The sequence below is a fragment of the Eurosta solidaginis genome, chromosome 2 (assembly GCF_040869045.1).
Source record: "Eurosta solidaginis isolate ZX-2024a chromosome 2, ASM4086904v1, whole genome shotgun sequence".
Lineage (NCBI taxonomy): Eukaryota > Metazoa > Arthropoda > Insecta > Diptera > Tephritidae > Eurosta > Eurosta solidaginis.
Window position 1 is genome coordinate 75,149,144 of NC_090320.1, and position 72,089 is coordinate 75,221,232.

The 72,089-nt window shown below is 39.5% G+C and overlaps 3 protein-coding genes and 1 long non-coding RNA gene across 5 annotated transcripts; 3 read left to right on the forward strand and 1 right to left on the reverse strand.

Annotated features, from left to right (window-relative positions):
• The first annotated feature begins 3,258 nt into the window (after positions 1–3,258).
• LOC137241539 (trans-1,2-dihydrobenzene-1,2-diol dehydrogenase-like) lies at positions 3,259–6,983 on the forward strand. The gene is made up of 5 exons (XM_067769129.1): positions 3,259–3,274; positions 3,339–3,630; positions 3,702–3,948; positions 4,221–4,397; positions 6,921–6,983. The coding sequence occupies exons 1-5, from the start codon at positions 3,259–3,261 to the stop codon at positions 6,981–6,983; spliced, it is 795 nt and encodes a 264-aa protein (XP_067625230.1).
• A 1,994-nt stretch (positions 6,984–8,977) lies between these two features.
• On the forward strand, positions 8,978–17,251 carry LOC137239945 (uncharacterized). Its single transcript, XR_010949562.1, has 5 exons — positions 8,978–9,475; positions 9,542–9,785; positions 9,857–9,966; positions 15,145–16,533; positions 16,594–17,251. It is a non-coding gene; the product is annotated as an uncharacterized lncRNA (long non-coding RNA).
• Positions 17,252–18,103: 852 nt separating this feature from the next.
• Positions 18,104–21,632, reverse strand: LOC137239944 (uncharacterized). The gene is made up of 4 exons (XM_067765756.1): positions 21,063–21,632; positions 20,752–20,964; positions 20,538–20,694; positions 18,104–20,475 (listed from the first exon to the last, which is right to left on the reverse strand). Exons 1-4 carry the CDS (start codon positions 21,516–21,518, stop codon positions 20,351–20,353), a joined length of 951 nt encoding a protein of 316 aa, XP_067621857.1. The 5' UTR covers positions 21,519–21,632; the 3' UTR covers positions 18,104–20,350.
• Positions 21,633–42,163: 20,531 nt separating this feature from the next.
• On the forward strand, positions 42,164–55,207 carry CSN8 (COP9 signalosome subunit 8). 2 transcript variants are annotated; one of them, XM_067765757.1, is made up of 5 exons: positions 42,164–42,321; positions 42,751–42,812; positions 42,870–43,048; positions 43,103–43,293; positions 54,976–55,207. In XM_067765757.1, the coding sequence occupies exons 1-5, from the start codon at positions 42,265–42,267 to the stop codon at positions 55,162–55,164; spliced, it is 678 nt and encodes a 225-aa protein (XP_067621858.1). In that variant the 5' UTR covers positions 42,164–42,264; the 3' UTR covers positions 55,165–55,207. The 2 variants fall into 2 exon arrangements, with proteins under 2 accessions (XP_067621858.1, XP_067621859.1); XM_067765758.1 differs by lacking the exon at positions 54,976–55,207 and having other exon boundaries at positions 43,103–44,086.
• Positions 55,208–72,089: the final 16,882 nt, after the last annotated feature.

The following is a 72,089-nucleotide window of genomic DNA, read 5'->3' on the forward strand; positions in this document are numbered from 1 at the left end:
TCTAGCACGTTCGTGGTGACGTCGGGGACCTCCACCTGTCTTTTTTCCCTTAGGCTTTTGAGGTCCTTTTCGACTTCGCCCACTTCCAGCGTGTTAGAATTTTTATCCTCGGGACTTCTTTTCCTGAGTCGCATGTAAATTTTGCCAGTGCCAAAGGACATTTTGCCAAGCTGCGTGTACAAAATATCCTCCGCCTGCTTGTTTATTTGGAAGATGTAGAACTGACCATCCTCGGTAGGCCGAGATACAGTAAGTATCTTCCAATCCTGTGTCGGTATGTTCGGATTCTGATTCTGCAGAAGTCGCAGTGTATCCTCCGACTTCATCACGCATGGTATCCATACCTTAACTTTTGGTACCGTGGGGATTTGCGCTTTATCCACCACCTCAAACCGCGCGTTCGTGCCTTGCCTTTGGAGGTTTGGAACGACTTCCTCCAGCCACCGCAAGCTCGCGATGTTGTCGCACGCTATCATCTTCACACCATTATACCATCCCCCCGAATCAAAGGTTGGAAGGGGCTTACTTGGTTGTTCCCGCATCATCTTAAGCATTAAGCTAATAAGCTCCCTTTCCACAGATCTCCACCTTTCAGTAGTCATTTGTCCGAACGGACTGCTACGATCAACCAGCGCCACAGTCAGTGACTGCTTTGCCACATCACTCATCTTCTCGGGAAAAGCAGGAGTCTTAGTGTTATCTCCCTTTGGAACCTCCGAGAACACCGGAGTCTTCGCGTTAACTCCCTTTAGCGCCTCCGAGAAAGCCGGAGTCTTAGCGTTATCTCCCTTTGGCTTATCTCCTACTTCCGTAGTTGGAACTTCCCTCTGACTGGCAGCTTTCGAGGTAGTTGCTACCTCGCTATTGGAACCCATCTGTCTTACAGCTTTGGGCCTACTTGTCTTGTCTATGCGACTGCCCTGCCTCGCGGCTCTAGGACTGGGTCCTTTCTGCCTCTTGAAAGCAGGCTTGTCGCCTTCTGCCGAACGTTGCCTCTTCATTCTGCCATTCGACGCTTCTTCCTCCTCGTACCGGTTGCAGAACCGAGGGTTTCTCGCAGCAAACCTTTTGAACTGCCTTCGACCTACTTCTACCGCTTCATGGACCCATTCCAAGCGCTCGATCTCCACTTCTGTTCGGTCGACCACTGCTCCCAAGCGTTGTACAATTCTTAGTGCTGCACGGTACTGCGAGAGAGCTCTTTTACTTCCTCTGCTCCGTACCCTTCTCCACTCTTCTACTCCGTTTTCATTTGTGTGCTTCTCCAACACGGAGTTCATTGAATCAGCACTACTCTCGCTCCCCGAGTCCGACGCATCGCTTAATTCGTATTTTTCGTCCCTGGATTGCGACTCAGTCCTCCTCTTTACATCCTCCTTATTACGTTCAGGTAATGAGTTGTTCATCTTGGTCGTACGACCACCTGCCCGACAAGGCGGGCTCAGCGGTCCAGTATTATATACGGGGAAAGAACCGTCCGCCACAGCAGCGCCCCTTACTGCGGTAAGGCCATAAATACTTCCCGAGATGGCCCGGTATCGGGAAGGCTCCGTTCGAACACAGCCGAATTTATCCCCTGGCTGCAAATCGTCCAATAGGCACGGTCCGCATAACACCCTGGATTAGGGGTTGGCAGTTCTTGGTCACCGACATCCCGCCGCCCTCCTATGAGGCGAAACGGCGTAGATGTCAGTCCTAAACAGCTCCGCCTCATAGTCGGGCGCTATGGAGTTCGGCTAAGCCCTCACACCAACGACAAGGTGCCTACCCTAGTGAGGGAAACCGTAAGAACTAACATTAACTCAGAGGATCCGTTTAGCAGCCACGGCGTATACAAGCTTTCCTGCGGATGCCAGCATAGTTACATAGGACAAACAGGACGGCAAATAAGAACGAGGTTCAGAGAACATATTAGAGATTACAACAAAAAAATACGGAATCCAAACATTATACCCGAGTCTAACTTCGCGAATCACATGGTCGAGAATGAATGTTCCCCAGCAAACATCAATAAAACAGTTAGGGTTCTTCACATACAAGAAAAGGGCCGACGTCTCAACGTACTCGAAAACATGGAAATCTACAAACAGAAAACATTCGACGGTAGAATAATAAACGAACAGATAAACACCATTTCAGACACAATATTCGAGCCTTTAAAACTTGTTTACAGGAAACAACTTAATCACACAGGTACAACAGACAAACGCACAACAACAAATAAACACAAAACAATTAACACACCAAAACAAAAAACGGACAAAGAAGGTCACACGACTAAAATCACAGATTTCTACCTACCCCAGTCAGCCACACAAATCGATTAGTAAACCACCCTCGGTTCTGAACGAACACACAGCACATACACATAACTAAATATACACAAGCATCAATTTGACAATACCTGCTCATATACCTACGAACTATAAATACAGGACAAATGACAACAACAGATCAGAACGAAAATCGACACTGATGATGGCACAACGCCGAAACCGGTTTGTCTCAAAACCAAATTTGACAAGGGATGACGGAAAATCGTTCCAATACACATCATTTATCCACCCTGTCGGAAAATCAACCAAACAAGATAAGTAAAGAATTACCATAGCTTCTCCAAACCCAATTGTCAACCTCACCTATCCGTGGCGAGTCCTGTTTCATTAACAGCAGAGGCTCTGCGACCCCGAACTCCTCATGGATCTAGGGGGTGGGATGGCCTAGAAGGTCGCATGTGGCCATAACAAATCGTTCCCGAGATGGCCGGGCCTGGTACCGGAACGTACCGGATCTGCATCCGGCAAAGGATCATCAACATCGATAACACTCCCCAAGGCCTTCGGGGAGTGTCCTTATCGCTACAACAACAACAATACATCTATTTGAGATCGTTAATTTATTTTGTCAAATATCTTTATTACTCTGCTTTTGTGTTGCTGTTGTTGTTGTTGCCTGCTAAATATTCATATTTATAACAGGATTGGCCTCGCGTAGGTGAGTTGCGGAAGCTTTGAATGGGTTGCCAGCGCAATTTATAGCTTCTCCAACCCAATTGTCAACCTCACCTACCCGTGGCGAACCGAAATTTCAATAAAAATTTGGAAGCAATCTCTCAGAGACCTATTCCTTTCCACCCCCACTTAATTTAACTACAATCATGCCCGTGTAATTCAGCCGCTTCTCATTCAACACTTGAACTAACTATTTCTGTCAGATAAATTGCCGGTTAACGTAAACCAAGCATTGAACAAAAGGGGTATGGTCACAAAAAGATGCATGTCAGAAACCTCTTCCCGTTATTTACCTTCATGTATCAACTGTAGTCTCTTTCATTCTAGATGTTGTCTACATTTCATCACTAAACCCCTTTCACTTGGAAATAAGTCGCATGATGCTGGACCATGGCAAGCATATACTCTGTGAGAAACCACTTTGTATGAATGAGGATCAAACGTTGCAATTGATAGGACATTCGCATAGCAAAGGCTGTTTCCTTATGGAGGGAACTTGGGCACGTTGTGTTCCCGCATATCAATACATACGCAAACAGATCGAGAGCAACGCCCTGGGTGAGCTGCTCAATGTTACTTGCACATTCGGTTTGCTAATGGAAAAAGTCGGCCGTGTAATGTAAGTGATGTATGAGTGGATGAGTAAATCATTTACTTATTACTTATCTCTGAATTTGTATTTCCTCTTAGGCGGCACAGTCTTGGTGGTGGTGTTACACTTGAATTGGGTGTCTATGCTTTACAGTTCGCATTGTGGATATTCGGCTATTTCCCACAAAATATCATGGCTAATGGTACATTGAATAAGGATGGTGTTGATGAACAAGCTAATATTGTACTACATTATGGACCTGATCGGAAAGCTGAACTAATGCTTAGCAGTCTGAAACGATTCGATAATAAAGCAATTATAAAAGGAGCGGATGGCACTATGACTGTTAGTATAATTTATAGTCGTAAACATATCGTCGGTGAAAGTTCCAAACAACTGTTCTTGGTCATGTGTTCTTTGAAGATTTGAGGTGGTTATATCAATTCGCCTCCAAGACTGTCAGCTTACTACCGGGCGCATGGCATTTCTTCCACTTTTTGGTATTAAGATCCCTCTATAGTGAAAGCCGTTTTATATGTGGTTTGAACTTTCAAAGACGATATAAAAAACATTTATACATAAATTAATATGAGCTATGGAATTTTCAATGAAACTAGGTGCCGGACTATTGGTGTCCTGTGAAAATTATAGATGTAAATGGTGAAGAAAAAGAATTTCCATTGCCAAAAAGTGATTTATCAACATATTTTCCCAATCGCTTAGCGCTGAGTTTTGAAGCAGAAGAGGTACGTCATTGCATTTTAGAGCACAAAACACAAAATCCATTCCTATTAATTTAGACGTTTTCAAACTGCAAGGCAGGATCGACTTCGAAGACAGCATGAGACGGTGTTTAACGCTGAGCCACAACCGGCATAAACAAAGGCGGTATATGACCAATAAATCCAGCTCTGCAACAGCATAAACCTACATACAACAAACGAACAAGACACACTGAAATAATCTTGATTAAAAACTATATAAGAACCTAATAATTCTAAGTTTTTCCTACGTTCCTATTCTAAGGTTTTTATGCCTAATTAAAATAATATTCAACAATCGCACAAAGTTTGCAAAGAATTTTAAAGCAATTTAATTGCAACGAATTTGTCAATAATTTTTAACCAAAAATTTATAAACTAGATGTATAAGAAATAAGTATTTTGAATATAAATATTTGTGATGAACTTAACTGAAATAACTCTAAGTTTTTTCCTACGTTACTAATCTAAGCTTTTTATGCTCTAATTAAAATAGTATTCAACAATCGCACAAAGTTTGCAAAGATTTTTAAAGCAATTTAAATGCAATGTATAACAAAAAAGTATTTTGAATATAAATATTTGTGATGAACTTACCTGAAATAATTCTAAGTTTTTTCCTACGTTACTAATCTAAGGTTTTTTTTCGCTCTAATTAAAATATTATTCAACAATCGCACAAAGTTTGCAAAGATGTTTAAAGCAATTTAATTGCAACGAATTTGCCAATAATTTTTAACCAAAATTTATAAAATAGATGTATAACAAAAAAATATTTTGAATATAAATAATTGCTGATGAATTTAACTGACAGTACCAATACCATCAACTAAATAGTCCTTATAAATATTGTAATCACATAATTCAAAACAAAAAATTACTATGAGTACCTACGTTTATTATTGCAAAATCACGAAGAAAGAAAATTGCATGAAGTACATTCAATCTAAAATTATTCCACTGAATGCATATATCGCATTTTAAACTAAAAAATGTGAAAACTTAAAAAAAATTCCAGATCGGTATTTAAGTGTAAATCGATCCATGAAAGCATCGTGAAATAACTTTTTTTTGGTAGTTAACGTTATCGATTAGCCTGGTTTTGTTACCAATTTTGTTATTTTCGTGGTATAAATCAACATTCAACACATTTCTAAAATGTAAAGGAAAAAAATGTATATTTGTGTATTAATTAAATTATTCAAAAGATATTGTTATATTAATGATATACAGAAGCGCCAACACGAATGCAAGTGGTTTCAAACCACTGGTAGGCAATTCACCACTTTAACTGTCAGAAAAAATTTTAAATTGTTTATTTTATATAAAAAAAATTTGAAAGTTGCAATTGAAGTTCTGAAAGCTCGGGAATTTCAATTGAAGTTGAAAAAATTACAATTGAAGTTCACAATTTTCAATAGAAGTTCAGTAAATTATAATTGAAGCTCAGGAATTTCAACTGCAGTTCAGCAAATTACAACTGAAGTTCAGAAAATTACAATTAAATTCAATTATAATTTTCTAAACTACAAACAGAAATTCTGAACTTCAATTTTAATTTTCTGAACTACAAATAGAAATTCTGAGCTTGAATTTAAATTTTCTGAACTTGAATTGAAATTTTTGAACTTCAATTGTAACTTTCGAACCTCAATTGCAGCTTTCTGAACTAAAATAAAAAAGGAATAGCATTAAAATTGGTGAATTACAAGTCACCTTACCCAAATAGTGAATTGCCTAGAACGCGATTTGATGGTTTACTGCAACAATAGTTCTGTTAGTTCTCTCTTTTGTTTTCTATATCATTAATTAATTTATTTTAAATTTGTATGCATACAATCGCATACAATAAAATTTGTATTTATGGGTCAACAACAAGACTGAAAAACTATTCCTTCCTTAAACTTATAGTTAATAATTTACAACTATTATAAATGTAATATATTATAAAAATGTTGAATAAAAGAAATGTTAATAGATTTGAATTAAAGAAATGTTTTATTTATATAGCAGTATAATCCAAGTAAAAAGGCGGTCATAATACTAGTCAAAAGGCGGTCATATAAACGTAAAAATACTGTAAAAATACTAGTCAAGTTAAAGGTATATAACTTAAAATATGACTGCCATAACGTGAATGTAAGAACAGTACAGCACTATAGTTTGTTTACATTTCGATAACCTAAAACCGTATATGTGTGAGCAGTATGGACAATCACATAAATAGGTACGACGGAATGGACTGGTCACGAAAGTTACCGCTGCCCTGTACAAATGCTACTTAACGATTTACGTGTTCCATCGACACAGCTTTTGGTCATTTTCCTAAGCAATTTACGGGCACATTTTTGCTGGGTTGTGATGTGACACCACAAATCGCAAACACAAGATTGCGCATGTAAACAAAAGATCAGCTGTTATAGGCAATTTTACGTCATTTTCCTTGCTCAAGCAGTCAATTGTGACGGAGCTGCGCAGAACGAAGCAATTCAAATTTGAACTCGTGAATGATTTGTGATGTGACACTCGCCATACTTTCACTTTTGAACACCTGACTATAAAAGAAGTATCGAATTGTCTTTCTTATCGATTAATTTCGCAAATCTCTTTTTCGGTTGAAAGGCACCATGATGGAATAATAGAAGGTGGTGCATTGCGCATGTAAACATTAATTCAGCTGTTTTTATGTGCAATTTTTACGTCGTTTTCCTTTAGCTCTTGTTTTTTCTCTCTCTTTCTTCCATTCGCTGAAGCAGTCAAGTGTGACGTAGATGCGCAGAACGAAGCAATTATGAACTCGTGAATGCACAATCTTCTGTGCATTGTAAATCTTACCAAGTAGCGCAACTAACAGCTGATCGGTGAAAATTCGGACATCCCCACGCACAGTTTTCGACTCAGTTTCAAAAAAAAACTTTAGATTATTTAGCTCAAATTTTAAAGTGAGATAATCCTTACGAATTTATGTATATAGAATATATAAGGCGCTTTTGGTGTTACTAAAACAACATTTTTATTTATATTAAACCTTTTATCATTTTTTTTAACTTTGAAAATACTTCGAACACCATTCCTTCAGTATATGTCATTCGACTGCCTATTTCACTGCCTTTCACTCTATTCGCAACATAACCTCCATTTACTGCCTGATTCTGTTTGAAGATATCGTCTCCAAAACGACCATCGTTCGAATTATGAATTGCAATACGATAGACAAAACGATAACAGCTAACTGTTACGTAACGAAAGTGCTCGATTGGTATTCTGTATCACGTAAAGGTGCTACCAATACGAAAACAACCCTTCAAAACGCAAGTACTCCATAAATAGTGTAAGGAATACTCCTTTGGGAGTATAGGAGTGTTCCAAAACTAATCTGTATTCATACTCCAATTAACATTGCGATGTCCTAGGAGAGGAGTAGGTGATCCCACTCTCGCTTTGTTTGTGAGTATTCCATAGAGTACATACGTGAGAGTACTTTCCAAAGTACTTTCAATGTAGTACTCCATGGAGCACCCACAGAGGATCATATGCCAAAGTACTAAAGAGGAATTATTTCGGAAAGAATTATCGGAGTGAATTTAATTTAAAATGAAAGTAAATGAAGACGGGCAATACTACTTTTATATTTTATACTACGAATATTCTTATGTTATTTAGCATTTGCGTGAATAAAGAAACTAATATTCTCTATACTATAGTATGTATACATAAAACTAGTGCGCGGTTGCATTTTATCAGAGTTGCCATAGTAAAATTTTATTATCACCCTGCAAAAATCGTGTGACCAAAAACGCACACAGCCACACGAATTTTTGACAGGGGTGACGATTTGGAATGAAAAATTGTGCAAATGAAATAGCATGCTGACAAATTTTGCTTTCCCACAATGTATCGTGCTCTCTCGCACCTATTATTTTTATAGGGATAGCAAAATACGTCATTTTTGCGTGCAAAAAAATCCGCCATTTCTAATTCAGCAGAGACAGCAAAATATTTGGTGGTGAAAAATTTTCCAATTTTGAGAGTTTTAAGTGGAATATCTCCGGAAAGATTTAAAATTAAGAGGGAGTTCTCCAGATCACAAATATATATATTTTAAAGTGCGCAAACTTATAATTTAAAAGTTATTTGGTGTTAAAGTTTGCAAATTTCTATACAAATTTTATATGTGTATACGTATATATATGTGGCAGCACAGCTTTGTAATGTTATCAATAAAATATATATATATATATATATATATATATATATTTATGCATGTTGCTACAAAAGCGCGATTGATTTAATAAAAACATTTATAATGAGTAAAAACAATGCAAAAATGAAATGTGAAATATACAAAAATGCAATTTGAATTTATCGTTGCCAATTTATATAGATATGTATGTGGATTAAGGTTTTGAAAGATGTGTAAATTGTAATTTAAAGTGCTATAGAAATTTGCTAAATTTGCAAACTTTAACAACAAATAACTTTTAAATTATAAGTTTCCGCACTTTAAAATATATATATTTGTGATCGGGAGCACTCCCTCTTTCATTTGATGCCAAGTTTTACCCCGAACTCAGGGGGGTGCTATTCTAAAATTTTCCCAAAGTCTTTAATATACAATGATTTTTGCTGTGTATTTCGACAAAAATTTTTGATTTGATTTTTGTGCTCGTCGAAAGAATTCACAATTATATAGCACCATGCCGCGAATTATGATAAAAGGTGGTGTGTGGAGAAACACTGAGCATTTGACGCGACTGGTTACTCTTGGCCGTGTATTAACTAAATTGATAACTTTCAGGATGAAATCCTCAAAGCAGCTGTAATGAAATATGACAAAAACCAGTGGTCACGTATTGCATCACTGCTGCACCGCAAATCTGCCAAGAAATTGTAAGGCACGCTGGTACGAATGGCTTGATCCTAGCATAAAGAAGACAGAATGGTCACGGGAGGAGGATGAAAAGCTTTTGCATTTGGCCAAATTAATGCCAACAGAATGGCGTACAATTGTGCCGATTATTGGAGGCACGGCGGCACAATGTTTATGACGTTATGAATATTTAAAACGTGCACCCAAATGGATTAAAAGGCCATGTGACGTGTCTTTCGGGGTATGCTAATATTGTAAAATACTTATAGAATGCACATCTAAGTTTTTATATTTGTTTCAATGACAGTTTGGTGGTAAATTGGTATACTTTAATGGCAAATCGAAGCAGGTGCAGGTGTCGCAAGTGGTGACCGAACCAGATTTGGTGCAAAGCGCTAACGCATTGGAACGCTCGCTCGCTGATGCAAATTATGTTGATTACTGTCGCGAACGAGCCGATCAAACGCATGATCAGAATGCATGCTATTTATGGTATTATATAAAAGCAAATTTCGAACTGAATCCGAAGGAGGAAATGTTGAATTTACTCGGTAAATGATAGTCTTATGTAAACATGTATGTATGTTAGTGGCGTATTAAAAGTGTTTATTTTGTTATTTAGGTTTCAATAAGGAAGATATCGATAATAAATTTGCAAAATTTGTTAAAGATGATGAAAAACCAAAAAGCGAGGTCGATCAAATGACGAATCGTTTGGCTAATCTAACGCATGTAAGTGAAATTAATTAGGACGAAATTCATTGAAATGAAGTTTTAGGATTTGTGGAAATACACATATTGGCCTATAACTTAAACGATATGCTTACATACTATAAATGCACACATTTTAAAGGTCGAATTCGTATTATAATTATTTGTATTTTTATACAACCCTCTAACTTTATTACAAATACTTCTACAGCAGTTCGCTACAGAATGCCACTTCCATAATATTTTCCTCATCTATCAACACTAGTTTACTGTGTGCTCAATTCTTCTCATCTTAATTTGGTCCAGTGTTCTGACTTATTTTGTTCAAGTAGCAAGATTTATGTTAAAATTATTATCGGTTCAAAAATTAATCTCAAGTTTTTCCAAAACTTATTTAAATTTTATATATTCTTTTTGTAGTGGACTCAGTTCTGAATCCAACATCAATGTATTCAACAAGTGCGAACGTCAAGCTGTGAAGTTGTGTTGATTTCTACTGTGCCTTATTTTGTCTTAAATCAATAAATTTGTTTGTTTAAATAATTATTGTGCTAAAAATAAGTGTAAACACGTTGTGTACTGCATTGGCAATTTTAAAGTTCTGCTTTTCTTTACTAAAATAAATTGTATCTTAAAAATAATTGATAAAGTGTGTATATCCATACATACATACATATTTGCCGAGTCACTTTGCATATTTGTAGTTGCATTTGATTGGCATTTATATATTTTCAGTTTTCAATTGTTATTTGCTCGTGCACATTTACTTAATTTTCTTTTCACTGCCACAGCTGTTTGCATTGTGTGTTGTTAAGCGTCAGTTAATAGCGATCTTAAACTGCTCATACAGTGATCTTCAAACTGCTCAAACAGTGATTTTCTTACTGTGATCTCCAAACTATTTTCACTGCCTCCGTCTGTTTAATCAATTTTACTTTAACTTATAATGTCTTGCAATTTTGTTAACTGCCAATTGAAAGGTGACACCGAGGGTTTCGTGTCGTGGTGGCTTTGTGATGAGCTTGCTCATATGAAGTGCGCTAGTTTGACAGCAAGGGTGTGTGATGCGATCAACGATAACAAGGGTGTGCGTTGGTCGTGCTTGAAATGCAGATCCACGGAAGTGGATCTTTTTAAGCTTTTCAAACATACCCGAAACGCATTCTCCGAAATCGGTAAGGAACTTTCTACATTAGGGGATAAATTCAAGTATTATGAAAACTTGTTTAAAACTTTCAAATGTATTACCGATTCAGCTGCTAATGCTAACAGCGACAGTCGTGACAGCAAATGAAAACGAACTGATGTCTCGGCTGACGTATTGACCCTAGACCCCGTTCAAAACATCCAGAACCCAATCGTTCCTACACCTAGCACGATAGAATTAATAAACTTAGCATCTCCAAGTCCTCTTACAGTAGAGCCTTCAACATCAAAGGCACCTCCAACAAAACTAGCAGCTAGAAAAAATACTGAACCTGCAAACCGTTCTCTGGCGACTGAGCCTGGAACTAGGAAGTTGGTTGTAGTCCCTCCTAAAAAATCGATATTCGTGTCAAGATTCGAGAGAGATACTACTGAGGAGGATCTGAAATCGTATATCTTCTCAAAAAGGAAAACCCATGACGGAACAATTCGGAAATTTAATTTTAGTTATGAAAGAAACGTATCTTCGTTTAGATTAGATGTACCTATTGACCATTTTGACACTATCTTGAGTAACGATTTTTGACCCTCTAGGGCACTTGTGCGGGAATTTGAATATAGGCGGAATAAGAGTGTTCCAAACTTAGCAAAGATCCCTGTTAATAACACTGAGTCAAAAAACTGAACGAAAAATTTGCTTTAGATATACTTTACCAAAATGTTAGAGGCTTAAACACCAAGTTAACAGAACTGTTTTTAAAATCATTTAACTCAAGCTACGATATAATTGCTTTAACCGAAACCTGGCTGAAACCTCATGTTTTTAACTCAGAGATCCTCTGTAATGACTACCAGATATATCGAAATTACCGCCTGAACAGGGTTGGAGGTGGGGTTCTGCTTGCTGTACACTCTTCAATACCATCTGAAGAGATTTGCGTAACCGCCACCGATACAACTGAGTTCTTGTGCATACGCACACAACTAGCAAATATCCAAATTTATTTGGCCATCTGTTATATCCCGCCATCTTCTGAACTGTCCGTTTATATGCATCACATTTCCTTGCTAAGAACTGTTAATTCGATGCTAAAGCCTTCCGATTCCATTATTGTCTAGGGTGACTTCAATATGCCACACATATAATGGTGCATCTCTGACTTTAATATCGTACCAGTTTCGTCAAAGTCTTCCAACAATGAATTTCTAGACGGAATGTCTGAGCTGTGCCTTCAACAAATCAACATCCAATCGAATAAATTCGGAAGAGTGTTAGATTTAGCCTTTGCGGATGATGAATCTAAATATTCTATTAGTCGATGCGAACCCATTATTGAACCTGAAGATGCTTACCACCCTTCCCTCAAAATAGTTTACGAAGTTGTAAATTATGCTTGTAACAGCGGAAATAAACGATACAACTCCAGTTATCGCTTCGACTTTGCGAAGGCCAATTTTAAAAAATTAAATCGTGATCTATCTCGAATAGTGTGGCCAATATTTAATGCTGATGTGGAGCAAAGCGTTTCTCACTTTTACAATACCATTTACTGTCTTTTTGAAAAATACGTACCTAAGCGGATTTGTGTACATTCCGATACAAGCCAAGTATGGTTCACTAAAGAGCTGAAAATTTTAAAGAATAAAAAGTCTCGATCTTTCAAGTTGTTCAAAAAGACGGGTTTACATAACCATTACTTACAGCACTCGATTCTACGCTGCAAGTAGTTTCAATTGAACAAAAAGTGTTACAAAGCTTATCTTTTTAAAATGAAAAGAAATATAACTTGCAACCCGAAGGCATTTTACGGATTCGTAAACTCTAAACGCAGGGTGAAAGGGTTTCCATCATCCATGAAATTCTAAGATAATATTTCCAGCGATGATCAAGAGATCGCCGACTTCTTTGCGGAATTTTTCAAATCAAATTACTCTATTGAGACCAACGTTTCACCTAATAAATACCCATACCATATTGATTCATGTTATTCAATCAGAGCTCCATTTATATCTTCAGAAGATGTATTATCTTATTTAAAAACTTTAAAAGTATCATATTCATACGGCCCCGAGAGGATCCCGACACACTTTCTTAAAAAATGTGCTGCAAACATCTATCAGCCGCTAACAGATTTATTTAATTTATCTTTAATTTATGGCGTTTTCCCAACAATATGGAAGGAATCTTTTCTTATTCCGCTTCATAAAAATGGAAGCAGGTCTTCAGTAGAAAACTACTGGGGCATAGCAAAGTTATCCGCTATCCCAAAGTTATTTGAGGCTATTGTTACCTACCACCTAACATTCTCTATTTCCCCCATAATTGCAAGCTCGCAGCATGGGTTCTGCAAGGGCAAATCACCTATCACCAATTTACTAGAATTTACCACCCACGTTTCTAATGGATTTAGAAAGGGCCTTCACACTGATGTAATTTACACCGATTTCAGTAAAGCTTTCGACAAAGTATCACACCCATTACTTATTCATAAGCTCAGTCAACTCGTTTTTCAACCCCGTCTTATATGTTGGATTTCTTCGTATCTTGGTTATCGTTCGAAAAAGTAATCTTTAAAAATACACTTTCTGGGGTCATCAATGTTTCTTCTGGTGTTCCTCAGGGCAGCCATCTTGGTCCGATTCTGTTCTTGTTGTTCATAAACGATATATCTGGTACAATTAAATACTCAAAAATCTTGATGTACGCAGACGATGTAAAACTTTTCAAATCATGTGCCTCGGTTGAGGAACATTCCTTGCTTCAAATGGATTTAAATCACTTGGTTACCTGGTGCAATGTAAATTATATGCTGCTCAATCTCAAAAAATGTAAATTCATGTGTTTTTCTCGGAGAGTTTCGCCACCAGCTTCATATACAATTAACAACTATAGTCTAGAAACTGTAAATAATTTTATTGACTTGGGAGTCATGATGGATTCCAAACTTAGTTTCAATCTTCATATTAATGCTACAGTGAATAAAGGCAAAGGTGTTTTTGCATTTGTTAAACGGTGGTCAAAAGAATTTAACGACCCTTACATAACTAAAGCACTTTTTACGACATTAGTTAGGCCAATATTAGAATACGGCTCGATAATTTGGAATCCGCGTTATCAAGTCCATGCCGACAGTCTCGAATCAATACAAAAACAATTTTTACTATTTGCCTTAAGAAATTTCCAATGGGACTCTTTAACTAATCTTCCACCTTATACTAATCGATTAAAGCTTATCAATCTTCCAACTCTTGCTAGTCGAAGGGAAATGCTTGGTGTAATATTTATGACAAAACTTTTAAATGGATCAATTTCGAGCCCATTCCTTCTGAATGAAGTGAACTTTTGCGTTCTCTCTCGGACATCGAGACACTTCAAATCTCTTCTGCCGAAACAATGTAGAACGAATTTCGAACAAAATGAACCTTTTCGGCGTTTATGCCAAGATTATAACTCTCACTCAAACACATTTGATAGCTCGGACTCCCTTTTTTGTATAAAAAAGATTGTTCTCACCTCTCTAAATTAATGTATAATACGTTTGCTTCTGTTCTCTTTAAGTATTACGCTTGGCTGATGAAATTTCTTCTGTAGCTGAGCAGTCTCAGATCGTGACGCTTGACAAACCGCTGCCCATCAAAGACTCGGCAAAATAAAAAAAAAGTTATTATATATATATATAAATCGATCGCGTGAACAGGATTAGCCTGGTTTCATTGGGCCACTTGAGGGCAGCGCGCTGCCACAACCTCCATTAAAAAAAAAAAAAAAAAAAATGGCGTCCGCAAAACCACCGAATTATTTGAACTACGATCTTTGTAGCTAATTCTTTGTTATATTTATATTTTAAGTACTTGTCCTCTGAATCGCAATTAATGTATCAAACATTTTTAGCAATCGATTGATAATAGCACAATATTCGATGGTATTGCGGCAAATCACAAATAGCAGCAGCTCCATAATGAAAATTCCGCACAATCAACAAAACCATTTGAAATCAGTAGAAATAATTTCTGTATATTGTATTTAAAATTGGTTTAATAATATCTTTACAGATCCCGACAGTCTCATCACTGAGGCCATTCTCACTGAAAATTTTGTAGCTGCCGTCGAACTCTGCTTCGAATCGCAACGCATTCCAGAGGCTTTAATTATCGCCTCCACAGCTGGCATTGATTTTCTTACCAAAATACATAACCTTTACTTACAAAAACAGCAAAATGAGCTATGCCAGGTTATAAGCGCCTTTATTACACGTGATTGATTAGATATTGTCAATCGTTGTACTATAGAATCATGGAAAGCTTTAGTAGCCGCACTCAATCATAATGATCGTAAAGTGGTTGATATTTGTGAACGTTTAGGTGATCGGATATTGCAAGAGCGCTCGCAAAGCATTGAATATACCCGTAATGCCATGTTATGTTATGTGTGTGCGGGTAGTATTGACAAATTGATCACTGCTTGGCATCAACTAAAGGCGTTGGAGCATCAAAATAACAATTACAAGCTAGAATTGGCGGAAACTGTGATGTTAATGAGTAAGTCGCTACAACAGCAAGGCATTGCTTTGGAATTAAATGGTCACTTTGCCGATTTTATAAAAGAGTATGGTGGTATATTAGTGTCACAAGGTGCGCTCACAGCGTGACTCGGAATGTCTCTTCAATAGCTCTCTAGTGGTGATGGTGACAGCAGAGAAACCCAACTGTTTACAAATGTTACACTTCAAAAAGAAACAAAATATCTGCCATTGCATCTACGGCTCAAAAACCCACAGTATATGAAAGAATCGAACGCACCTAATTGTCTGCCTAATACTGTTTTCACACAGAAACTTAATGATCTCATTTCACCTGCTAATGAAATCGTAAATTTTTTGCTTTCACACAGAAGTAACTGCTCGATTAGTATGAAGGATGAGACAGACAATCATGGCGGAACGATACAAGGTGGGAGCATGGTGACATACCTACAAACAAAAAAATTCCATGTACTTGTAAATTCGATGGACAAATGTCAAAATCGTACTGCGCCGGTAGTTGATGTATCAAATCAAATAAAAAAGGTTATAACCAGCTGTTCGATGCGGCCACCTTGTATCGTTCCGCCATGCAGACAATGACATTTGCTTTGGAAACTAAGAAGCGGAAACGGAAGCGGAACGCTCCAACAGAGTTGCATTGTGCTTTTGACTTCATTAGGCATTCGATTAGCTACTAATGAAATAATAATAGATTCGACTTTTGTAGGGAAGATTGAGCTCAATAAGCGTCTTAATGTAGAAAACTGCCTTTATTATTGAATAAGCCGTCTGTGTGAAAACAGTATAACGGATAGTATACATAATTAAATCGAACATATTGCACCAAACGAACTAGGTCTGAATACTGAAACAGTACACATATTCAAAATCGATGAGAAGACTGTGATGATGGTAAAGGGTGAGTTGTTGAATACCATACGAAAACCACTTTAACCCATCTATATATTTGAAATTACAGCTAAAGCTTTACAAACAGCAAAAATTGCTGGCGCCAAGCAATTGGAAAACGCAGTGAAGCATTCATCACACTGTACGGATGGTGCAAAGTTAGAAACTGCTGTTGTAACTGCTGCCACCGACACAACGATCATCTCTACTTCGCCGAGTAGCGGCTCGTCCGACTATCTATCAAAGACAGTATAATCATATCTTTTGCCAACACAGGTTAGCGATGCGCTTGCACAGGAAAATATTTCAATTGGAAAACAAAAATCAATTAAGAGAGTTTATTTATTATTAAAGTACTTACTTTTCTTTATATCAATTGTATTAATTTAAGTTGCAATTTCATGTGCATATATAATAAGGGATGTCGTGATACGATTGCTGTCGGAATTAGATTTGAAACCAATCAATACTCCTGCTAAGGGTTGCAGAATTATTGCTTGAATGATTAGATTTAGAACAATAATAAGTCTGACTCAATTAATATTCGTACATTTTTAAGTTCATCAATTACGAAAGCAATCGGATTCCACGACACCTTTGAATATTCTTGATCTGAATTTCTACTAAGCTTTATGTTGTAGATTATTCAAATAATTGGAGTTTTTTCTAAAGCTTAATATTATTTTTTTGCTCGCTTAGAAGAGATTTCAATTGGAAAACAAAAACCAATAAAGCGAGTTTATTTATTAATAAAGTTCTTCTTTTTTATATGAACTGTATTAATATAAGTTCCAATTTCATGTACATATATAATAATATTGAAAATAATAAGTATTGAAAATTCAATTTTTTTCGATCATATTTTATTCATATGGCTGCTCTAGGTAAAGTAAATCTGCAGGTAAAATTCACGTTATATGGCGGTTATATAAGTGGTAAAACCACAGTAAAATTTATTGTCAAATGACTCGAAAATGTAGAGTGAAATGACGGAGAAATGACCGCCATTTAACGAGCATTGTGACGTGTGTGAGCAGAACAGTGCTATGCTCATATCCTATAAGTGGGAGCGGAAAGCACGATCACATTAATAGGAACGAAACGGAAAATTTGGTCATAAAAGTGCATCGCCCCATGCAAAAATGACTATGAATATAACCGCTGCAGAAAGTCACAATGCCCGTAAAATGACTAGTCAAATGACGTGAAGCGTTTTTGCAGGGCAGTTACCCAGCAAAAATGTGCCCGTAAATTGACTAGGAAAATGACTAACAGCTGTGTCGATGGAACACGTAAATCGTTAAGTAGCATTTGTACAGGGCAGCGGTAACTTTCGTGACCAGTCCATTTCGTCGTACCTATTTATGTGATTGTCCATACTGCTCACACATATACGGTTTTAGGTTATCGAAATGTAAACAAACTATAGTGCTGTACTGTTCTTACATTCACGTTCTGTCAATCATTTTTTGAGTTATATACCTGTAACTTTACGAGTATTTTTACGTTAATATGACCGTCATTTTACTAGTGTTATGACCGTTTTTTTACTTGGATTATACTGCTATATAAATAAAATATTTCTTTAATTCAAATCTATTAACATTTCTTTTATTAAACATTTTTACAATATATTACATTATTTATAATAGTTGTAAATTATTAACTATAAGTCTTAAGGAATAGTTTTTCAGTCTTGTTGGTGACCCATAAATACAAATTTTATTGTATGCGATTGTATGCATACAAAGTTAAGGGAAACTTAAATAAATTAATTAATGATATAGAAAACAAAAGAAAAGAACTAACAGAACTATTTGTTGCAGTAAACCATCAAATCGTGAGTAGGCAATTCACAATTTGGGTAAGTTGACTTGTAATTCGCCAATTTTAATGCTATAACTTTTTTATTTTAGTTCAGAAAGCTGCAATTGAGGTTCGAAAGTTACAATTGAAGTTCAAAAATTTCAATTCAAGTTCAGAAAATTAAATTCAAGCTCAGAATTTCAATTTGTAGTTCAGAAAATTAAAATTGAAGTTCAGAATTTCTGTTTGTAGTTCAGAAAATTATAATTGAACTTAAATTGTTATTTTCTGAACTTCAGTTGTAATTTGCTGAACGGCAGTTGAAATTCCTGAGCTTCAATTATAATTTACTGAACTTCTATTGAAAATTGTGAACTTCAATTGTAATTATTTGAACTTCAATTGAAATTTCCGAGCTTTCAGAACTTCAATTGCAACTTTCAAATTTTTTTTACATAAAATGAACAATTTAACATTTTATTGACAGTTAAATTGGTGAATTGCCTACCAGTGGTTTGAAACCACTTACATTCGTATTGGCGCTTCTCTATATCATTAATATAACAATATCTTTTTAATAATTCAATTAATACACAAATATAAATTTTTTCCCTTTACATTTTAGAACTGTGTACAAAAATATGTAATTTTACATATCACAACCTAAACCAAAAAGTATTTCAACTCATAATCAGAGAAGATTTGTGTTGAATGTTGATTTATACCACGAAAATAACAAAATTGGTAACAAAACCAGGCTAAACGATAACGTTAACTACCAAAAAAAAAGTTATTTCACGATGCTTTCATGGATCGATTTACACTTACATACCGATCTGAAATTTTTTTAAGTTTTCATATTTTTTAGTTTAAAATGCGATATATGCATTCTGTGGCATAATTTTAGATTGAATGTACTTCATGCAATTTTCTTTCTTCGTGATTTTGCAATAATAAACGTAGGTACTCATAGTAATTTTTTGTTTTGAATTATGTGATTACAATATTTATAAGGACTATTTAGTTGATGGTATTGGTACTGTCAGTTAAATTCAGCAGCAATTATTTATATTCAAAATATTTTTTTGTTATACATCTATTTTATAAATTTTGGTTAAAAATTATTGACAAATTCGTTGCAATTAGATTGCTTTAAAAATCTTTGCAAACTTTGTGCGATTGTTGAATATTCAGGCAGGTTCTGAAATTCGAGTATTATTTTAATTAGAGCATAAAAAGAGTAACGTAGGAAAAAACTTAGAATTATTTCAGTTAAGTTCATCACAAATATTTATAGTCAAAATACTTTTTTCTTATACATTGCATTTAAATTGCTTTAAAAATCTTCGCAAACTTTGTGCGATTGTTGAATTTTATTTTAATTAGAGCATAAAAAGCTTAGTAACGTAGGAAAAAACTTAGAATTATTTCAGTTAAGTTCATCACAAATATTTATATTCAAAATACTTTTTTCTTATACATCTAGTTTATAAATTTTTGGTTAAAAATTATTGACAAATTCGTTGCAATTAAATTGCTTTAAAATTCTTTGCAAACTTTGTGCGATTGTTGAATATTATTTTAATTAGAGCATAAAAAGCTTAGTAACGTAGGAAAAAACTTTGAATTATTTCAGGTAAGTTCATCACAAATATTTATAGTCAAAATACTTTTTTGTTATACATTGCATTTAAATTGCTTTAAAATTTTTTGCAAACTTTGTGCGATTGTTGAATATTATTTTAATTAGAGCATAAAAAGCTTAGTAACGTAGGAAAAAACTTTGAATTATTTCAGGTAAGTTCATCACAAATATTTATAGTCAAAATACTTTTTTGTTATACATTGCATTTAAATTGCTTTAAAATTTTTTGTAAACTTTGTGCGATTGTTGAATATTATTTTAATTAGAGCATAAAAAGCTTAGAATAGGAACGTAGGAAAAAAAGAATTACTAGGTTCTTCTATAATTTTTAATCAAGATTATTTCAGTGTGTCTTGTTCGTTTGTTGTAGGTAGGTTTATGCTGTTGCAGAGCTGGATTTATTGATCAGATACCGCCTTTGTTTATGCCGGTTGTGGCTCAGCGTTAAACACCGTCTCATGCTGTCTTCGAAGTTGATCCTGCCTTGCAGTTTGAAAACGTCTAAATTAATAGGAATGGACAATGTTAGTAATAACATTTTAAAGCAATTTAAATTACACTACCAAAAAATACGCTGTTCACGAGTTTCAGTTTAGATAAAGATCGTTTGCCCTGTACTCCGTCCCAGTTAAAATTGAAAAGAACGTTGTCAGAGAAAAGTTTTCTCATTACTCCAATAATGTCTGATAATGCACCTTTCAGCATAAAGATATATGATTTCTAAATGAAAACCACCAATTTAAGTTATGAAACACAATTAAAAATATTCAAAAATACCATTGATTCTTGATAATCATCTGAGTCCAACTTTTTCTCAATGTCATAAACTGAATCCAGCGATGTTAGTGGCATAACGATAGAGAGCTCGGTGTGAGTATCATTTTCCGTTTCTCCGCTGATACGGCATACTATTTTGTGCGTTTTCTTAATCAGAACTTTTGAGTCACGCATGACCTTATAGATAGCCATGACTTCTGCCAATTCTGGAAGCTGAAATGATAGCATAAATAATAACTAAAGAGAATCAAGGTATTGCGGCTACAATTGCTAGGGTTTCACAAATAACAGTTCAATATTTCACTACGCACCTTTTCTTCAATCTTAGTCAATCTAAATTCCAGGTCGATATTCTTCTGTAATATTGTTTGTAGTATTGCCATTATATTTTCGTTTGTTGTAGGGAATGTTCCTTCGTTGATTAAGGAAGTAGCCGCATTATTCAAAACGGTACTCGTTGTATTTAAGGAAGAGTGAAAGGACGCGCTGTGTTGTGCTACATCGATGAAATCGGCGTTTGCTGAATCGGAATTGGAGGGAAGTAAATCAATCAATTTGTTGTGTGTTTGGTTGGTACTAGAGCTGGACGAATTATTGAAATTGTTGTTTATAGCTTTTGAGCTAGATGGAAACGGTTCGCTGTGTTGTGCTACATCCACGACATGGGGGTTTGTTGCAATATAATTCGAAGCAAATTCATCGACGGCAGAAAGAGCTTTCGGAGGTGGTGTCCCACACATCTGTCGCAACTGCATTAAAATCAGCATCTGCCCGAGCAAATTTTGAAATATTGGCGTATTCGGCTACACTGCGCTTAAATTCTTGATTTTCCTGACTGCAAAGGTTATAAAACGTTCTTCTCTTCATATTTCTTACCTGATATAGGACACGTTCAGAAACACAAAAATAGCGCGGACCCAAACACGCGAGCGTAAAAATTCTGCTTCCACTGCTGATATACTTAACCTTTTCCAAAGTATATGCTTGCCTAAATATTGAATAAAAAAATGTAAATGTTAGCCAAATCACTGTGTAGGGGCGACTCTGCTTAGAAAAACTTTTGAAATTGAAAAAACTTGTTTCTAAATTTTTGATTTTTTCAGACTCAACTTTATGGACTTGAATAAATTATAAAGCATGTCCCTCAAACAATCGTGCCTCCCTTCAACCTTGAATTATCTAACTCTACACTGGATACAACAATATCCGAGCCAAGCAACTAATTGATGAGATTGTGAATTGAAAGTATATGTTATTTATAAGCTGCCCGAAGCCTTCAGGCTTGTTGCAGTTGCTAACGCCATATCTTTGGCCATTGTGGTTAGCATTATTAATCTGCAAACCACCTCTAATCTTTTGGTATGCATACTTTTTTGTGTGTCTGTCCACCATAGTCAAGGACTTTTCACCTCCTTCTCCACGTTGAGATTCCATGAAATCTTAATATCTAGAGGGATTACTATATACTTTTAAACTATAAGTTTGCGCACTTTAAAATATATATATATATTTGTGATCGGGAGAACTCCCTCTTTAATTTGATATCAAGTTCAACCCAGAAATCGGGGGGTGCTAAACTAAATCGCTGCCTTGATTTCATATTATAATGTAAGCATACGTGCTGGCATCCAATTTAGGTGCACTCGGTGGGCGCATTTTCCTTTTCCCTTCATCTTTTGGTGGGCCTTGTGTGGTTTCAATCTTGGGCTTCCTCTCCACACTAGATATAAAATTTCACTTTGTAAGAAAGCATGGCAGCGATTTAGTTTAGCACCCCCCGAGTTCGGGGTTAAACTTGGTATCAAATGAATGAGGGAGTTTTCCCGATCACAAATATATATAACTTAAAGTGCGCAGACTTATAGTTTACGAGTTATTTGATGTTAAAGTTTGCAAATTTAGCAAATTTCTATAGCACTCTCACTTACAATTTACACATCTTTCAAAACTTTTATGCTCATAAATACCTATATAAATTGGCAACGATACACTTAAATTTCATTTTAGTATATTTCACATATAATTCTTGCATTGTTTTTACTTAATTTAAATGTTTTTATTAAATAAATCGCGCTTTTGTAGCAACATTCACATTTATGTATGTATATATTTTATCGATGACATTACAAAGCTGTGCTGCCACATCAACAATAGCCGACAATTTCTTAAATTCTTCATCTGAACGACGAGCTACTTGTTTGAAATTATATGTACAAATTATCTGTACAATTTACTTGTTTGAAATTATATGCTGCTTGCAAATTATCTGTACAATTTATGCATATAATTTTTGGAAGATTATCAATTGATGTTGCGTGCAACTATGGTAAACGGAATGGCTGATTCGCAGAAAATTTTTGTGACGTATTTGAGGGTACATAGCATGTAAGAAAAGGCAAGCATATATGTATCGGGCATTTCAATTAGGCCATCTCATTCTGCCATACTAACAATTGTGGAACAATGTGGGATATTTTGTTGTTGGTCGCCATCTTTGGTCACTAGATTTTTGCTGGGTATTTGTATGTAATATTTTACTTTTGGCAACTCTGTTCGGTCGTCATCGTATCATGATCACGGTCGTTAAAAAACGAGCAATGTCGATTAGAATGTGACTCAGCCGTTGGATTGCCAGACCATGCAATACTTTTCGTACATACGTAGACATATCAACCCTGTCAAATACAACTCTGAATGCGACTGAGCCATTTGAATGAAAACAGTCAGTTGAACTCAGAGAAAGCACCAATTCGGTAACGTGGTAATGCGCTAATGCATTTAAATGTCATAAATTTATAAATCTATACAAATAACAGTCTCACTTTATTTCAACTATTATTATTAATAAATATTGTTAGCCACGAAGGCATTTTAAATACAGTGTTTTTTCTTAATAAGGACTAACTTGACGACATTTAAGCTTTCCGAATTGCTTTCTGCGTTAGTGAGACAAAATTTAACACGCATTTGTAATAAATCGTCATTGGTGAATACATTTCGACCAACATTGCATCATATTTCGCTTTAAAAATATATATATCTGCTTCAGTAGCAGCTAACAGGAATCGTCGTGCTTTGATCGCAGTCAGAGTACTCACATATGTACATGTCACCATTAGTTGCTTCAGTAGCAGCATCAGTAAGTCTCGCTTAAGTTGCAACAACACCGAATTTCAGTGAATTCGTAAGCATACAAATATTGCCGTCAGCAGAGTCAACAGTGGATTCTGCCTCCGTCAGCTTCAGTAGCAGTCGATGTGCGTAACGTTCGCAGTTTAAAGAGTTTCAGTGAACTCGTCAGTTGAATTTAATATTCTTAGTCGCCGTCAATTTATTTTTTAGTCGCCGTCAAATACACAAATTATTTGTTGCCATAAATAGTATAGTCGTCTCGTTCACACTTAGTATATAAGTATTGTAAATGCGTACAAGAAGCAAAACAAAGAAAAACAAAAAAGAATCATACACAAGTAATACACAAAAAGAAGAAATGTCCAATCATTCAAGCTTAAATAATACAATAGTTGAAAATTCTCCTATGGAAACAGACGGTGATTGTGCAGCGAGTTCTGTTATTACTCAGGAACATATTGGCGCATTGTTAGCAAGCATAAACTTATTAAATGACAAAGTAAATGAACTTCGCCGTGACAACGAACAAATTCGTAGCGCAATCAGAATGGGTGATAGCAACAGCGCTGCAGCGTCAACGTCAGCAGAGCCAGTACAGGGAAATGGAATCGCTCGTGCAGCCACAGAAAAAACAGCAGAACAGTCAAATAAATTACTAATGGAGAACAAGTTGCACTTGCAATCAACGTATACAAATTCGGGTATAGTAAATATGAATATACCTTCGCCGGGCACACAACGTCCACAGTATTTGCCACAATCGTCAAACGTCTCACACAATGGCGTGATTTCATATGTAGATAATATAGTTGCTAAATTGTATCCACTTCCTTACTTTGATGGTAACTCAGAGGATTGGCCTCTATTCAGTGCTTGTTACCATGATACAACTAGGGAGTTTGGGTACAACAATCGTCAAAATTTAATGAGGCTTCAAAGAGCATTACAAGGTAATGCAAAACGTATTGTATCATCTTTATTAATTTACCCTAATAACGTGCCACAGGTCATTGAAGAATTGCAATTTAATTTTGGAAGACCTGAATTATTGATTCGAGTACAAATGAGGAAAATTCAACAATTTCCGAATATAACTGACAGTCATCTTGAACAAATCTTGGATTTCTCCAATCAAGTTCAGAACATTGTCGCCTTTTTAAAATCATCTCAGTGTGAACAACATTTGTATAACCCAATGCTTCTGGAGGAACTAGTCCTCAAGCTGCCAGCTTCCAAACAGTTTGAGTGGTCTCGGTGCGTAGCCGGTGCATCATCACATCCAAGTCTACAGACATTCGCCGATTGGTTGAGGGATATCGCTAAAGTTGTAAGCCTCATGCAATCGATGTTTGCGTTTTCACTACGTGCAGCTCAGCCACAATCATCAACGAATAGCCGTCAAGGAATGCAATTATCGTCCAGCCACCCAATGACAAATTCTTCACGTAGGGTGTTATACAGTAATGAGTCAGATCTTGATGAGCAACAACAGCGGTCACAATACTGCATAAAATGCAAACAATCGCACAAATTAAGTGAATGTCCAGAATTTAAGGCACTTATTTTGAATAACAAATGGAAGTTAGTAAAGGACAACCGTTTGTGCTTTGATTGCCTTCAAAGAGGTCATGGCTTGAGTGAATGCCGATCCAGGCGTGAGTGTGGACTGGAGGAGTGCAAGCGTATGCACCATCCTCTCCTGCATCAACGATTATTTCTGATACGCAGGTCGAGTCAATGACAACTTCAGTTAACCACAATGATAAACATCTCTTGAATTGCCGCGATAACCAACATGGTGAGTGTTTATTCAAAATATTGCCAGTAATTCTTACAGGTCCCAAAGAAAGTATAGCAGTATATGCCATGTTTGATGAGGGTTCATCGATAACGCTGCTCGAAGAAAATATCGCCAACAGTTTGGGTATAAAAGGTCGTAATCTGCCGCTCACTTTGCAGTGGTACAATAACAAACAAATAACAGAGCAGTCACGGGTAGTGAACTTGCAAATACAAGGACAGGGACGAGACGATTCATTTCAGTTAAAAAATGTGCATACTATTAAACAGTTAGATCTGCCAACACAGACATTTGATCGAAACTGTTACAGCCAGCTTCGTAATTTGCCCATGCCCAATTACACAACCGTCAAACCAACTTTGTTAATCGGTTTAGATAACAGTCACTTAAGCGTAGCTAAAGATATAATTAGTTCGGACCCTAATGGGCCAATAGCTGTAAATACTAAGTTGGGCTGGGTTGCTTATGGGCCAACACATCCCATGGAGCTTCCAAGCACTAAATTCCTTCATGTTCGTAAACCATTTGCGACTCAACAGTTGCATAAATTAGTTGAAGAATATTTCAGTTTGGACAGCCTAGTAGTGAAGAGTCCAGCTGTGCCGCTTCAGAGCAACGATGATCTAAGAGCAAGAAGAATTCTGCAGGAGACGACGAAATACATTGATAAGCGTTACGAAGTAGGTTTATTATGGCGTAAAGATAACATTAATTTGCCACAAAGTTACGAAATGGCCAAGCGTAGACTCATAAAGGTGGAAAACAAAATGGCTAAAGATAATAAATATGCCGAAAGCTACATTGCTGAGATGAACAAATACATAAGAAAGGGGTACGCTCAGCTTCTAACAATCGAAGAACTGAGAGTTGAAGGCCCATTAACGTGGTATTTACCACATTTTGGGGTGGTAAATCCTCACAAGCCACATAAGCTGCGAATAGTATTTGATGCTGCAGCATCCACATCGAATGTGTCATTGAACTCAGTACTATTGAAGGGGCCAGAGCAGGCTCAGCCGTTAATGGCCATCATGTTCCAATTTCGTCAACGTCAAGTCGCAGTAGCTGGCGACATACAAGAAATGTTCTCACAAGTAAAGATCCGTATTGAGGATAGACAATCACAACGCTTTCTGTGGCGAAATGGCGACCAGTCTCAACCGATCCAAGTGTATGTCATGTCGTCAATGATATTCGGGGCTGCATGTTCGCCTTGTTGTGCCGAATACATAAAGAATCTCAACGCCAATAGTTTCAAGAAAAGGATGCCCCGAGGTGCAAAGGCTATCGTAGAAAATACGTATGTGGATGATCTCGTCGCCAGCTTTGATCATACACAAGAAGCCGAAGAGGTAGTCAAGGAAGCTGTCTTAATAAATGCGGCCGCTGGATTCCATTTGCGTAACTTCATCTCCAATTGCAAGAAGCTTCAGTGTGAACTAAACCAGGGAGCCATCACAACTTCCGATGTAGTGGCCATGGAGCGTCAGCCCACAACCGATAAAGTCTTAGGTATGTATTGGAATTCCAGAGATGATGTTTTGGAGTTTCATTTCAGATTCCACAAAATACCGCGCGAGGTTATCGATTGTAGTAGGCCGCCAACGAAACGTGAATTGTTGGGATTAGCTATGGCCATTTATGATCCGTTCGGTTTTCTGGCCAACATTACCGTCGGGGTCAAGCTAATTTTGCAAGATACATGGAAACAACAAATAGACTGGGATGAACAACTGTCATCCAGTCTCAACATACAATGGGTTGCATGGTGGAAATCGTTCCAAGAGATCAAGTATTTTTCAGTTCGAAGATGCTATTCGCCCGCATACTCCACCGGTGAGGAATTGCAACTACACATATTCGTAGATGCCAGTGAAGCCGCTTACGCTGCAGTGGTCTATCTGCGACTTAAACATGTTAACGATATACAAGTAAAAATTTGGGCCGCCAAATCAAGATGCGCACCGAAAAGAGAGACAACAGTACCACGTTTGGAACTACAAGCTGCAGTCCTGGGCAGCCGACTCAGGACGTTAGTGGAAAAATGTTTAGACCGAGGTATACATAGTGTCACGTTCTGGAGTGACTCCAAAACCGTGTTGCTTTGGATCCGATCAATAAAAAGAGATTTTAAACAATTCGTAGCCAGTCGAATCTCAGAAATTTTGTCAAGCACAGATGCTAATCAATGGCGATGGCTTCCGACAGTAATCAACATAGCAGATGAAGCCACAAAAATGAAAACGCAAATTTCGTCTAGTTCAAGGTGGATAACAGGCCCCGCTTTCCTGTATGAAAATGAGGAATTTTGGCCAGTCGAACCTACACACTTGCACTATGATCTACTTGAAGAGGAAGAGCGTAAGAAAATGTCATTGCATGTCATTAATGTTATTTCTCTAGTAGATGTTCGCAAATATTCCACACTTGGGAAATCCCTACGAGTAGTTGCATGGATATTACGTTTTATAACCAACATCAGGTCTAGGCTACGACTTTCAGGTGAGATGTCGTCTGATGAATTGAGGAACGCCGAAATTGCTTTATGTCGACAAGTTCAGTACGAATTCTATAAACCCGAGATCGACTTACTTCAAGCTAAGAAGTGTCTACCGAAGTCCAGTTCATTGTTTAAGTTGACACCAATGCTAGACACGAATGCGGTTTTACGTATCAATGGGCGCATCGATGCCGCATATTGCCTACCCGACTCAGCACGTCGTCCAAAAATTATTCCACGTAATCATCACTTCGCCATACTGGTAATGGATCACTTTCACCGGAAGAACCACCACCAGAATAGTAGACTTACGATAAATGAAATGCGGCAGCGATTCTGGATACCCAGGGCTCACTCCTTATTAGCTGCAGTAAAGAAGAGGTGTCCACTCTGTATCCGTGCCAATGCCAAGCCAGCCGTGCCATTGATGGGTCAGTTGCCACCTGACCGTCTGACGCCATATGTGCGACCCTTCTCTTACACGGGTGTGGATTATTGTGGTCCATTTCTAGTCGCTATTGGTCGCCGTCAGGAAAAGAGATGGGTAGCATTGTTTACGTGCCTGACGACCAGAGCGGTGCATTTAGAGGTTGCTGTGGACTTATCTACAGATGCATTTATACTTTGTTTAAGAAATTTTGTTAATCGTCGTGGTGTACCAGTTCGCCTCAGAAGCGACAATGGCACTAACTTCATCGGAGCTCAACGTGAGCTGAAGAATGACCGCCAGCTTTTTGATTTTGACCAAATCCAAAAGGAGGTGTCCAAAGTAGGCATAGAATGGAACTTCAACTGTCCAGCTAATCCCTCAGCTGGTGGCTGTTGGGAACGCCTTGTTCAGTGTGTTAAAAGAATATTGCAGCGAGTACTTAAAGAAGAAGCTCCACGTCTAGAAACCTTCCGCAGCGTATTAATAGAGGCGGAGGACATAATCAACAGCCGTCCTTTGGCCGACATTCCATTATCACCAAACAGCGAGGAGCCATTGACTCCCAATCATTTTTTGTTGGGATGTGTAAATTCAACCCAGACGCCGTGTGAATCCGAAACGAAGATCTGCTTAAGAAAGCAATGGAAGATCTCACAGAATTTGAAGGACCGCTTCTGGAAGCGGTGGATTAATGAATATTTGCCACAGTTGTTAACGCGTCAAAAATGGCAAGAGGAAACCTCACCGTTGAAGCCAGGACAACTTGTTATCATCTGCGATCCGAGCTTGCCTCGAAGTCAGTGGCGAACAGGTCGCGTACTAGACGTCATCACAGCTAAGGACGGGCAAGTCAGAAGCGCCAACGTACAAACTAGTCACGGTATCATAAAACGTCCATCATCAAAGCTAGCCGCCTTAGAGTTTGTGAATCCCACAGAGAATTCACCAGGGGGTGGAATGTCGATTAGAATGTGACTCAGCCGTTGGATTGCCAGACCATGCAATACTTTTCGTACATACGTAGACATATCAACCCTGTCAAATACAACTCTGAATGCGACTGAGCCATTTGAATGAAAACAGTCAGTTGAACTCAGAGAAAGCACCAATTCGGTAACGTGGTAATGCGCTAATGCATTTAAATGTCATAAATTTATAAATCTATACAAATAACAGTCTCACTTTATTTCAACTATTATTATTAATAAATATTGTTAGCCACGAAGGCATTTTGAATACAGTGTTTTTTCTTAATAAGGACTAACTTGACGACAAGCAATAATCGGCTGATGGTAGTCTGCAAATGCATTGCAAAGGAGTATTGTTAGAGTACTCCAACATGAAAAAAATGGAACACCCCTTCAAAAAACGCGAGTACTCCATAAATAATGTAAGGAATACTCCTTTGGGAGTATAGGAGTGTTCCAAAACTAATCTGTATTCATACAAAAAATGTGCTCCAATTAAAAGCCAAATTAAACTTCCTTAACCCTAACGCCATAGCTGTAACCATACCCATATCCATAACCATCTCCATTGTGATCGATTAATGGTGCCTTAACCTAAAAATCGTGAAAATTTCATAAAAATGAAGAAAACGCAAAAAATTAGAAACATGTTCCACAAAAAATAAGTCTCTTAGTCAAAACGTATAAGAAACAATGAATAAAATCTACACAAAGTTATTTAATTCACCAACTCATATATTTTTAGGTTATGGATATGGCGAAAAACCAAAAACCAATTGGTTGGCTATGGTATGGTTAAGGCGTTAGCATTATGGTATGGCACCATTAACCGGTTACATAGATTTCCATAAGGTAGGTTCGATCAGCTGTTTTATCTGGTTATGGTTTTATGGTTATAAGTCACCATTAATTACACTTTAACATTGCGATGTCCTAGGGGAGGAGTAGGTGATCCCACTCTTGTGTTGTTTGTGAGTATTCCATAGGGTACATACGTGAGAGTACTTTCCAAAGTACTTTCACTGTAGTGCTCCATGGAGCACCCACAAAGGATCATATGCCAAAGTACTAAAGAGGAATTGTGTCGGAAAGAATTATCGGAGTGAATTTAATTTAAAATGAAAGTAAATGAAGAGGGGCAATACAACTTTTATATTTTTTACTAGGAAGATTCTTATGTTATTTAGCATTTGCGTGAATAAAGAAACTAATATTTCTCTATACTATAGTATGTATACATAAAACCAGTGCGCGGTTGCATTTTATCAGAGTTGCCATAGTAAAATTGTATTATCAGTTATTTGTATGCAATATTTTACTTTTGGCAACTCTGTTCGATCGTGTCGTGATCACGGTCGTTAAAAAACGAGCAATGGTCGGCTGATGGTGGTCCGCAAACGCTTTGCAAAGGAGTATTGTTAGAGTACTCCAACATGAAGAAAATGGAACACGTAATCCAACAATTTTTGCAGGGAAAGTGTCAAAAAAAACAACAGGTATTCACCTATCGTTTTGGTTGAAAATGAGCGGCACAAACAGTAGGAAGTAGGCAGTAAGGTAGGCGGTCGGCATGATGTGTTGGTGCACAGTGGCTAGTCATTGTCGGCTGGGGCGGGTCCTTGCCAACCTTACTGTTCCTGCGCCATAAACAGAAAAAAGTTCCTATTATGCCTATCAAAAAACTCAGCTGTCAAATTCAAAAAAAAAACCGACAGAAGCGCAGAGACCGACTCAAAACGCTCATAAATTCAAACTAAAACGACATCCGGTCGGACCGGATGCCACGGACAGACCGTTAGACATTCAAAAATTTAAAATTCAAAAGAAATAACCGCAAAAAAAATACCGAACCGGACATGACCGGTTACTAATCGCTGAAAATCAAAATAAAAAAAAACGCTGAAAAATTAAAGGAAAACAAAAAGGCCGAATATACATAGGGGCGCCGCGGGGGGTGTTGCGACGCCCGGTGCATTATCCCACCCTCAAAAACCATGGCCACCATCGCACCTAAAATTCCGGTGGCCCCTTACCTGGTAACCATACGTGCCTTCTAAATAAATGGCGACGCCAGCATTCCCATTTTAAATATTAATTTATTTACAATTCATTATCAAAACACTTCAGTAAAAACTTATTCCGTATATATGTACATGGAATTACAGGCTACATAACTAAAGCTATACTAAGGCTTATGAAAAATTATTATAAGGGAAACCCTAAGCAAAAGAAAACTCCAGGGTAGGTGTATTTTAAGATGTGAGAGTATCTGACTTAATTGGATATCCTTTTCTACGGCGAGTACAACCCAAAGGCTCCTAAGAAAATTGCTACTCTAAGTTTTCCTATTTCTTTCTTACGCTAGATTAGTAGGGGTACCATCCCGACGCGTACCTGTACTCCCTCTTTAAAAGTTTCCTCAACTTCCTACCTATTCTACCTTTATTGTGTTTTATTTTATTTTATGTGATGTTATTTTATCTTATTGTAGTTTATGCTTTCTTGACTATTTAGGCTAAGCTTACTGTGACTGCTTTTCTTTTATTGTTGTTATTATTATTTATAATCTTTATCGTTTTATTAAAGTTTATTTTATTCTGATTTATTTTATTTCATGTTCTTTTTTTTCTAACTTGTATAAATCTGGTATGTAGTGCTGCTCGGGTTTTAATAATGTTTCAAAATAGTATAGATACATAAATAATATAGCAACTTAAGAATAAATACGCAATATATTTACAGAGGCACGTTTTTTTATATTTTTTTTATTTTTAAATTCAAATTTGTGCTAAATAAACAAGACTGTCATATATTTCTTATTATCATTTACGTAAGTTAGCAATTGATTGTTAAGACCTCGTCAAATCAGAGTTTGGTTAACATTGTGTTAAAAAGTTTTTACTTACAAGCTCAAGTAAAGCTACTATAAACTATGATTATATATTTAGCTGATGCTGTGGTTCGTATGAGCTGTTTTATAAGCAATGGAGGGAGAAAACTTGTAATAATAGCGATATTCTTTCGTAATCGCGCTGCAAAGAAAAACAGCCTGTAGAGTATTGGAAAGCATAAGACTTGGGGAATATTAAGCCGTTTGGAAGCAACTCGTTCTGCTCAAGTTACAAGGACCCTTTCGATTCTCACATTCTCACATACGTCTGTTGAAGATATGAAGAGTCAACGATTTTCAACAGTAATGATTTCGAAATTTCATCAGTTCTTTCTTTTATTTTAGTTAGTGAAAGAAAGATTCTTTAATACCGAAATCTTTATAAACTAACTCTAATATTTTAGAAAAGTTAGAGGATTCACAAAAGAAATCTTTTATATTTTATTAGTATGAAGCCCGTTTTCGAACGTGCCTTCGAAAAGTTCCAAAGATTACCTAAAATTTTAGATAATTTCAAACCGTTTCCAAGCATTTACTTGGAATTTCAAGAATCTTTTATTGTGCAGGGTTCCAGTCCAATTAATACTAGTTTGTTAATCAAGAATATATTTTTCTTTGATCATCCCTTTTAAAGAGTATTCCAAGTTTTCTCCCAAAAAAAAAACTTAATTTTACATACATTGTATGGAAGAAAATCTGCCGATGCCTTTGAGAAAAAAAAATTGTCAAAATTAAGTGCTATACCGGTCTGACAATGCAAAATCAGGGTAGAGGTAAAGTTTTAAGCTTAGATAAAGATTTGTAGATCTAATAAAAAAAAATCATCAGAATTTCTCATTCTCTTGTTTTGAAAATATTTTCCGTAACCGGAACGAACTCACCGCTTTGATTTTGTTGCTGTTAGTTGTTTTAGTTGGGTTGTGCAGCAGGCCTATATACGGCGGCCCTGCTGGTTGTTGTCGCCTAAGTTGGTGTTACAGCAGGCCTATATGAGGCGGCCCTGCTGGTTGTTGTTAATATAGCTGATGTTGCAGCAGGCCTATATGGGGCGGCCCTGCTGGTTGTTGTTAATATAGCTGATGTTGCAGCAGGCCTATATGGGGCGGACCTGCTGGTGGTTGTTGTTGGTGTTCTATCATATGCTGCTGCGTATGGAGTTTGTGGTGTTTTTGGTGTACCTGGTGTTTGCTGCGCTCGAAGATGGCGCAGTCGAGTATGGTAGCGTGCGCGCGGTGGTGCAGTCGATGGTTATAGCGCGCGTGTTGTGGCGCGCTGGTGGTTGTTACGCTCGAAAATGGCGCAGTCGATGATTAGAGCGCGCGTGGTGTGGCGCGCTGGTGGTCGTTGCGCTCGAAAATGGCGCAGTCGATGATTATAGCGCGCGTGGTGTGGCGCGCTGGTGGTTGTTGCGCTCGAAGATGGCCCAGTAGATGAGGATAGCGCGCGTGTTGGTGCTAGTGCGGTGCAACAGTAAGTAGTTGTTGTTTTCAAAATATTATCAGTTGGGTGGGTTTCTTGCTGTAACGGTCTAAAGACAATTTGTGTATGTACACGCAGGCATGATTTTGATGTTACACGGTGGATAATGCCCGCACGCAGGGAAGTATGGGTTCAGGTCTCTGTCGCCACAAAAAAAAAAAAAAAGACAATGGTTCAGCTGAGGCACTCACAACACAACGTATGCAATGTGGAATCACTCGAAGTATTTGTCGTCGTCGTCAATTCAGTATTTTGACTGGTTACTCCGAAAATGCCAATCACTTTCCGTTGTCACTATTTCACTTGCAACCTTTTCTTCATTACATTGTTCGGAACCATTTTAAGATCATCAAAATCACACGATTTTCCACCTATTCTCTTTACGTATATGGTGTTCCACGAGCATTTCCTTGCTTATTGCTTTTATATTTTCCTAGCACCGTCGCTAATCGATTTTCTTTGCAAAATCTTCTTTGATTATTTTTCTTTTCTTTTTGTGTAAACTAGCGCGGTGAACCTCCACATCCGTTCAGGGATTCGCGACTTCTCAACTCACTTTTCCTTCATTATTCTCAAAAGGCGCACTGTAATGAACGATGGCTAGACCGCGAAATTAGATTTTCACATCGAATGGATCATTTCAAAAATAATTTTTCTTTGTTTTTGTGTTTCGCACTAGCAATACATAATTTTTTTCCAAGTTTTTATTGGTTTTCCATATTGGAGTTTTTGCTCATAACACGCGCACAATCACTTATGTTGGAGGCTCTTACCAATGCGGACAATTCGCAAGTTTTACTTCGATTTTAGGCAACGCTTGCTTTTCTTCTTCGGACACGTCTTTTTTTAATGCTTAAGGTACGTTTTATCCAAATTTTCCCAACTTCCAGATTGGAACACTATTTCACAAATACCGAAATGAACCGACTACCACCTACCACGACGCATGCCATTTTCTTCTTCACGGGAGCAATAAATTTAGCCGCCGCCACATTCAATGCACTTTACTTATTGAATTTTCGTAGGTTTTGCCCAGGGAAAGACATTTTAGTTAAACAAATTTGATTTGCCTTCTCCGCATATTTAATTTTTTTTGGGGAATTTCTTTCTTTTCTAGTGTTTGTAGTACGGCGCGAAATAATTCGGCATAAACCCGTGTATAATGGAGGTTATAGTTCAATAATGTATTATTATAGCGTGCACAAACACTATATTTTGCACAACTTTTATTAATTTTCCGGGCGACTTTATTACCCCTGGCAAAACCCAACCGATACCAACGCTTGCAATCTAAGTTCTGATATTCTGCCCAAAATGGCCGACCGCGCCATGGCATTGTGGAAAACTTTCGTTCCATTATTGCGACTGCGTAGTGGAACGGCGCCGTTAAATCGCATGATTTAACTGTGGTTGCCATGGTAGAACCATACAAGGTGGTAGTCGCGGTGACAATCCTGCAGCCATCATTAAAAGTTCGATATATTTTGGTTTTGTGAACCGATGGACTAATGTCAAAATCATACTGCGCTGAAAGTTAATGTGTCAATTCGTATGAACCTATTAGTCAGATGTCACCTTGTATAGTTACGCCATGGTGGTTGCCGTTATTGGGAATTTTCCCACATCGTTGGATTATTTCGTGATGCCACCTGCGCGAAATTAACAAAATTTTGTTTCAACCACCCCAGGCAGACTTGAGTGAGGGTGGATCCTAACCCTTCCTATCACCAGCCAACTGGTACGTTCCAAGGTTGAATCTCCCAAGTGGACCATAACAAACCTGCTTCGCTTGGAAGACCTGACGATGAAGCGAACAGGAAACCGGTTCATCTGTGGGAAGCCACTACCGGGAACCTCCGATGCCAATCAACGTGGGGCACGACTCACCCCTGAGATAAGAGTCTCAAAGTCCTACTACGAAGCTAGCCGGGTAACATAGGTTCATCAACAAAAAAGTTTAGTCAAATCGGGAATTAATTCTTTTTCCTAGTTTAAAAGGGCTTTGCGGCAATTAGACATCTGTTATGGAGAACTCGTCAAAACTCCGAAAGATGATTTCTAGTGGTTATCGCCCCCACTGAAAGGCAAGACAAAAAAAGTGTAGACATTTTGATATGGAGAACTCGTCCAAACTCCGAAGGATGATTTCTAGTGGTTATCGCCCCCACAGAAAGGCAAGACAAAAAAAAGTGTAGACATTTTGTAATGGAGAACTCGTCCAAACTCCGAAAGGCTAGTCCGACCTAAGCGTGGACTGCCAGGGTGTTCACGGTCCTCGCTGAGTACGCGTGTGAACACCCCATGAGGTCAGTGCTCGGGGAGAATACTGGGCGAGATGTCCCCGACCGCCAAGACGCCCAGACAAAAAAAAGTCCGATTGGTAGGTAGATATAAAAAAATCAAATTGTAATTTGGCAAAGAAACGTTCTATCTGGTTCATTGCGGACGAATGTCCGAAGCGTGAAAGCGACCTATCAATTTCCCGTTTAGGTCTTCGAGATCATACAGTGCATTGCCTATTTTTCGAAGCACGCGACACTTCAGGTATTTTGGTAGGAATTTGGCGTTAGTGCCCTGTTTGAAGTTACTTAATGGAAAGTTTTTCCGAAAAACTTCCTGACCTTCCTTATAGTTGACTTGCCTAGAGCGCTTGTTATAGGTGGTTACTCCCCTATCCTTGGCCTGATCTAAATTTCTACGGATCTGCTCACGAATATTAGTCAACTTGTCAGCTCTGCTTTCTACCGTAACCTGGTCTGCCCGAAGGCTGCCGAGTTTCTCTAAAATGTTGAGGCATGTTGGACCATATTTTGGCCATATAATGCAAAGTATGGAGAACACTGAATCGCCGTATGAAAATCAGTTCTCAAAACTGATAAAATCTCTGGTATATGCTTATCCCAATCGGTATGGCCAGGTTTATCTTTCAGGAAAATCCTAATCTTCGAAACAATTTCTCTATTAACGCGCTCGGATGCGTTTGCTTGGGGAGAATATAACCCCGTCCTCACGTGCGTCACCCCATAATTTGCAAAAAATTGGTTCATTTCCTTCGAGATAAACTGCTTGCCATTGTCACTGTGAATAAATTGAGGGACCCCTACAGCTGGAAAAATTTCGGAAGCGAAGTAATTTATAGCGTTAACAGTGGTGGCTCTCTGCATGGGCTTTAGCCAAACGTATTTTGAAAGATTAGTACTATAAAAAAGAATTGATTTCGCCGCTTAGATCTCGGATACGGTCCTAGGAAATCGCAATATAATCGCTGAAATGGCCTCTCGGATGCAAAGGTATTTTCTATAGGCGGTCTCGACTGCTGATTAGTAGGTTTTACTGATTTGCAGGTATCACAACGCTGGACGTAGTCCCTGACGTCCTTAGCCTGCTGCGGCCAGAAGTATTTCTGCCTAACGCGTTCTAAGGTTTTCTGCCATCCGCCATGGTAACTCCGGTTAGCGTCATGTCCTAGTCTCACTGCTTCCTCAGTCAACCCTTTCGGCAACCATAATCGCCACAGCGAATCTTCTTCACCTTCCACCCCCTTACGAAATTTAACTCGTTTGAAAATTACCCCGTCCACCACTCGTAAATCCGGAAGCGATTCCTCATTTTCGGTGACGGTCCGAATTAAGTCTAAATATTCGTTGCTGCTAAATTCGGGCGAGACTAAATCTATTTCCCCGGGTGTGGTAGTGAAAGACAACTCATCGGCATCAAACCGCGACAGCGCATCTGGTACTACATTCAGGGTGCCCTTACGATGTTCCATTTTAAAGTCGTATCTTTGCAGTAAGAGCGACCACCTCGCCAACCTCCCGCTCAAGTCCTTTTGTGTCATTAACCACTTGAGACTGGAGTGGTCCGTGATAATACGAAACGGTAATCCCTCCACATAGGGTCGGAAACGCTTCACGCTGATTATGGCGGCGAGACATTCCAGCTCGGTTACCGTGTAATTGCGTTGAGCATTATTCAGTTTTTTCGACACAAACGCGATCGGATGCTCAGCGCCCTCGTCATCGACCTGGAACAACACTCCGCCAACACCTATTTTGGAAGCGTCGCATTGTATTACGAATTCCCTTGAAAATTCTGGTTGGGCCAAGACAGGGGCGGAACTCTAAGCTACTTTTAGCTTTTCGAAGGCCTCTATAGCTTCAGAGGTAAGCTTGAACGGGCCTGCTGACTTACGGAGACAGTCGGTCAAGGGACCTGCCAAGTCAGCAAAATTGGTAATAAACGCCCTGTACCAATTCGCCATGCCCACAAACCTACGCACTTGCCGAGGGGATTTAGGGATCGTGAAGTTTTGCATTGCTTCTATTTTCCCTGGATCCACTTTCAAGTACCCGCTGCCTATCAAGTACCCTAAGTAACGAATTTCCTTCTGACAAAATTTAATTTTTTCTACGTTTATTGTCAGCCCTGCGTCTCTCAAACATTGGGCCACTTCCGCTAGCAATCTTAGGTGATCCTCAAAATTAGTGCTACATACCATCAGATCGTCCAGGTAGACAAAGACGTTCTCTCGCAGACGCGAAGGGATTGCCTTGTCCATCAGCCTACTCATAGTCTGCGGTCCATTGCACAGACCAAATGGCATTACTTTGAAGTGGTACAGAGGTCTCCCCGGAACTGCGAATGCTGTTTTTTCCTTAGAGGACTCTGTCAATTTGATCTGGAAGAACGCGTCCTTCAGATCAATGCCACTAATAAAATGCGTATCCTTCAGTCTGCTCAATAACCCGTTGATATGAGGCAGGGGGTACGAGTCTTTCTTAGTCACCGCGTTAACCTTCCTGGAATCTATGCACAGCCTAACTTTACCTGGTTTCCGGACCAGTACTACAGGACTACACCACGGGGAGTTTGATTATTCTATAACTCCTAATTCGAGTAACCTGTCTAGTTCGCTAAAAGCTTCGGCTTGCCTCGGTGGCGAAAGAGGGAAATGTTTGCTTTTTATGGGAACTGCATCACCGGTGTCAATGTGATGTTCCACGTCTCGACGACCTTTTGTAATTCTAATTTCCGGTCTGGTGACAATTCATGGAGGTTGAGTTCCTATTCCTTTTCAAGTCTGATCTCTATGCACTCTACGCTTGGGAATATTTCGGAGCTAACGCAAATGCTCTCCAAAAATCTACCCCGAAATACGCTCCTTGGAGCAATGAGGGAACAAGGTAAAAACGAATAACCTTGGTGATATTTTTGAAGGTGACTGGTAGGGATACTGAGCCTAAAATTTTTTGCTTGTTGCCGCCCGCGGTATATACGAACGTATGTAAGGGCTGATAATCGTGTAGGAGTGGCCCATTGCCTGGCAATTCCAGCATTGGATTCCCGAATAGTCTGGTCTCCTGTTGCGTCGATATTCCAGCGCCTCTATCTGCGGATCCATTTCGCCGTCCTCGCCTTCCATCCTCATGTCTGGGGTTGGCACGCGTGCTTCGTTTACATGCCGTCCTGGGTAAGTGGCTCCCAACAGCTTGCTTTCTTTCAGCACTTGTTCACCTCTGCGTGCTACATCGCGTAGATCATGAAGGGTCCTTACATCGGCGTTGAAAAGCATCAGCTTAAGGCTACTGTTGACGTTTCTTTTTATTATGTCAATCAGTAGAAGCTCCGACATGGGTTCTCTTAAGCGTGCGTTCAAGGAGATTATGTCCGTGTGGAACACGTCATAACACTCACTTGCTTTTTGCATTCGCATGGAGATCTCCATCATGATCTCGTGGTCAGTTTTCAAAGTGCCAAACTCTCTTTTCAATGAGTAGCATAAAAAGGCATATGTCGCATTAGGGTTTTGTTTTGTGAACAGCCAGTACCATTCTTCGGCCCGCCCGGAAAGAAACAGGTGGAAACTAGCCATTATTTGTTCGTCCGTGCATTGTGTGCGATCACACAAGGTGTCCAGCTTAAAAAGGAAAGAAATTTCGTGTGCCACCTGCGCGAAATTAACAAAATTTTGTTTCAACCACCCCAGGCAGACATGAGTGAGGGTGGATCCTAACCCTTCCTATCACCAGCCAACTGGTACGTTCCAAGGTTGAATCTCCCAAGTGGACCATAACAAGTTATTGTATAAAAAACGTGTAATTTATATTAGAAGATTCAGAAAAGACCACAAGCGCCCAATTCCTGATGCTTGTTCATGAGCTGGAAGCAAATGTGGATCTGGCAGAGGAGCACCGGTATATGGCGCAAATAATAGATCAATAGCTTGATACATTTTTAATATATTTATATCACTATATTTATTTCATTAACAACTTTATTTTAATTTCACTTGTTTTGTAAACTTTATGGACGTGTGCAAAAACTAAAGATATGTGTACAGAGTTGCAACTTTGACACTTGATATCGTGTGGTTGACGAAAGCTGGATACATTGGTGCTTTATCGGTAACCGTATCGGTAACCTTATAACAGCTGATTCGACCAACCTTATGAGAATCAATGCAATCGATTATTGGTGCCGCTAAGGTCGTAACCGTATCGTAGCTAACCAATTGGGTTTTTGTTTACCGTCGTAACGATAAACAGCTGATTACGTTAGGGATACGGATAGAGCGATACGACATACGGCACCAATGACTCCGGCTTAAAGATGTAAAGCTACACGATAAACGACAACGTAAGATTCAGAATACCATGAGCACACGATATCGTCCAAGCAGGTATCATTCGTTGAGCTTATCGTTCGCCAAACAGAATGAGCCTGTCATAGCGGAATGATACAGGTGGCAGCATGGTGACATACCTACAAACATAAATAAAAATTCTATGTACTCTGTTTTTGTAAATTCGATGGACAAATGTCAAAATTGTACTGCACTTTCGGCGCATGTATCAAATCAAATAAAAAAAGTTTATAATCAGCTATTCCATGCTGCCACCTTGTATCTTTGCGCCATGGAGCCTGTTAAGCTGCCAAACTATATACCCTACAAGAAACGCTGATAGCTTTACTAATACACTCGCACTTGTAATTGACAATGCTGATCCTGCGATGACGTAAACATTGATACTCAAATTTATGTATGTTCCTTTGTTCGCTCACGCATGTCCGCATGTTCCCAACGACAGCCTATAATCATGAAAAAGGACTCAAACTGGGAAAGCTTCGGACACCTGGTACAGAACAAAAGAACACACAGCAGATACCATTATGCATGTGATACAGATACATAATTCTCAACGGAATTTTATGTATGCGAGAACAGTTTATCCGATTTAATCATGTTGTCACTACTGACTGTCATATGACAATCAAATGATTATCACGGTTGTTTTGTTATTTTTTAAATTCCTCCATTTTCAACCGACGAAAACCATATAAAAAATAAGTTTAAAAAATGAAAAAGAGAGCATTTCAAAGCTCCATGCTAAAAGAAAACAAATCGAAAATAATATTAAAAAATACCAAAAGCTGTCGGAATGTATGGGGCGCACTCAAAAAATTGATACGCGAAAAACAATAGTGGTTAGTGGTGATTCATTTTTAAATGGGTTTCCGCATGAGGAAAGCGCTCTTCTGTTGTTTTGTTATTTTCTGAATTTAAATTGAACATTCTGAACTCGAATTCTTATAAAACTATTTTAAACAAATAAGAAACACGTATGATTTTATCACGTACAAAATTAAAAACGTAATGAAATAAAGTAAATAAAAAGCAAAAAGCATTGTTTCATTTTTGGCGGAATATAACAATGGTCATTTATGATAGTATAACAGTCAAACCTGATATCTACAGTAAACTATCATTTATGACACTTTTTGATAGTTAGAGTGTCAGCACTGATCCAGGAAAAGGAATGAGGGTGAGCAGTACGGCTATATACTTAATCAGTAGGCCATGTTGGTGTATAAGAAGGAGACAAAAACTCACACGTACACGGTTGTTTACATCACATTTGCGCAAGTCCCCTTAAGTTTGTGATAGAAAGTTTGTATGAGGCGCTGATCGTTAGGTTGACATTGCTGACAATCAGATGATAGTCATATGATAGTCAGTATTCTTGTAGGGATAGTAAACAATGCTTCTGTGTGTGATTTGTGGAAAGGCTTTGCGCATGTAAACAAAAGATCGGCTGTTTTTTATGGGCAATTCATACGTAATTTTCCTTTAGCTCTTGTTTTTTCTCTTTCTTTTATTAGCTCAATCAGTCAACTGTGACGTAGGCGCGCAGAACGAAGCAATTTTGAACTCGTGCATGCGTAATCTGGGCATATGTTTTGTGGTTGATAGGGTATAGTTTATCTTTTGTATACAGATTGTTTTTAAACCATTAAATTAATCTCCGTAGCAATATGCAGGAGCGAAAATACTGTGACTTGATGCAAAAAATCGAGTTAGAGGAGCTGAGTGTACGTATATATGTGCTAAACTTTGCCCCGCTTTTAATAAGAACAAGAAATTAGTTCCATATAAAAGGTAATTCTATACAAAAGCATGACACTCTTAATACACGTCCGAAAATATCGGGAAGGGTATCAAAAGACCCTTTTGGGTTTCAGGATCTCGAATCCGAATGACGGCGCTGGAGTGCCGTGGGTGGAATCTACAGTATTTTGCCCAAAACACCTTTCTGCATTGACGGCCTTCGGTCCCACCGCGATCCTGAGTCCAAAGCGCGCCTTTTGACGATATATTTCGACGTGTATTAAGAGTGTCATGCTGTCGTATAGAATTACCAAAAGGAATAAACCACGAGGGTTCACTTTGATTGAAGCTATAATTTTTGTAAATTTCTTTCCCCATGCAATTCCATGTACTAATTTAATTTTATTCAACAGACACGTATTGATGTAGAATCCTACACTCTGTTGCTGGCGGTTTATCTTTATCAAGATAAGATGTACGCTTTGATTTACATTTTTATGCAAAGCACACTTGTTAATTTTTATATTTCTAGAGCTGATGCAAAGTTTTTGTGGAAGCGCATCCCACAAGATTTAAAAAAAGATAACAGCGAAATGGAACGACTAAATATAGTAATGTGTACGCTCATAGTGAATAACACAACCGAATTTTTCAAGCAAATGGACTATGAGTGGTCAAGTAATATCAAGCATATAATGGATGATCTATTTGGTAATGTTTCTTTCAAAATGGAAAGTTCGAATATTTTATTAATTATATTTACAGAGCGAGTAAGGGAAGACGTATTTACACTGGTAGGTCAAGCATATATATCGATTTTCGAAGAAGAAATGATGCAGCTTACTCAATTACCACGAGAGGAACTAAAACGGGCTTGTGTAGCACTCGATTGGGAATATGAGGATGCAGACCAAAAAATTGTTATTACGCCAAAGAGGCCGAAACCTGCTATAGAAGTAAATGCTAGCTCTGAAGATTTGCTTTTGAAGCTAACAGACTTTGTTTCATTTCTTGAGAATTAAATTACGTATAAGAACACAATACAAGAAATATATTATACATTAAGGCATGATAAAAACACCTACAAAATATAAACGTTTCTTGCATTGACGTTTTTTCGCAATGAGAAAAATTTGAATTTTTCCAACTGGGCAATAGTCTAGAACAAGGGTCGACTGCTAATACGCTACCAAAAATATCGAGAAAGAGGTCAAACGACGTGTCTTGACGTATTAATAAAAATTTTAACTCGGTCAAAAGATATTAACGAAAAACCGAAAAATTATCCGCGTTTCTCTCCGTAAACGGGGGTGGGATTCATAGTATTTCTGGGCTTAAAAAAAATTACCCTGGCCGGTCCACCAATGGGGTGGGATCAAAATTAAAAGCGTGCAAAATCAATTTGTACACAATTTTTTTCAGTGCACACCAACATTACAAAACCACATGAAAATCGCCAACTTCAACGGCAAATATCTACGCACAGAGATACAATTTTCTCTTCCACCTTCGGATTATTCTTGGCGGGGTCAATACGCGTCGTTTGACACATCCCTCGACATCGTGTTAGAAGTCGACCCTTTTCTAGACTTACCACCTTTGGAACACACACATGTATTCATTCTTTTCTAAAAAAAAGTAATTTGAATATTTACTTTTTTTTTTTTTTTTTAAAATCATGGCCGACCAGAAGAGATAACGGTAATACCTCGTAACTGTTTTTATCATGCATTATATTATGCATGCTTACGTTTGCAGAGTTTAAACTAGTTAAAGTTGACTGAAATTTAACTTTGTAATTTTTGAGGCTTAGATCCAATTTTCGTTAAGAATTTACTCTGTTAAAGTGTATCTCAATTTAGGTCTGCTAATATGGCCGTTTACATAAAATTTTACCGCACAACAGAGTAGGCAAAAGTGGCAGGTTTAAACTATAGTTAAGTTAAACTTGTACTGAAAGGGGTGTATAACACAATACAGAACATCAAAATCCCGAAATTCAAAATGTCGACATTCAAAATACAGACAAACCAAAATTTACACAAATCTAAATACGGACAAATCCAAATGCAGAGAAATCAAAATACAGACAAACCAAAAAATGGTATATTGTTGGCCCCAAAATCGGATTCTTCTATTAAGAACACCTTTCTGCGTAGGCGGCCTCGGCAGCGCTTCGTAAAAATAACTCTTAGCCGATCCAACACCCGCGATCCACAGTATTTCTGCCCAAAAGACCTTTCCGCGTAGGCGGCCTTTGGACGCGCTTCAAAAAAATAACCCTTAGCCGATCCAACACCGGCTACGTGATCCCCAGTATTTCTGCCCAGAACACCTCTGCACGTGGGCGGCATTCGGCCGCGCTTCAAAAAAATAACCTTTAGCCGATCCAACACTGGCTACGCGATCCCCTCGCTGAGCTTATTTAAACATACATAGGTTTATCTTCATTTATGAAGATACAAAATATTAATTGAAATAAAAATCCATAGTCCTTTAAAGTATGTACTTATTCAAGAAATCACATTTATTTTTGAACGGAGAGTCTTGGAATTTCCGTATTATGATTAGTCTGTATTTTAATTCTTCTGAATTTACATTTGTCTGTATTTTGATTTGTCCAAATTAAGATTTGTATGCATTTTGATGTGTCTTAATTTTGGCAGACATTTTGACTTGTCGGAAATTTTGAATTTTGTCTGTATTTTGGTGTGTTTGGATCTTGATTTTCGATATTGTGAATGTTTCCCATTTTATAGAAAAGGCCCTTTTATTTTTTACACCTCACTATAATGTTAAGAACGAGGAAAAATTGTATTCATAATCAACAGTTGTCAATGTCAAAGAACTGCCAGACAGCCGATGAAACAAGTTGAGTGCATGTAGGCAAAAAACGTACATATGCTCAGTAATTTGACGTAAAATACACACCGTCGAGTAGGTCAAAAATAGGCAACTGAGCATTCAGAAAATTATCACTCGCTGGAAGCGCCCATTGGTTATTTAGCCATCGTTTAAATTATGGAAATTTTTACCGGTTAAAAGTTGGAAATCAGAGCTTTAATTGTTTGTGGAACAATTTCGATGGAGATTTTTATTTATTTATTTATTTATTTCTGAAAGCTTATATAAAAATAAAATTAATATATAAACTATAATTATATGCAGCGCTAGCAACAGAGGTTTCGGCTGGCTGGTATAGGAACGTTGGTTTAGATTGGACAGAGAAGATCAGAATCCTTTAAAAATTTGTATATTATATTTATGTTGGAATCAGATGGTTCCTTGAGAAGAAGTATAGGAGTTATCGAAATGAAGTTGTCTCTGTAGGATCGGAACAGAAGGATATAAGATGTAATACGCTGACTGTCTCGTTGCAAAAGGGGCATTGGCTAGGCGGATGTCCTTGTAGTAAATGTGCATTTGTAATTATTGTATGCCCGATTCGAAGGCGAATGTAAGGCGTAATATAATTGGCAGCAATCAGATTTGAATAACTAGGCTTTTCTTTAACTACAGCGCAGGGAGTGTAGTCAGCTTTCGAACCATCGGTGAAAATCAATTGCCAATTGGTAGATTTAAGGTGATCGGCAACCTCCGAAAACCGGGATTTGTATTCAGCTATTGAAGTGTTAGATTTTCGCAGAAACTTAAGACTATCACTAGAAGGAATATTTGCATTATCAAAAAACAATAAGGGAGCATTGCAGTTACGTTTCTTACAGATATGAAGAAGCTTAGTTTTACTAATGGATATTGAAGCGCCAGAGGAGGGGGACCAGGAGGATATACGGGCAAGGATATCGGAAAAGTTTGCAATAACGGAGTCTAGGTGAGAGGTTTTAAAAAACAATAGAACATCATCTGCATAAAGCAGATGGGAGACTTTAGGAAAATCGGAAAAAAATAGAACTAAGTTCATCAAAAGCTATGGTGAATAGGATGACTGAAAGAGGTGAATCTTGAGGAGTGCCATTGTCTAGGGGGAGGATGGGGGATCGGTGGTTTGAAATAAGCACGCTGATTTTCCTGGAGGATAGGAAGGATTTAATAAAGTGTTAGATCCTTGGACCCACTTTCCACTTGTTAAGTTGTACAAGTACCACTTGGATACCGATTCTGTCGAAGGCTTTAGCAAAGTCAAGAGAAAGAAGAGTAACATAATTTTTGCTGGACAATGCTTCAGAGATAAGATGATCGAGATGAAGGATAGCATCCATTGTTCGTATACCTTGTTTAAAAGCAACCTGGTTCTGATGAATTAGTTTGTTTGTGTGAACGTACCAAGCAAGTCTGCTTGCAATCATTTTCTCCATCAACTTACATAAGCATGGGGGTAGGGCAATGGGACGGTAGCTGGTAGCTTCAAGTGGAGGTTTGTCAGGTTTTAGGATGGGGAACTAGTTTTCCAAAGGTAGGGGTAGTAGCCAGAATTGAAAATGTTGTAATGGTCGAGCAGACGGGACTGGAATGGCAAGAGTAGGTGTTTAATAATAGGGTATGCTATTTTGTCAAAGCCTGGTGTTTTGCCTTTGACTGCTGAGAGAGCTGATTGAAGTTCAGATACTGATAAGTTGGCTTCTAAATGTTTGGCAGAAGGGGATAAGGAAAAAGGAGGAGTTCTATTGGAATTAAGCAAGGAAAGTTTAGCTGCGACAAACTCGGGAGGAAATTAGAGTCAGAGGAAACAGGGGAAAAATGGTTGGCAGTTCTAAGGCTATATCCTGAGTATAAAGTAGATTGCCCCGAGGGAAATTAAGGGAGGTTATATTGGAGCGGGAGGAAAGGCCTGTAAGTCTCTTAATGTCAGACCATATTTTTTTCGTGTCCGATGATGCAGAAATATTGGAAGTAAAATCTTGGAAGGAGCGAATATTAGCAATTTTAGCATTGCGTCGAAAAGGAGCATTCTGTTTTTTATAATGAATAAGGTTAGAGGAAGTAGGATTGCGTTTAAATTCATGCCATGACTGTTGTTTTTTATCCCTTAATGACGAAAGTTCATTATTCCACCACACAGGGGCAGGCCTGATAGGTTTCGTAGTAGTTAGAGAAATGGATAGGTGCGTTTGAGGAACGAATGATTTTGTGGAGATTGGAAGTTTCCTGGTTGATGTTGGATGAAACGGAGAGGGTGGAGGAGAGGGATTCACAGTATTCGCTGAATTTTTCCCAGCGCCAAGGTTAGTTTTAAAAACGGGTCTGGGTTTGAAATAAGTTTAGATTGCCCCGAGGGAAATTAAGGGAGGTTATATTGGAGCGGGAGGAAAGGCCTGTAAGTCTCTTAATGTCAGACCATATTTTTTTCGTGTCCGATGATGCAGAAATATTGGAAGTAAAATCTTGGAAGGAGCGAATATTAGCAATTTTAGCATTGCGTCGAAAAGGAGCATTCTGTTTTTTATAATGAATAAGGTTAGAGGAAGTAGGATTGCGTTTAAATTCATGCCATGACTGTTGTTTTTTATCCCTTAATGACGAAAGTTCATTATTCCACCACACAGGGGCAGGCCTGATAGGTTTCGTAGTAGTTAGAGAAATGGATAGGTGCGTTTGAGGAACGAATGATTTTGTGGAGATTGGAAGTTTCCTGGTTGAAGCTCCTCATGGAACTTGGGGGTAGGGAGGGAGGGAATGGCCTGAAGGTTTAATGTGGCCACATAAATCGTTCCCGAGATGGTCGGGCTAGCACCTCAATGGTGCTGTGGTACCGGAGCGTACCGGATCTGTATCCGGCAAAGGACCATCACATCGATAACACTCCCCAAAGCCTTCGGGGAGCAACCTTATCGCTACAACAACAACAACAGGGGTTATGAGTTTTAATTAATATTTCAAGATTAACGTAATTGTTTAAATATCCGTTCATGTTCCATTGAATAAGAGACATAACCATGAAAAATGGAAAAAAGAGAAAAAGAAAAAGTTACTTTAAGAGTAGGGGTTTGAGGTTTTGGGAGAATTAGAGACAAAATCTGGGTCTATGTGCGGGGTGGGAAGAGGGGAGGTGTCCATCATAGATGTAGGGAGTGGGGTAGAGAGTCCAGTGGACAGGTGGGAAGCGATGGGGGAAGGGGTGTCTAAGGGGGAAGAGCATTGGGTGTTTACCTGTGTAAGTATAGTTGTGGTAGAAGATTCAGTTTTAGGTGTTGTAATATTTACATTATTAATAGAGGATTTTGCTATACATTATTAATAGAGGATTTTGCAAAAGTTTTTGGGTTTGGAGTAGAAGGTAATTGATCTTTGTATTTTTGTACGGCTTCCCGCATACTACATTTGTTTATGGTTTTAATTTTCAGGATTTCTTTAGTTTGTTGAAATTTAGGACAAAGGTTTGAGTAAGATGGGTGATCGACGAGGCAATTGGCACACATAACCCTAGTACAATCTGATTCTGTATGAGGAGGAGAGTTACAAGTGGCACAAACAGGAGCATTACGACAAAACTTAGTAGTGTGCCCAAGAATCTGACATTGTTTACAAGGCAATGGATTTGGAAAATAGGGGCGGATGGAAAGGGTTCTCCAAGCGACTTAAATTTTTTCTGGTAGGTGGTATTTATTGAAAGTTAGTAATATGGATCCAGTAAACTTACGGGTACCGTCGATCATACGAGGGAATTTGTAGGCTTTAATCACCCCGCTTTCCTTGAGGCCATCAACGATTTCATCTTCAGGAAGGTGGCTAAGGTAAGGAGCGTATATGGTGCCCTTGACGCAGTTGAGAGTTTCGTGTAGATTGACTGAGATTTTGGTGACTCGAGGCAAGTGTGTCGCAGCAAGAAATCTGTCAGCGATCTTTTGATTTTTAACTAGTAGCAAAAAGTTACCATCACGAAGTTGAGTAATGTTGATTTCTTTGCTAATAGTTTGCAATCCCTTGTGGATGGCGAAACAGGAAAATGAAGCGAGTGGTTTATTTTCATCAAGTGATGACATAACCAAAAAACGAGGATCATCCTTTTTTGTTATTGGTAGATCAGGAAAAATTTCCATTATTGAGTTTTCCGGCTTTTTACGTTTTGTTTTAGGTGGGGGGGGGCAATAGGGAAACCTATTGTTCCCGAATTTAGTGGCTACTTGGGCCATTGCTGATAAAAGTAGTCAAATTCACTTATTTGCAATCACAAAGTTAAAAAGTGAAGCAATGAAAAAAAAGATAAATTGGTAACCGTATGCAAGAGGTACTGAGGCGAAGGCTAAGTAAGCACACGAAAAAAATCACAAAGCGACTGTATGCGGCGAAGGTTCGTCGGTGACTGATGGAGATTTTTATAATTACTCACAGCATGTTCGCTAACCCAACAACTAAAAGAAGTACAACGTTGCTCAAACAAAAGTAAATAAATATAACAAAATATATATAATATAATATATTTATTCAAGTTTTGATACAAAATCTTAAGAAAATATTGAAAAAGAATCAGTAAAACAGGCCTACAATAAGTAATTACACTTAAAGAATTACCACATTACTCGAACATGTGGGCTAAAAGACAAACATCGAGATAGTGAAAATTCGTCATATAGCAATTTCAACTAAAATACGCTTAAAGAATAATCCTAAAGTAAATTTTATTTTGACTACTGCGAATGGGTACCGGAACAGAGTTCCAAGTATATTATGATTTAGTATCCGATTTAGTAACCTGTTCGTTTATTAAATGTTATATTCCGGTATAGTTATAAAAAAGATAACTGACAACTCAACAATACGCTAACGGTCAATACATGAATTATGTGACGCTTGCTCACACCCCCGCCTCCATAATTGCGTGACGCTGTCATGGTGGAATAACCAGGTGAAGTAAGCCGTCAGTTGTACTGTCATTCGGCTATCTGAAAATTTTTCACCAATGTTGTCCCCGAAAAATTGTTTTTTTGCATTTTTCAGGAGTAAAATATGGTAGTTTTAGTACTTTTTTCACATACATCGATGGACCTTTACTGGATTTAATTACAGATATTCATCATTTGAGTATCTTTCATAAGTATGGCCGTGCTTAACTATTACGTTCATATTGTTGATGTTTCCATTGTATAAGTTATTTACACCGCACTAACTTTTAATAAAAACAGATTTTTATTTGGCTGTTAGCCAGTGACTATTACTTCACATCAAAATTAGGACTGCATACAGTAATTACTAGTATCTAATTATATTCCTCAATTCCGTTAAAGTCTTTGCGGCGGCGTCGTAGTCGAATGAAGCTGTGACATATTTGGCCCTGGTTGTAAGTGTCCGATGACCAGACGTGATGTTGTTGTTGTTGTTGTAGCGATAGGGTTGCTCCCCGAAGGCTTTAGGGAGCGTTACCGATGTGATGGTCCTTTGCCGGATACAAATCCGGTACGCTCCGGTACCATAGCACCATTAAGGTTCTAGCCCGACCATCTCGGAAACGATTTATGTGGCCACATTAAACCTTCAGGCCATTCCCTCCCTCCCTACCCCCAAGTTCCATGAGGAGCTTGGGGTCGCCAGAGCCTCGTCTGTTAGTGAAACAGGATTCGCCGCGGATAGGTGAGGTTGACAATTGGGTTTAGAGAAGCTATATATTTCGCTGGGAACCTGAAGGGTTGCGCTACACAGCCCCTTGAATCTGGTATTTTAGTCGCCTCTTACGACAGGCATACCTACCGCGGGTATATTCTGATCCCCTAACCCGCTGGGGTGACCAGACGTGATGTTATGAAGTTGTGAAACAGTTGGTCTTGATTGCAGTGTCTGATGGCCAGACATGATGTCAGCAATTATGTGATGCACGTGTGACTTGGAGTGCAGCTGCATAGCGTGAGATAGTTAGAGAGTTTCGGTGTTAGCTATGTTAACTTATATAAATTGAAACACGTCTTTGTTAAAACAAACTATTTATATTCACGTCATATTGAACAAGGATTTTCGCCTGTGCAGCGCTTCTGAAGAATTTCGAGAAATGTTTTTGTCATTCCTGCATCAAGGACATTAAAACGGTCGTATTACACCTTATTTATGTAAAAACTTCGCCAAAACAATGTATTTCTAAATATAGTTACAAAAAAGGAACATTGTAACTCATTGTTGTTGTTTTTCCCTAAAAATTAGACCACTAAGATAAGAGGAATGTTACAGTTATGGATTGTAATTTATAATATATGTATCCGGCTCGATCGGACCAGCATCTTCTGGTCCTAGGCGGACTGCCTCGGGGCTAGTATATCCCCTGGCATATTTTAGTAATTAATAACTTGGTAACATTAGTAATACATCATGAACTCAACTGTCAGGAGTTTTTGGGGGATCTTGTGATCAAGTTTTTATAAAATATTAGAAGGGCATATGTTTTAGTTCCGGCTCTAAACAACAAACTAACAGAGCAGAAGGCGCAATATTAATGTATTTTTAGGGATGGAAACACATTTAGAAGTTGAACTGTAAAACTTTTCACCGAACCCGAAACCCGTTTAAGTGCGCAAAGTTACTATAGTTCCACTAAATAATGGATAACACCTCTCCCTTTTATGTCCGGTTTTTCGATGAAAGCTTCAACTTCAGTTGAAGTAAGTTTACTTTAGACGCATTATAAAATTTTTCTTTCACTTTATTCAGTGCTACACTCGCACTGGCCCTATATATCCCCTTTTGTATTGGTGTAAGGTGACACTGATACGCTGAAAAAAAAAAAACAGTTCCTGTAATAGCCTTCGTAGCAAGGTATTAATTTTTCTGGTCCTATTTTTTCAAAGCGGGTAAAAATTGTACCCTCTTCTCACCGTTGAAAATACATCCCTACCGTTTCAGATAGCGTACATGTTGTTGTTGTTGTTGTAGCAATGCTCGCCCCACCTAATAGCCGCGACCGATCACAAATTGTCATCAATATCCTCTAACGGGAGTCCAAGGAAACTTGCCGTTTCAACAGGGGTGGACCATAAGGAAAGGGGTGTTAGAGGCGTTGGTTCCACATTACAATTAAAGAGATGGTTGGTGTCATGTGGGGACACATTGCAAGCGGGGCATACATTTTGTATGTCGGGGTTGATTCTGGATAGGTAAGAGTTTAACCTGTTACAGTATCCAGAACGAAGTTGAGCAAGAGTGACACGCGTTTCCCTGGGGAGTATGCGTTCCTCTTCCGCGAGTTCTGGATATTTTTCTTCAAGTACTGGATTCACCGGGCAATTCCCGACATAAGGTCCGACGCCTGTCTATGGAGTTCACCAAGGACCTGCTTGTGTTTTTTCGCTTCATACGGTTGTGTTCTCAGGTGCCGTATTTCCTCAAAATGCTTACGGAGATGACTCCTTAGGCCCCTAGGCGGTGCTGGTTCGTCAATCAGATGTCTGTTGGGATGCCCAGGTTTCTGGGTATTCAACAGAAACTGTTTGGTCAGCATCTCATTTCTCTCCCTGATGGGGAGTATTCTCGCCTCATTATGCAGATGGTGTTCTGGGGACATAAGAAGACAGCCCGTGGCGATTCTGAGAGCAGTATTTTGTCAGGCCTGTAGTTTCTTCCAGTGGGTAGTTTTTAGGCTTGGCGACCATATGGGTGACGCGTAGCACGTAATCGGCTGGCTAATTGCTTTGTATGTGTTCATGAGCGTTTCTTTATCTTTTCCCCAGGTACTGCCAGCAAGGGATTTGAGGATTTTATTACGGCTCTGAATTCTCGGAACAATTGCGGTTGCGTGCGCACCAAAATGTAGATCCTGATTAAACGTCACACCCAAGATTTTGGGGTGTAGGACAGTCGGTAGCGTAGTGCCATCGACGTGGATGTTCAATATGGTCGACATTTGGGGCGTCCATGTTGTAAATAAGGTCGCGGAAGATTTAGTCGGTGACAATGCCAGGTTTCGCGAGGCGAAAAAACTGGAGAGATCAGGGAGATAGCCGTTTATTTTATTGCATAGCTCATCGATCTCTGGGCCTGGGCCTGTGGCCATTATTGTGCAGTCATCGGCGTAGGAAACGATTGTGACTCCTTCCGGTGGTGAAGGTAGCTTAGATATGTAGAAATTAAACAAAAGTGGGGATAGGACACCACCCTGTGGCACCCCTTGTTTAATTTTCCTTGGTTTTGATGTTTCGTTTCTGAATTGCACCGATGCCTGCCGACCACCCAGATAATTTGCGGTCCACCTTTTAAGACATGGGGGAAGGGTAGACCCTTCCAGGTCTTGCAGTAACGAGCCATGGTTGACCGTATCAAAGGCTTTTGATAGGTCTAGCGCTACGAGTACTGTTCTATGGTGGGGGTATTGATTCAAACCGCAATTTATTTGGGTGCCAATGACATTTAGCGCGGAGGTAGTGTTAATTTGATAGCGTACATCTTCTGGCTTTGTTTATTTACTTCACCTGGTTATTCCACCATGGACGTGTTTAAGACCTCTCATCCACCCCCAAACTAAAAATTTCCAAAAATATTAAAATTGTTTTGTTTGTGATTTTCTCTTTCACATAATAGTGTTTCATGACAAACTTCTGGTGTGAGTTGCTCTACTTTTTGTTTCATAAGTGTTCAACTCTTCCTGGACCTCACATAGACTGAATGAGTCCGTAGTATTACCAGAAGTTTGTTTTAACGACCAAACTGAAAAACCCTATTAAAAACCAGGACCTATGTACCTATGTTATAAAATAACTCTGTCCTCTTGGCGTATGTACTGTGTTAAGAATAAAATATGCAAGGAAGGCACGTGGGACGAGTTTACAAGAACTAAGGCATAGCGTGGCTGAATGCGGTTATAACCAGTTCAACCATCGCAGGAGTGTGGATTCAAATCCCACTCCCGGGTGAATAGGCTTTCAATAGATATACAAGGTATACTCGAATCAGCTGTCGCCTTGCCCGTCCTGTTGTTGTTGTTGTAGCGATAAGGACACTCCCCGAAGGCTTTGGGGAGTGTTATCGATGTTGATGGTCCTTTGCCGGATTCAACTCCGGTACGTACCGGTACCAAGCCCGACCATCTCGGGAAAGATTTGTTATGACCACATGCGACCTTCTTGGCCATACCACCAAAGCCTCGGCTGTTAATGAAACAGGATTCGCCACGGATAGGTGTGGTTGACAATTGGGTTTGCGTTGGCAACTTGAAAGCGTTGCGCTACACAACCCCTTGCATCTATTTGGTATTTTAATCGCCTCTTACGACAGGCATACCTACCGCGGGTATATTCTGACCCCCTAACCGGTTTGTCCGTCCTGATGTAACGTTGTTTAAATTTTTCCCAAATTATTAAATAAAACACATTTTTATTTTTCCAAAATAAAATTGTAATTCATGCCTTCTTTAACTTTGGTTTTGACAGCTGCACCACTCTGTTCGTTAAACAGACCTAATAAATTAGTCATGCAATTAAAGTTTCAAATTAAAGCAAAAAGAGAAGAATTTAAAGATTTTTCATGACTTAAAAAAAAATTTTAAGACTGGTCTTTGGATCGAGAATAATAGAGTATCATGCATTACGTTATGCAGTGATAGATTATGACGGTGATCGAAACCCCCACCCTCTCTCATCCTACGTGTCGCAATTTATGGATTACACCTCAATAACCCATAATTTCTTAAATTAGTATTTCTGCTTTTTTAGGTTTAAATAAAATTGCAATTGAAAATTCTTATCTTACCCACCCATTTTTAACAGATTTGCAACATCATATACACGATTTTGACGTTCATCTGCCAGCACGGTAGTGTTGCTCAGGACTCCTTCGTTTGGAAGCATTCGGATCAGAGAAAGGTTTTGAAGGATCAATTTCACCTTTTTAATCAGGAAAATGTATGGTTTAATTTTATGCAAACGAGCCTTTGCGTGTGGAAAATCACCGTATAATTCAAATGCAGGGACATTTCATGAAGCTGAAATAGTATTGCGGGACATATGCAGTTATAAAGAAATGTGTATGTAGTCATTTTTTCCCGAAAATAAAAAGTTTTGTGCTCAAAATTTAATTACTTTTTTTTACTTTATAAACTGGGGGTCCAGCTGGACCTCATGTTGGACCCTGTCCGGCTCAAACACCAGGGCATGGTTCAACTAATTTAGCCATGCACTAGGTCAAAAAAAAAAATGGATGCGTGGAATTACATATGTGCTGTTTATGTCCTCAAGATAAGCTACCATTTGTCTGATAAACAAAGAGTGGTGGCAGAGGGCGTAGGGTTTATAGTCCCAGATTAGCACAATAATTGTATTAACGATAAAGACACACCGCGAAGGCTTTGGGGAGTGTTATCGATGTTGATATAGATCCGGTACATTCCGGCAACAAAGCACCATTAAGGTACTAGTCCGACCATCTCGGGAACGATTTATATGACCATATTAAACCTTCTAGGCCATTCCGCCCTCTCCAACCCCTAGTTCTATGAGTAACTTGGGGTCGCCAGAGCCTCGGCTGTTAATGAAACAGGATTCGCCACGGGTAGGTGAGGTTGATAATTGGATTGGATAAGCTATATATTGCGCTGGCAACTCTTTGAGAGCGTTGCGCTACACAACCCCTTGAATCAATTTGGTATTTTAGTTGCCTCTTACGAGAGGCATACCTGCCGTGGATACATTCTAATCCGCTGAGGAGTTATTGATGACGTTTAGCCCCGTGGTAGTGTTATGTAGTTTTCGAAAGCCATGCTGATGATTGGCGGCAAAACGCAGATTTTCAGTGGAATGAGAAGCAGAATATCATCGAGCGCCTTGGGTACTAGCGGTGGGAGAGATATCAGACGATATGATTCTGCTATGTTAACAGGTTTCCCAAGCTTTAGTAGCGGTACCATTCTCGCCATTGTCAATTTTTCGGATGAGAAAGGTGGACAAAGGCATGTTCTAGATATTTGGTTTTTAGGCATCGGTATGCTATAACGTCTGTGCCTACTGCTTTAGATGGTTTAACAAGCTTGATAACATGTTCAACCTCTGTGGCAGCGATGGTAAGAGAAGACGTGCTATGTTGGTGTTTATGTGCATGTCTGCCGGTCTGCCGCTTAGATATGTGAAACGAGGAATGCATCTGTTTTACAAGGTCACGTTCTTTCGCTCAAGTTGCGGCCTCCGTTGGAAAATATGGCCGGATTTGCGGAATTCTTCCCCAGCGGGAATGAAACGAGCCGACGGGAAGGACATCAGCTGGGATTGGGAGGGCAGCAGAAAGATTATCTGCGTGTTATATTTATATTTTTCCCAATATCTATTGTTAAAGTTGATGATATTGCGTTTTTCAGATGTTATGAATTCGGTTGATCGTTCAAGTGAGAAGAGTATCGGTAGGTGGTTGGATGCCAATGTTACCATCGGCTGACAGCTGGGCTTGAAGAGCAAGGAGCAACAAAAGTTTTGAAGAAATTACGGGGTCGACGAAGGTTGGAATCGAGACCAGAACGCTGGGTCGATGGAAACATTCTTTGCAAGTGACTCACTGACATAATGAGTGTCACCATGCTAAAAAGGTACGTTTCCGGCACAGGCAGCAAACCATTTTTTTGGATCGGGGCTGGGTTCAACACCTTCCCGGAGCAAGAGAATATGGAGCAGCCCGCTGCAAGGATCTGCTGGGAGGATGACAATTTGTGGGAGGCGCGCAACAAATTAAATGGGGTTACAATGAAATGACAGCCCTTGGTCGGGAAAATGGCGAGTGGGGTAACGCTACTAAATACTGGGAAACTAACAAAGAATACTCATAATACCCGATATCTCGCCTATCGCCAGTAGTCAATACACTTCAAGCTGTCCTGCTACCTTATTTTACCGCAACCCTGCGGCTTGCCATTCCTGGGTGAAAAAGTATCAAGGGATGGTGCAGTGTGCCAGTAATTTACGATTTTGGAGGTGTTCGGGGAAAATCTTGTATGCAGTCATCCTTAGATTTTAAAGATCTACAAGAAAAATGGCATCACTTCCCAGGTATTTTCACTTTTGTCTCTTTTGTAACACTGTCTTATGATAAAAATAGTCCCGATCAAGGACTGTCATTTCAGTGTAACCCCATTTAATTTGTGCGTCCCTCCCACAAATTGTCATCCTCCCAGCAGCTCCTTGCAGCGGGACTGCTCCATATTCTCTTGCTCCGGGAAGGTAACGAACCCAACCCGGGTCCGTCTCCTGACCTCGGTCCTGAGAAATGGTTTTGCTGCATCTGCCGGAAAAGAATCTTTTTAGGACGGTCATACTCTTGTCAGTGTGTCTCGTGTAAGGGATGGTTGCATCGGACAGGTTGTTCTGGGCTAGATCCCAAAACCACAACCCAGGCGTAGTCACCCGTCACTTACTCCCAGAGTGACGACGTCTCCCCCTATGCACTTCAGAATTTTGCAGTTAAACTGTAATGGATTAACTGGGAAGATCACGGAGATAGTTGATTTCATGAAGCGGCACAACATCCGCATTGCTGCGATTCAAGAGACTAAACTCACAGCAAGATCTGCTCTGCAGACCTGTTCTGGGTATAATGTCTACAGAAAAGATCACGAGAGCGGAAATGGCGGCGTCGCGTTTATCATACACCAATCTGTGGAATATCATATATTTGATCCCGACATCGACCGCAGGGACAGTGTCTTAGAACGTCAAGGCTTATCTGTCCGGTCGGGCGATGTAAACCTAGAAATCATCAACATCTACATCCCTCCTGCCACCTGTTGCCCCAGTGGATACCGCCCTCATATCAGCGCCTTACTCACTGGCAACAATCGTATGATCTTAGGCGGTTTCAATGCCCATCACGATCTATGGCATTCAAACTTGCGGGCGGACAGTAGGGGTGAGATGTTGGCGGATCAAATAGAAGAAACGACGTTCTGCACAATAAACGGAGACGCCCCCACACGTATGGTAGGAAGCTGTCACAGTTCGCCGGATATATCGAACGTGAGCGCAGGACTCGTAAACTGCGTCAACTGGCAGCCGATGGTAACATTGGCCGCCGACTTCATCGTCACAGAAAAACGCACTTTCATAAACTTTAAAAAAGGAAAGTGGACGAATACAAATCCCTTACAGACAACCGCTTTGCTTCCCTCCCTATCCCGACTGATGCCCCCAAGGCGAGCGTGCATTCCGCAAGGTCATTGAATCCGCCTCGGCTCGCTTCATACCCGCCGGTAGAATTCCCGAAATTCGGCCCCACTTTCCGGCGTAGGCCGCAAATTAAGCGAGAGAACGTGACCTTATAAGTCAGCTCGATCCCGGCGTCCCCCAAATAAGGGATATAAACCAACGCATCAGATTGCTTGTGGATGAACACAAGCGGGTGAAATGGGAGGAGCACCTAAGCGGTTGTAACCTCTATGCCGGTGTAGGTAAACTTTGGTCCACCGTAAAGTCTATCGAATCCGTCTAGGTACAATGACAAAGTTTCCACCGCCTTTGGCGATAAAGTACTGTCGGATGCGAAAAAATGCGGGAGCGCTTTCTGCCGACAATATATAATGCATTCTACGGTCGACAAAGATAGACGGAGGGCCAACAGACACGCACATAAACAAATTCAGCGCGTCACCAATTACCATCACTGCCAAAGAGGTTGAGGATGCCATCGGTCATGCTAAACCATCCAAAGAGGGTTTCAAATATTCAGCACGTCTTCAACCTGTCTCTTTCCACCTTTTTCATTCCCGAAAAATTGAAAATGGCCAAGGTGGTCCCGCTACTAGAGCCTGGGAAACCAGCTAACATAGGAGAGTCATATCGACCGATATCTCTCTCTATCGCCAGTAGCCAAGACGCTTGAAGCCATTTTGTTCCCCTCCTTCAAAGCAAATTTGCAGCTAGCCTGTCATCAGCATGGCTTCAGAAAACTCCATAGCACCATCACCGCGCTAAATGCCATTAGCACCCAGATAAATTGCGGTTTAAATCAAAACCCCCACCATAGAACAGTACTCGTTGCGCTAGACCTATCAAAAGATTTTGATACGGTCAACCATGGCACGTTACTGCAGGTCCTGGAGGGGTCTACCCTTCCCTCCCCCATGTCTTAAAAGGTGGACCGCAAATTATCTGGGTGGTCGGCAGGCATCGGTGCAATTTAGAAACGAAACATCAAAACCAAGAAGAATTAAACAAGGGGTGCCACAGTTGGTGTCCTATCCCCACTTTTGTTTAATTTCTACATATCTTAGCTACCTTCCCACTACTACGCTACCGACTGTCCTACACCACAAAATCTTGGGTGTGACGTTTGATCAGGATCTACATTTTGGTGAGCATGCAGCCGCAATTGTACCGAAAATGCAGAGCCGTAATAAAATCCTCAAATCCCTTGGCAGTACTTGGGGAAAAGACAAAGAAACGCTCATTACCACATACGCGTCCCCTATATGGTCGTCAAGCCTAAAAACTACCCACTGGAAGAATCTACAGGCCTGCCAAAATACTGTTCTCAGAACCGCCACGGGCTGTCTTCTAATGTCCCCAGAACACCATCTACATAATGAGGCGAGAATACTCCCCATCAGGGAGAGAAATGAGAAGCTAACCAAACAGTTCCTGTTGAATACCCAGAAACCTGGGCATCCCAACAGATCTACAAGAAAAATGGCATCACTTCCCAGGTATTTTCACTTTTGTCTCTTTTGTAACACTGTCTTATGATAAAAATAGTCCCGATCAAGGACTGTCATTTCAGTGTAACCCCATTTAATTTGTGCGTCCCTCCCACAAATTGTCATCCTCCCAGCAGCTCCTTGCAGCGGGACTGCTCCATATTCTCTTGCTCCGGGAAGGTAACGAACCCAACCCGGGTCCGTCTCCTGACCTCGGTCCTGAGAAATGGTTTTGCTGCATCTGCCGGAAAAGAATCTTTTTAGGACGGTCATACTCTTGTCAGTGTGTCTCGTGTAAGGGATGGTTGCATCGGACAGGTTGTTCTGGGCTAGATCCCAAAACCACAACCCAGGCGTAGTCACCCGTCACTTACTCCCAGAGTGACGACGTCTCCCCCTATGCACTTCAGAATTTTGCAGTTAAACTGTAATGGATTAACTGGGAAGATCACGGAGATAGTTGATTTCATGAAGCGGCACAACATCCGCATTGCTGCGATTCAAGAGACTAAACTCACAGCAAGATCTGCTCTGCAGACCTGTTCTGGGTATAATGTCTACAGAAAAGATCACGAGAGCGGAAATGGCGGCGTCGCGTTTATCATACACCAATCTGTGGAATATCATATATTTGATCCCGACATCGACCGCAGGGACAGTGTCTTAGAACGTCAAGGCTTATCTGTCCGGTCGGGCGATGTAAACCTAGAAATCATCAACATCTACATCCCTCCTGCCACCTGTTGCCCCAGTGGATACCGCCCTCATATCAGCGCCTTACTCACTGGCAACAATCGTATGATCTTAGGCGGTTTCAATGCCCATCACGATCTATGGCATTCAAACTTGCGGGCGGACAGTAGGGGTGAGATGTTGGCGGATCAAATAGAAGAAACGACGTTCTGCACAATAAACGGAGACGCCCCCACACGTATGGTAGGAAGCTGTCACAGTTCGCCGGATATATCGAACGTGAGCGCAGGACTCGTAAACTGCGTCAACTGGCAGCCGATGGTAACATTGGCCGCCGACTTCATCGTCACAGAAAAACGCACTTTCATAAACTTTAAAAAAGGAAAGTGGACGAATACAAATCCCTTACAGACAACCGCTTTGCTTCCCTCCCTATCCCGACTGATGCCCCCAAGGCGAGCGTGCATTCCGCAAGGTCATTGAATCCGCCTCGGCTCGCTTCATACCCGCCGGTAGAATTCCCGAAATTCGGCCCCACTTTCCGGCGTAGGCCGCAAATTAAGCGAGAGAACGTGACCTTATAAGTCAGCTCGATCCCGGCGTCCCCCAAATAAGGGATATAAACCAACGCATCAGATTGCTTGTGGATGAACACAAGCGGGTGAAATGGGAGGAGCACCTAAGCGGTTGTAACCTCTATGCCGGTGTAGGTAAACTTTGGTCCACCGTAAAGTCTATCGAATCCGTCTAGGTACAATGACAAAGTTTCCACCGCCTTTGGCGATAAAGTACTGTCGGATGCGAAAAAATGCGGGAGCGCTTTCTGCCGACAATATATAATGCATTCTACGGTCGACAAAGATAGACGGAGGGCCAACAGACACGCACATAAACAAATTCAGCGCGTCACCAATTACCATCACTGCCAAAGAGGTTGAGGATGCCATCGGTCATGCTAAACCATCCAAAGAGGGTTTCAAATATTCAGCACGTCTTCAACCTGTCTCTTTCCACCTTTTTCATTCCCGAAAAATTGAAAATGGCCAAGGTGGTCCCGCTACTAGAGCCTGGGAAACCAGCTAACATAGGAGAGTCATATCGACCGATATCTCTCTCTATCGCCAGTAGCCAAGACGCTTGAAGCCATTTTGTTCCCCTCCTTCAAAGCAAATTTGCAGCTAGCCTGTCATCAGCATGGCTTCAGAAAACTCCATAGCACCATCACCGCGCTAAATGCCATTAGCACCCAGATAAATTGCGGTTTAAATCAAAACCCCCACCATAGAACAGTACTCGTTGCGCTAGACCTATCAAAAGATTTTGATACGGTCAACCATGGCACGTTACTGCAGGTCCTGGAGGGGTCTACCCTTCCCTCCCCCATGTCTTAAAAGGTGGACCGCAAATTATCTGGGTGGTCGGCAGGCATCGGTGCAATTTAGAAACGAAACATCAAAACCAAGAAGAATTAAACAAGGGGTGCCACAGTTGGTGTCCTATCCCCACTTTTGTTTAATTTCTACATATCTTAGCTACCTTCCCACTACTACGCTACCGACTGTCCTACACCACAAAATCTTGGGTGTGACGTTTGATCAGGATCTACATTTTGGTGAGCATGCAGCCGCAATTGTACCGAAAATGCAGAGCCGTAATAAAATCCTCAAATCCCTTGGCAGTACTTGGGGAAAAGACAAAGAAACGCTCATTACCACATACGCGTCCCCTATATGGTCGTCAAGCCTAAAAACTACCCACTGGAAGAATCTACAGGCCTGCCAAAATACTGTTCTCAGAACCGCCACGGGCTGTCTTCTAATGTCCCCAGAACACCATCTACATAATGAGGCGAGAATACTCCCCATCAGGGAGAGAAATGAGAAGCTAACCAAACAGTTCCTGTTGAATACCCAGAAACCTGGGCATCCCAACAGATATCTGATTGATGAGCCAACACCGCCCAGGGGCTTAAGGAGACATCTCCGTAAGCATTATGAGGAAATACGGCACCTGAGAACTCAGCCGTATGAAGCAAAAAAACACAAGCAGGTCCTCAGGGAACTCCACAAACAGGCGTCGGACCTATATGCCAGGAATTGCCCGGTGAATCCAGTACTCAACAGTATCCAACACTTGTGGAAGAGGAACGCAAACTCCCCAGGGAAACGCGAGTCACTCTAGCTCAACTTCGTTCTGGATACTGTAACAGGTTAAACTCTTACCTAACCAGAATCAACATACAAAATGTATGCCCCGCTTGCAATGTGTCCCACATGACACCAACCATCTCTTTAATTGTAATGTGGAACCAACGTCTCTAACACCCCTTTCATTATGGTCCACCTCTGATGAAACAGCAAGCTTCCTTGGACTCCCGCTAGAGGATTTTGCTGACAATTTGTGATCGGTAGCACCTATTAGGTGGGGCGAAGCACTGCTACAACAACAACAACAACAACATAAAAATATTCGAGAAATATTTCGTGGACAAGAAATATATAATCAAATATTACCTCACACAGTATTTATCTTTGTTTCGCCGTATTATTTTAATTACGTACTTTGAAAAATGTTTTCATAACAAACTTGATAGTCCGGTGAATTTATACAATTAAAATGACAAAAATTACGACAAAACCAAATTTCATTCCTTTAGTTTATCATAAAAAATAAGAATTAAGAATTCCATCTATCCCATTTGAGTTAAAAAAGTTATTCAAGGTCAAAGGTCAACATTTCCGGTTTTTGAGTTTTTCTCGAAAACGGTAAGTTTTATCAAAAAATTATTCAGACCGAAGTTGATGATCTCGAAACTCTACAAAAATTGTCCTCTTGATTTTTTCTGTGAGTATCACCGTTCTTGGGATATCGCAATTGTAGGAGGACCACCACCTGTGAGGAAGTGTACTCGGCGCCTTTTTTAACGTGGTTTCGGCAGCATGCCTTTTTGTTCGCGTTTTGGAGTTTCGAAGGTTAATATTTAAAAAAATAAATCGCAATTTTACTCTATTTACAGTAAGCTTTTGAGTGAAGATGAAACTGTTGTAGTTAGTCGTGGAATGCAGACTTTACACCCGGAAAAGTTTAATCACCGCAGCAAAAAGATAATGTGAAGATGAACAGGCCAGTACTTCAAGAGTAAGTTCACCTCAAACTAGAGCACGAGTAAGTGAATCCAGCTTTTGTTTAAAAAAAAACCGTTTTTTTTGGGCAATGAAGCAGATAAATAGGCTGAGAAAAAGAAACCGCGGAATCTACGAAAAAAATTTGTCAACTTTCTACACTTACATTTCAGAATCTATTTTGAAAGATCGTTCTGATGACTTATCAAAAGCTGTCATAGGAAATATTGATTTTGATTATGATTTAGTAACTGCTTATGCTAAATACTGTGGCGAATATTAGCATTTCTAACATCACTATGCTGTCAGTAAATAAATACAACGACAGTAAGCCATTTACACACATACATAGAAGGCAACGAAGAATATTTCACACACATAACCAGCAGCTTGGAGCGAAGAGATTATTTCACATCCACATATGTAGTCAGTAGATAAGTGCGAAGAAGGAAGGGAAACAATCACCCATCACGTTATCATCAGCTAAGAGTAGAAGCTGTTAATCGCATATACACACGCATATAGCTAGAAGAAAAACAAAAACTACAGATATAGATGTATATAGCTAAATAACCAAGTATAGATACAACTGTTCCAGAAGGCATGCTCTTGAAAAGTCCAACCTTAAGAGAAATAGGTGAACGAAGCTTACTGAGAGTACAAAAGCAGCGTGGTGCAAACGATAATCATTCAGTTTGATTTAAACACGCTATTAGTGAAGTACGCGATAATTGTGAAGTACAGTCTAAATAAAAACCATTTTGCCATACTGAATATAGGAGTTATTTATTTGAGAGTTCAGCGATTCGAAAGTTAAAAAAAGGTCCATTGCTAGTTTTGAAACTGCGAATATTTTTATTCATTGATTGTGGCTGCGGTTGCGGGTGGGATTTGAGGCAGGATTTCCGTTATTTTGAATAAAGCAGACGGCTTTCCTGCGTATGTGGCTTGGCAGAAGGTTGCTGTTATTGTAGCAGTGCTTCGCCCCATCCAATAGGCGCAACCGATCATAAATTGTCATCAATATCCTCTAACGGAAGTCCAAAGAAACTTGCACTTTCAACAGGGGTGGACCATAGTGAGGGGGGCGTTAGAGGCGTTGGTTCCACATTGCAATTGAAAAGATGGTTGGTGTCATGTCGGGGCACATTGCAAGCTGGACATACATTTTGTATGTCGGGGTTGATATTGGATAGGTAAGAGTTTAACCAACCTGTAACAATACCCAGATCGAATTTGAGTTGGAGTGACGCGCGATTCCCTAGGGAGAGTGCGTTTCTCTTCTGCCAGTTCTGGGTATTTAACTGTAAGAAGTGGATTCGCCAGGAAATTCCTGGCATAGAGGTCCGACGCCTGTTTGTGGATATCACTAAGGACCTAATTGTGCTTTTTTGCTTCATGCGGATGTGTTCTCAGGTGCCGTATTTCCTCATAATACTTACGGAGATGACTTCTTAAGCCCCTGGGAGGTGTGGCCTCATCAATCAAATGTCTGTTGGAATGCCCAGGTTTCTGGATATTCAACAGAAACTGTTTGTTCAGAATTTCATTTCTCTCCCTAATGGAGAGTACTCTCGCCTCATTGTGTTGGTGGTGTACTGGGGACATAAGAAGACAACCCGCAGCTGCTCTGAAGGCAGTGTTTTGGCAGGCCTGTATTCTCTTCCAGTGAGTAACCATTAGGCTTGACGACCATGCAATCGGCCGGTCAATTGTTTTGTAAGAGGTAATGAGCTTTTCTTTGTCTTAACCCCAAGTGCTGCCGGCAAGAGATATTTATTACGGTTCTGGATTTTAGGTACAATTGCGTGCTCACCAGCAGCAGGTCGACAGTTGCCGTGGCTAAGCTCAGGAAATTTAGGAAATAATGGCATATCAATTGTGAAAATCGCCTGTCACATAACCAAATACAATTAAAACACAATTATACTTTTTTAAGAGATCAGTATAAATTCCAAATTGAGGGCGGACTTTTTCAACTTATTTATTTCGTATGGGGATTGTCAGGAATGTCCAAATGGATTAAAATGAATAGTCTCACCACGTTTATAAAAGTAATACATGTATTTGTTTATTTAATTAACAAAAGGTTTAGGTTAAATTATAATTCAAATGTTAAGGAAATTGATTGTACCACGAACTGACTACCGTTCTGCTTCACAGTCAACCAGCGAATGCCCCTCAATGCTCTCACACGCAAACTGTCGGTGACAGGATGAACTTAGTTTAACGTACATTTCATAAAGAAACATATGTAAATGCGAGTGTGTGTGTCGCTCATGGGGTTTCAAAGTTCTTCAATGCAATAAACTCCTGCCATCTACGTAGCATTTCCCGTACTACCGTCAAGTACTCCGTCGGTAGGTGGGCTGAGCACTACTATCTAGGTCTGTTGTTGGGGCCACTTTGCAATATTTTCATAGACGCACGGGGTTGATAAGTAGAGGCTAAAGCCCAAAAATTATCTTGTTGTTGTGTCTTGTGTTGTCTTGTGTTTTCATTTCTCCTAAATTTTCCATTCAGTATTTATATAAGTACGCGTATGTACTTACTCTATCATTGATAACTAGCATTTTGTATGATGCTTAGGAATGCTATCTATAATTAGGAAGATGCGCATTTCGGGAAGTTGAAGAGGCCATGTTTACAATGCGTGCCGCGTGCCTTTTTTGCGTCTTTATGTCCCGGTTGTGAAGTGGAGCAACTACTTCTTCTTCTTGCTTTGAAGTTTTTTTTTATTTATTTTTATTTAAAAAAAAAAAATAAATGTAAGGCGCGATAACCTCCGAAGAGATCTAAGGCCGAGCTTCTCTTCCAATTTGCGTCGTGCTCCTCTTGATTTTGCCCTACAAATTGGCCGGACGGGACCTACATGTTTTATGCCGACTCCGAACGGCATCTGCAAGGCAGATGAGTTTTCACTGAGAGCTTTTCATGGCAGAAATACAATCGGAGCGCTTGCCAGACACTGCCGAGGGGCGACCCCGCTTAGAAAAATTTTCTTCTAATTGAAAAATCTTATTTCTAAAATTTTGATGTTGCTTTTCCCGGGAGTTGAACCCAGGGCATACGGCGTGATAGGCGGAGCACGCTACCATCACACCACGGTGGCCGCCCTTTTTTTTTATTTATTATTATTATTTATTATTATTTATTTATTATTATTATTTTTATTTACTTTTGTATATTTTTTTTAAATATTTTTAAAACTTGTATAATTGGCTGAAGGGTATGTGTGGGTAATTGCAGGTTAAACATTGTTCTAACATTTTGCGGTACTTGCTGTCAAACCTGCCTGCTGGCTGTACATCGACTCTACTATGTTGCTCCGTGCCGTGGTATTAGCAAATCATTGCAACGTTAAGTTTTCCTCCTGGTCATACTGCATATCAAGAAACATTCTGCATCGGCTTAAAAAGTTCTGCCTTCAGATATGGACTCTGAACTTTGAAGCAACGCTAAGCGATCAAAAAAAGGGGGGGGGGTTAGGTTGTCAGACTTGTCAATGAAGATCTCACATAGACTGAATGTGTCCATAGCGTTACCGGAATTTGTTTGACGACCAAACGGAAGAACCCCAATCAGGTGCCAGGACATATGTTATAGAATAACTCCGTCCTCTTGGCAAATACTAGCAGTTTTCTAGGACCCAGCTTAATTGCTGCCTCGAGATCTGCCAACTCTGCCGCCCCTAATAGCTGGAGCCTTAACCTGGCGAGCGCAGGACACGAACACAGAACGTGCTCAACCGTTTCTTCCGTTTCTTCCTACAGCTCACACTTCCTGCAATTGCTTTTACTGACGAGACCTCACTTATAAGCATGTGGCGCCAGAAGGCAGTGTCCAGTCAGTATGCCCATTGTGAGCCTGAAGTATTCTCTCTTCAGAGATATGGTCCACTTTGTGAGTCTTCCTTGCAGTCCAGAACACTTCTTGAAGTACTGTGATGAGATTATTGCCTTAATCGCAGCCTGACAATATATATATTGACGCGACTGCAGCTTAAGCACGCTTCCTCCAGAATTTCTGCTGCTTTCTTCACTGCTATAATTTCCACCCGAAAAACGCTGCAGTAGTCTGGCAGCTGTATGATCTAGTTATCTCTGGGCGACAGAGTAAACAGCAGACCCAACCCCTTCCATTAATTTGGGACCATCCGTATACACGTGTATAGTATATTCTGCCATTTCTGCACCCCGGCACCAACCCTCCGGCACAGATGTGCTCCAATATCTCTTATATATTAAATATATATTCCGTTTGCGCGATATTAGATGGCGCTATACTGCCGTAGCCATAAGGCCTGCACTCAAGCTGCCCCGAGGCCTAAGCCTAACTCCTAGATACTTTGTGCTATATTTTTCTTGCAGGGTAACCCCTCCAAGCTTAGGCTTATACTTCCTAGATAATACTAGATCAATTTTTTTTCCGCGTTGGCAGTTAACCCGACTCCAGATGCCCAGGCATGTACATCCCGAAGTGCCTGATCCATCAGAGAGCTGATTATGATGACTGAAACGTCATCTGCATATGCCGTATGTTTGACTGGTCCTCCGTCGAACCGCCTAATCAATTCGTTTATAACCAGCGTCCACAGCTTTGGTGATAAAACCCCACCATGCGGCGTACCTCTGTTTACAGATTTACAGATCTCATTGCTATGTGATCATTCTGCAGCTTAACATGGAGCAGATCCAATTTGCTAAAGCTGGATGAACTTCAATCGTGTTGAGACTGTCCATGATTGCTCTTTTCGAGACATTGTTGAAAGCTCCGGTAATGTCCAGAAAGACACCTAGGGCATATTCCTGGTGTTCCAGGGCCTTATATATATTATTCATAACCACCCTATGTATCGACTGACTTGCCTTTGGTGTAAGCATGTTGTGCTGAAGAGAATAATTCGTTCATTTTTGATTTTATATACACATCTATTAATCTCTCTAGGAGTTTGAGTAGAAAAGATGTCGAACTAATAGGCCTGCAATCTCTCGGGTGCAGATGATTATCTTTTCCCGCTTTCGGTATGAAGATTACTCGAACCGTTCTCCAAGATTGTGGTACGTGGTTCAGTTTTATGCAACCTTCAAAGATTATTCTTAGCCATCATCATTGTATCAGTCTCTGGACTGCATCTCCTTTAGATAGGACTTTCCTCAGTCTCCCCGTTTCGCTGGAGCAGGGGGGGGGGGGGGGTATTTAACTAAGTTTTATCCATCCATCTTCTTCTTGAAGCGATAACTACACTCATCGAAGTTTTGGGGAGTGTTACCTATTTTGATAGTCCTTTTTCGGATTGAAACCTGGCACGTTTCGGAACTGGCCCAATCATCTCGGGAATAATTTAATAAGAACATGTTGATGATGCGCATTTCGGGGGGTTTTAAGAGGCCATGTCTCCAATGCATACCGCGCGCCTATCCGTCTTTATTATATATTAACAAATTTTCTCCATCCATCTTCTTCCTGAGGTGATAACGACACTCTTCGAAGTTTTCGGAAGTGTTACTGATCTCGTTCGTCCTTTGTGCCGGATTAAACCCGGCACGTACCGGAACTGGCCCAATAATCTCGGGAACGATTTAATAATATCATGTTGAGGTCCACCCGCCTCCATCTCCTAATTCCATGAGAAACTTGGGGTCCACAGCCTCGCCTGCTAAATATGTGTATGATACACTTCTTCATATTTGTAACAGGATTTACCTCGGGTAGGTGAGGGTGACAAATGGATGGGAAGCTGTAAAGCTTTATACTGCGCTTAACACACCGTTCATACCTTTTCTCCATTCATCGTGATACACTTTAATGTTCATATTTACGCATGTTTGTATGATTCCATGCCTTTAGAAGACAAACGGACCACATGATGTGTAGTTTATAACTTATGAATACACCAACACTTTTCTCTGCCTTCCTATAGCCCATAATTATTTCGTGGCTGAAAGGAAAAAAAAACGCGTTGCCAGCACCTGCTACAGCATTCGCCATAATTCGAAAGTCGTATCAAAGCTTTTTTTTATATTTGTTCATTATTATTTTCCTTTTTCCTGCAAAGTTGTTTCTTTATCCCTGTGCGCTTTTTTGTTGTTGCTCAGATATATCCCGGAGCATTGCTGTTGTGTTGCTATCCCACACCATTCACTAAATATGTACCTACTGATTTTTTGAGTTGTTTTCTACGTTATATAGCGCCATAACGTCGACAAAAGCAGCAGTTACGTGCTTCAACTTCAACAAATATCTAGAAACCACTGGGGCTGTGTGTACTAGACAAACGGGGTGGAGTAAACGTAAGAGGCACTAAATGGAATAAAAGTTCAGCAAAAAAAAAAAAAAATACCAAGTAACCAAAAATGCATAAGCACAACGCAAATCCCAAACGGCAGTCGGTAGCCGGCAGCAGCAGTGGCAGCCATAAAAACAAAAGTAACATCAACAACAATACAGCAATAGTAATATCAACATCGACATCACCACCGCAAAAAAAAAGAAAAATAGTCATAGTTACTCACGTAGGAGCTGGTGAGCTCGGCATACAAACCTCTTGGTGTTGGCAACAACTGTGGCTCCCAAATGGCAGTGCAACCCGCGCGGTCTTAGTTGCCACCACAAAGTTTAACGTGCTGTTTATAAAATATATATGTACATATGTAAATGTATATGGTTGCTGTGTGTATGTGCGGTCACCTAACGACCTGCTGCCATCAAGTTTTTCTCACCCTAGTCCATAACCAATTTAAGCACCCACATCCACACCCAATTAGTCGCCTTCGTCAAGCGTTGAGAACACTTACACGAACACGTAGTATTGCATATTTTCCACACAATCAGTATAAGCTAGTGATGTACGGTTCGAGCTCGGTTCGGTCGCATTCAGTTCCATGCAGATCCGGCTTCAGTTGTAGTAGCTACCTCAATAATAATTAAAGCTTTCATATAACTCAACTTACATATCGAAACGGATTTTATACCATGGAAATTTTGTTCAAAAGTTCATACTAATTGTTATAAAGTGAAGAAATGATTGCATCTCCTCAAACATTCTAGGGGCGCACATAATATAGGAATCTAATATGAGTCCCAAATATGTGAATTACATGAGACGAAGAAATATAATCATATAGGAGTATTTTATGACTCAGATATGATGAAAAATTTGAGCCCCATGTCAAGAGTGTATACTATACTTTAGAAAAATTTTTGTTCAAATTTAATGTTGCTGTTCCCTCTGTAAATTGGTATGGACGCCTTTTATTTCATGGACGCTTCGTCCAATAATTTCTTAATTATCCGCACTCTAATAATGTTTGTAAGTATTTTGGACTTTTTTGATTTAACAACAATTTGGTTGTTGTTGTTGGAGCAGTGAACAAATTAAATGGGATTACACTGAAATGACAGCCCTTGGTCGGGAAAAATGCCGAGTCGTTCCGATACATAAAACCGGCTGCCTTGGGAAGCGATTAGTGCGACGAGCTTGCGTATGTTGTTGATTAGCGCTGACGTCGGTATGCCTCACTTTTAAGAGGTTCCATTCCGAATTCGTACTTTCCAACAAGGCTTCCCAATATCCTTTCCCATTTTTAATGCCTAGCGTCAAAAATTGGCACTAAATGGACCGTATACAATGCATAAAAATGACTACGATAGGAGTCATATAATATATAAACTATGAGCGGACTTCTATCTAGGCTCACATAATGTGTGAAATAAGGCTCATATCGCACGACCACTGTAAGAAGGGAAATATTACACTCATTTCTTGCTCTCTAATGAGCTCACAATGACTATAAGCACTCCAATTTAGGTGTCCTTTATGACACTTTTTTGACTCCGAATTTTTGCTGGGATTATACTTGCTTTTTTAAAACATTGCACTCCAGATCTATTCTACGGCAATGAAAAACAGTACGTCGTATTAATATGTACATAGGTGTCCCTTCGGAGATTTTTTATCCTGACGAAAAGGTTTCCGTCAGGAATGTGTTACCAGACAACAAAGCAACATTCTCCTAATAACCTCGTTGTGACAGAACGTTCTGACTGTGATACTAAAGACATCTACTTTCCCCTGTACTATGCCTTCTAATACATTGAAAGAAATGGTGCTAGTAAAATAAACAAATCGGTTCTGTTGTTCTTGACTTAACGGAGATTCGGTGAAATTGATCGAATTACGGTTAACTCGACCGAGTTCTTTGTCAAACGAAAAAATTAGTTTAGTAATTTCAACAGAAGAGAAATTGTCGCTCTTAAGTTAACAAAATTCTGTAAAATTGACAGATTCCTGGTCAATCTAACTGATTTTTCTGTTAACACAACTGATTTCACTGGGCATTTCAACAGCGATCAACAGTCAATACATGAGCAAATTTCAAAGCGAATTTTACGCTCA

Coding starts and splice junctions, on each gene's coding strand:
- LOC137241539 (XM_067769129.1), top strand. Junction 3,631..3,701: donor GAAAAAGTCGGCCGTGTAAT/GTAAGTGATGTA, acceptor ATTTCCTCTTAG/GCGGCACAGTCTTGGTGGTG. Junction 4,398..6,920: donor CACAAAATCCATTCCTATTA/ATTTAGACGTTT, acceptor TGAACACCTGAC/TATAAAAGAAGTATCGAATT.
- LOC137239944 (XM_067765756.1), bottom strand. CDS start 21,518: ATGCTGATTTTAATGCAGTTGCGACAGATGTGTGGGACACCACCTCCG. Junction 20,695..20,751: donor ATGATTATCAAGAATCAATG/GTATTTTTGAAT, acceptor GTTTTCATTTAG/AAATCATATATCTTTATGCT. Junction 20,476..20,537: donor CGTGAACAGCGTATTTTTTG/GTAGTGTAATTT, acceptor CTATTAATTTAG/ACGTTTTCAAACTGCAAGGC.
- CSN8 (XM_067765757.1), top strand. CDS start 42,265: ATGCAGGAGCGAAAATACTGTGACTTGATGCAAAAAATCGAGTTAGAG. Junction 42,813..42,869: donor TATCTTTATCAAGATAAGAT/GTACGCTTTGAT, acceptor TTATATTTCTAG/AGCTGATGCAAAGTTTTTGT. Junction 43,049..43,102: donor TATAATGGATGATCTATTTG/GTAATGTTTCTT, acceptor TTATATTTACAG/AGCGAGTAAGGGAAGACGTA.